The sequence below is a fragment of the Nyctereutes procyonoides genome, unplaced genomic scaffold (genome assembly GCF_905146905.1).
Source record: "Nyctereutes procyonoides isolate TBG_1078 unplaced genomic scaffold, NYPRO_anot_genome, whole genome shotgun sequence".
In the NCBI taxonomy this organism is placed as follows: Eukaryota; Metazoa; Chordata; class Mammalia; order Carnivora; family Canidae; genus Nyctereutes; species Nyctereutes procyonoides.
Genome location: NW_026575147.1, coordinates 21,737,515 through 21,809,603, shown reverse-complemented (window position 1 = coordinate 21,809,603; position 72,089 = coordinate 21,737,515). Strand labels below are relative to the sequence as shown.

Sequence of the window (72,089 nt, the reverse complement as noted above, 5' to 3'; positions counted from 1 at the left end):
ACCAACGATATGACTAGCACACATTTGATTTCCATGAACTCCAGGAAGCAAGAGAATGGATAGCAATGGAAGAAAATACTGGGACACAAGTAGGCAAGGAACAAGTTGGAACAGGATGGTGAGCAGATTTCTTGTTTTATTGTTTCACTTGAGGAGCAGACAGCAAGGAGAGTAGCTGGGAGAGTCTGTGGTTTGGGGATCCCAGGTCAGATAACAACTGGTGTCAGAGGTCAGCAGGTGGAATATGGGAGAGGATGATCCTTCTGAATCCCAGAGCAGAGGAACCTGCCAGCCCAGAGCTCAGAACCTTCACTGAGACAACTTAATCCCTTGGGCAGGCCCAGGAGGAGCAGGACCAACAGGAAGGGTTTGGCCACTGGCTATCCCCAAGTATGTTCTTCTTGGCTCAGAGTCCGCTTCAGCAGCAGCCTCCAGACGACTGACTGCTGCCCCCTCCACAGCAGCCCGAGCCCCCTGAGGGCTGGCTGCAGCAGCCTGAGCTCTGGTGTCTGTGGTGGTGGGACCTGTGTCGCCTGTGGTGGCTCAGGCAGCAGCCGCCACCCCCAGAGCTGGAGCCACAGCAGCCCCCAGAGCTGACACTGCAGCAGGAAGAGACTGGGGGGCACTTTGGGGGACACTTGGGAGGGGGCTGGCACTGCTGCTGGTTCTGCTGGCAGGACATCTCAGTGGGCAGGGTCAGGACCTGAGGGAGAGTCACACAGTGAGTCAGATCCAGGATACACAAGTCTCCTTTGTTGTTTAACCATCATTTATTTTCCCTACATTTTTAAAGCCTATTCAAGATAAATTTATAGGAAAACTATCTCTAAAATAACGTGTCAATTGCATGTCAATTGCTTTCACAGTATCTCATTTGAACCTTAGGAGTTTTTCATAAAACAGATATGGTGACCTTCTCTGAACAAAGCAAGACACAGAGGACAGCCATATCAACAAAGTTACCCAAAGTCAGTATCCAAATAGAGGAGGCAAAATGTGCTTTCATAAAGTGTGACTTGAGTCCATGCTCTGCGCCATTCCAAATTCTGAACATGTACCCCCTAGAAGTCAGGTCAGTGACAGTGCTGTTTACTGAGCAAGAAATAAGATTTCCCTTTTGGAGGAACTTTGCAGCTAGCTTTTCAATAGATACATATTCATATATCATATACTGTATATAATATCATATAAATAATATGTAACCATCTCACATAATTACATATAATATATATACATACATATATGCATTTGGGTTAACCAGTTCATATAATGACCCTTGGCATGCATATATATTACATATATATTACATTATGTATTATATATATACATATATACATATATACACATATATATAAAACAGGTTACCCAAATCATCCTATAAAGGTAGAAGTGAAGCCAGACCTGACTGTGGCGAGCTGGGTCGTGCTAGGTACCCTCTACAGCCTCTTTTCTTTTCCACACATTTGCACCGTGAATTTCTATTCACTATTCACTATGCAACTTTGGGTCTTCTGGTGCAGAGGCCCAGACACCTCTTCTGAACTGCTAGTGACACCTGCTGGGGGTAAGACCTATCTAAGCATGTCTGGGTTTATGCTTCCTCTGTCCCACTATTTGAGACTCACTGTGACTCCCATAGAAGCTTTGGGGAAGGGACACAGTTGATTTCTCCAAAGTAACCTCTTCCTTCTGAAAGGAAGAATTGTTTGTTACCAAAAACCTGAGTAACTTTAAAAGACACAGAATTGATTTTATTTAGAGGACAGATACACAAATCATCCTGCTGTCTCCTGTCTCTCGTCTCATAGCTCATTCCCTTTCATCAGAATTTCTGGTCTTTCTGTTCCTCTCCATCTCCTCTGCTCCCAAGGCTCTGTCCTGCTTGTCCCCTGCTGTCATCTGAGCTCCCTCTGTGGAAGGTGCTACTGTTAGTCCTGGGGGACACTTACCGGTGTACAAGGTTATCAGCACCTCGAAAGAAGAGTACATGGAGGTGCTCTGACCCCAAGGCCCTTTTATCCTGGCCTTGGGCTCTGCCTCCAGCCTGTGAGACAGGACCTGGGCATAAGGACACCGCCTCCCACCACTCACATGGTCTTATGACAGGTGGTGACTGGCATCTCCTTGCCTCTTCCATGGGGCCCAGGGCAGCTGTTCCCAGCAAGGATTAAGACTGCTTAGAAATGGGGCAGGGGGTAAATTCCTACCATCATGTGTCACCTTATTATCCTTAGTGATTTCTGCCTCTCACTCTCTCTCCTGGAGCTTGGTCCCCCAAACCTTCCCCTTCTCCCTCCTGCAGTGTTAATTCATTAGCTCTAGGCTCTTGGATTGAACAATGAAAACAGATGCTTCCAAGATTTCTCATATGCGTTCCAGTCACTTTGCCATTGGGAGTGAGTATACGTGTGCATGCATACACACGTGTGTCTATGTCTGTATATGTTTTTTTCTTTAAAGATTTTATTTATTTATTTATGAGAGACACAGAGAGAGAGGCAGAGACATAGGCAGAAGGAGAACCACCTTTATACAGGGAGCCAATGTGGGACTCAATTCGGGACCACGGGATCATGCCCTGAGCCAAAGGCAGGTGCTCAACCACTGAGTCACCCAAGCATCCCTAAAAATCACTTTACCTCTTCAAATCAACTTAAGCTTGGAAAAATTTAGGATCTGGGTTTGGGGCTCTGGAGTCAGACATCTGGGGTATGAATTCCAGCTCTGATGATATTTATATAACTTAGGGCAAATCTTTTAACCTCTATGTCGCAGTCTCCTCATCTATGAAATGGTGACTTTAATAATCTCTATTTCATGAGGTTTCTAGAAGTATTAAATGAGATAACATACATGAAGCTCATAGAACTTTGCTTTGCACATTTTATGCACACCAAAAAACATTATCATCATTTTTCCTTAATCACCTTCTATATGCATGCTGTGGTGATCAATTTATTTTTTCTTTTTTTTGTCAAGTGCAAAGCCAACATTTGCATAAGACTTCAGAGTTTGCAGATAGTTTATCCATATGACTTAGGCCATCAGCATAAGACCTGGAACATGCAGGCACATGTGGTGAATACCTCACCCTGCAGAAGTCTGGCCCTATGTTGCCTTAGAAGTGACTCTTGTCTTCCTGCTCACATTGTTAAAAGGCTTACATATAAGGGAGCAGTCAGGATGTCAGTACCCTGGCTCACATAGTTAAGTCTTACTCAGGAGCTGAGCACTGATTCTTAAGGTAATTGAGGGTTCATATAGCCCACGCCTCTAGTGATGTGATACCCAAATCATCCATCAGTCTGATTAAGATCTGGGTGAGAAGTTGACAGTTTGTTTGGAACTTCATAAGAACTTGTCTATTTTCCTTGACTATGTGATGTCAATGATATTCAATTTAATAAGAGAAAAATTTATTAAGCAGATGATTGACATTTAGGTCTTCTCTTATCAGGGATTGGGTGTGAGATCTATGGTGGAAATAGAAGGTAAATTTAAAGTAATGCTTTATGTTTCACATTAGAAATTATAGAAATAACTGTGACCATTTATGTTCTAATTTATTTTGACTCTATCTATAATCCAGTAGCTGCTTAATAAATTATTAAAAGTTTTCAATTCTTCTAGAATCACCTTGAGCTTCATACTGCCTTATTTTACATGTATGCTCCTGAACCAGTACCAAGTACACTCATGAATTATTTTTTCACCCATCTAATTTTCTTTTGTAATACACATTATTAAACAAAAGTCTTAAAGTAGGAAAGATAGTTGATTATTTCTAATGCCTGGTGACCCTTAAAACCATGATATAAAAGGAAAATCTGATGTTTATCCACTTCCAAATAAAATATATATAGTTTTATTTGGAAAAGAGCAACATGTAAACAGATTTTTTTTAATAAATTAATTTTTATTGGTGTTCAATTTACCAACATACAGAATAACACCCAGTGCTCATCCCGTCAAGTGTACCCCTCAGTGCCCGTCACCCATTCACCCCCACCCCTCGCTCTCCTCCCCTTCCACCACCCCTAGTTCGTTTCCCAGAGTTAGGAGTCTTTATGTTCTGTCTCCCTTTCTGATATTTCCCACACATTTCTTCTCCCTTCCCTTATATTCCCTTTCACTATTATTCATATTCCCCAAATGAATGAGAACATACCCTGTTTGTCCTTCTCCGATTGACTTACTTCACTCAGCATAATGCCCTCCAGTTCCATCCACGTTGAAGCAAATGGTGGGTATTTGTCGTTTCTAATGGCTGAGTAATATTCCATTGTATACATAAACCACATCTTCTTTATCCATTCATCTTTCGATGGGCACCGAGGCTCCTTCCACAGTTTGGCTATTGTGGACATGGCTGCTAGAAACATCGGGGTGCAGGTGTCCCGGCGTTTCATTGCATCTGAATCTTTGGGGTAAATCCCTAACAGTGCAATTGCTGGGTCGTAGGGCAGGTCTATTTTTAATTCTTTGAGGAACCTCCACACAGTTTTCCAGAGTGGCTGCACCAGTTCACATTCCCACCAACAGTGTAAGAGGGTTCCCTTTTCTCCGCATCCTCTCCAACATTTGTTGTTTCCTGCCTTATTAATTTTCCCCATTCTCACTGGTGTGAGGTGGTATCTCATTGTGATTTTGATTTGTATTTCCCTGATGGCAAGTGATGCAGAGCATTTTCTCATGTGCATGTTGGCCATGTCTATGTCTTCCTCTGTGAGATTTCTCTTCATGTCTTTTGCCCATTTCATGATTGGATTGTTTGTTTCTTTGGTGTTGAGTTTAAGAAGTTCTTTATAGATTTTGGAAACTAGCCCTTTATCTGATATGTTATTTGCAAATATCTTCTCCCATTCTGTAGGTTGTCTTTGAGTTTTGTTGACTGTATCCTTTGCTGTGCAAAAGCTTCTTATCTTGATGAAGTCCCAATAGTTCATTTTTGCTTTTGTTTCTTTTGTTTTCATGGATGTATCTTGCAAGAAGTTACTGTGGCCAAGTTCGAAAAGGGTGTTGCCTGTGTTCTCCTCTAGGATTTTGATGGAATCTTGTCTCACATTTAGATCTTTCATCCATTTTGAGTTTATCTTTGTGTATGGTGCAAGAGAGTGGTCTAGTTTCATTCTTCTGCATGTGGATGTCCAGTTTTCCCAGCACCATTTATTGAAGAGACTGTCTTTCTTCCAGTGGATAGTCTTTCCTGCTTTGTTGAATATTAGTAGACCATAAAGTTCAGGGTCCACTTCTGGGTTCTCTATTCTGTTCCATTGATCTATGTGTCTGTTTTTGTGCCAGTACCACACTGTCTTGATGACCACAGCTTTGTAGTACAACCTGAAATCTGGCATTGTGATGCCCCCAGCTATGGTTTTCTTTTTTAAAATTCCCCTGGCTATTCGGGGTCTTTTCTGATTCCACACAAATCTTAAAATAATTTGTTCAAACTCTCTGAAGAAAGTCCATGGTATTTTGATAGGGATTGCATTGAACGTGTAAATTGCCCTGGGTAACATGGACATTTTCACAATATTAATTCTGCCAATCCATGAGCATGGAATATTTTTCCATCTCTTTGTGTCTTCCTCAATTTCTTTCAGAAGTGTTCTATAGTTTTTAGGGTATAGATCTTTTACCTCTTTGGTTAGGTTTATTCCTAGGTATCTTATGCTTTTGGGTGCAATTGTAAATGGGATTGACTCCTTAATTTCTCTTTCTTCAGTCTCATTGTTAGTGTATAGAAGTGCCATTGATTTTTGGGCATTGATTTTGTATCCTGCCACGCTACCAAATTGCTGTATGAGTTCTAGCAATGTTGGGGTGGAGTCTTTTGGGTTTTCTATGTAGAGTATCATGTCATCGGCAAAGAGGGAGAGTTTGACTTCTTCTTTGCCAATTTGAATGCCTTTAATGTCTTTTTGTTGTCTGACTGCTGAGGCAAGGACTTCCAGTACTATGTTGAATAGCAGTGGTGAGAGTTCATCCCTGTCTTTTTCCTGATCTTAGGGGAAAGGTTCCCAGTGCTTCCCCATTGAGAATGATATTTGCTGTGGGCTTTTCGTGGATAGCTTCTAAGATGTCGAGGAAAGTTCCCTCTATCCCTACATTCTGAAGAGTTTTGATCAGGAATGGATGCTGTATTTTGTCAAATGCTTTCTCTGCATCTAATGAGAGGATCATATGGTTCTTGGTTTTTGTCCTGCTGATATGATGAATCACATTGATTGTTTTACGAGTGTTGAACCAGCCTTGTGTCCCGGGGGTAAATCCTACTTGGTCATGGTGAATAATTTTCTTAATGTACTATTGGATCCTATTGGCTAGTATCTTGTTGAGAATTTTTGCAACCATGTTCATCAGGGATATTGGTCTGTAATTCTCCTTTTTGGTGGGGTCTTTGTCTGGTTTTGGAATTAAGGTGATGCTGGCCTCATAGAATGAATTTGGCAGTGTCCCATCTCTTTCTATCTTTTGCAACAGCTTCAGTAGAATAGGTATGGTTTCTTCTTTCAACGTTTGATAGAATTCCCCTGGGAAGCCATCTGGCCCTGGACTCTTGTGTCTTGGGAGGTTTTGGATGACTGCTTCAATTTCCTCCCTGGTTATTGGCCTGTTCAGGTTTTCTATTTCTTCCTGTTCCAGTTTTGGTAGTTTGTGGCTTTCCAGGAATGCGTCCATTTCTTCTAGATTGCCTAATTTATTGGCGTAGAACTGTTCATAATATGTTTTTAAAATCGTTTGTATTTCCTTGGTGTTGGTAGTGATCTCTCCTTTCTCATTCATGATTTTATGAATTTGAGTCTTCTCTCTCTTCTTTTTAATAAGGTTGGCTAATGGTTTATCTATCTTATTAGTTCTTTCAAAGAACCAACTCCTGGTTCTCTTGATCTGTTCCACAGTTCTTCTGGTCTCAATTTCGTTGAGTTCTGCTCAAATTTTAATTAACTCTCTTCTTCTGCTGGGCGTCGGGTCCATTTCCTGTTTTTTCTCTAGCTCCTTTATGTGTAAGGTTAGCTTTTGTATTTGAGTTATTTCCAGTGTTTGAATGGATGCTTGTATTGCGATGTATTTCCCCCTCAGGACTGCTTTTGCTGCATCCCAAAGATTTTGAACAGTTGTATCTTCATTCTCATTAGTTTCCATGAATGTTTTTAATTCTTCCTAAATTTCCTGGTTGACCCTTTTATCTTTTAGCAGGATGGTCCTTAACTTCCACGTGCTTGATGTCCTTCCAAACTTCTTCTTGTGATTGAGTTCTAATTTCAAGGCGTTATGGTCTGAGAATATGCAGGGGACAATCCCAATCTTTTGGTATCTGTTCAGACCCGATTTGTGACCCAGTATGTGGTCTATTCTGGAGAAAGTTCCATGTGCACTTGAGAAGAATGTGTATTCAGTTGAGTTTGGATGTAAAGTTCTGTAGATATCTGTGAAATCTATCTGGTCCAGTGTATCATTTAAAGCTCTAGTTTCTTTGGAGATGTTGTGCTTAGAAGACCTATCGAGGGTAAAAAGAGCTAGATTGAAGTCACCAAGTAGAAGTCTATTATTATCTAAGTATTTCTTCACTTTGGTTAATAATTCGTTTAAGTATTTGGCAGCTCCCACATTCGGGGCATATATATTGAGGATTGTTAAGTCCTCTTGCTGGATAGATCCTTTAAGTATGATATAGTGTCCCTCTTCATTTCTCACTACAGTCTTCGGGGTAAATTTTAGTTTATCTGATATAAGGATGGCTACCCCTGCTTTCTTTTGAGAACCATTTGAATAGTAAATGGTTCTCCAACCTTTTATTTTCAGGTTGTAGGTGTCCTTCTGTCTAAAATGAGTCTCTTGTAGACAGCAAATAGATGGGTCCTGCTTTTTTATCCAGTCTGAAACCCTGTGCCTTTTGATGGGGTCATTAAGCCCGTTCACGTTCAGAGTTACTATTGACAGATATGAGTTTAGTGTCATCATGATATCTATTTAGTCCTTGTTTTTGTGGATTGTTCCACTGAGCTTCTTCTTAAAGGGGAATTTTAAGAGTCCCCCTTAAAATTTCTTGCAGAGCTGGTTTGGAGGTCACATATTCTTTCAGTTCCTGCCTGTCTTGGAAGCTCTTTATCTCTCCTTCCATTTTGAATGAGAGCCTTGCTGGATAAAGTATTCTTGGTTCCATGTTCTTCTCATTTAGGACCCTGAATATATCCTGCCAGCCCTTTCTGGCCTGCCAGGTCTCTGTGGAGAGGTCTGCTGTTACCCTAATATTCCTCCCCATGAAAGTCAGGGACTTCCTGTCTCTTGCTGCTTTAAGGATCTTCTCTTTATCTTTGGAATTTGCAAGCTTCACTATTAAATGTCGAGGTGTTGAACGGTTTTTATTGATTTTAGGGGGGGATCTTGTAAACAGATTTAAAAGGGAAATGAGGGATCCCTGGGTGGCGCAGTGGTTTGGTGCCTGCCTTTGGCCCAGGGCGCGATCCTGGAGACCCGGGATCGAATCCCACGTCGGGCTCCCGGTGCATGGAGCCTGCTTCTCCTTCTGCCTATGTCTCTGCCTCTCTCTCTCTCTCTCTATCATAAATAAATAAAAATTTAAAATAAAAAAAATTAAAAGGGAAGTGACAACTTGAGAATAAAATTACAACACGTTATGTTTTACAAATCAATAAGGAGAAAATCTCAGTGTAAATAACAGGCCAAAGTGATAAATAGGCAATACAAAATGCTACATTTATATATGACCAATAAATATTGGGAAAAACTAGGGAAAAAGACATTTTTCCTATCAAATACATGCATTCATATCAAATAAGCAAAGATTTAAAAGTTTTCTAAACAGATTGTAGATGTGACAGGAAAAAGGTGACGTGGATAGAATGTAAATAGGTGTTAGGGGTTATCTTTTACCTTTCTTAAGGGCAAATTATTGGTCCATTCATTCAGATAATATTTCTTAAAAGATTTATTTATTTATTTATTTATTTATTTATTTATTTATTTATTCATGACAGACAGTGAGAGAGAGAAGCAGAAACATAGGCTGAGGGAGAAGCAGGCTCCCTGCAAGGAGCCTGATGTGGGTCAAAGGCAGATGATCAAAACATAGAATGTACATACATTTTGGCAAGGCAATTTCAATTTTAGGGCTCTTATTATCACAAAAATGTGAATATTATCACAAAATGTGGATATTGTTACAAAAATGTGAATATCTCAATACTCAATGATGTTAACTATTATATTTATAATATGAGAATTTGGAAAAACCTCAATACCTATAATAGATTATAATATGAGCATGCAAAGAAATATATAGTGATTGAAATTATTTTGTGGTTCTATACTTATTCATGAAAAGTATTTCTTAACTGAAGCTGTTATATTATAGAACACATACATTATACCATGACAATTAGAAATATAATTTAAAAGTAAAACTATAATAACAACAAAAACATGATATATCTAAGAATAGATGTTCAAAAGATGTGTAGGTAGGGAAAATTGGAAAACTCTATTGAAAGACATTAAAGCTGCCACAGCAAATGGAAAGAGATGCCATGAATTAAAGGTGACATTGTCTTAAAGATGTCAGTCTCTCCAATTCAATCTATGGATTCCTTGTAATTCCAATAAAATAACCACACGGATTTTAAAGAAACTTCACGAACCGATTCTATGACTAACATAAAACACCAAAAGGCCAAGAATAGACAAGATACCCATGAAGGAGAACAGAACATAAGAACTTGCTTCACAAAATAAAAAGCAATACAAAGCAGTTGAAATGCAGACTGTGGGCTATTGGTGAAAGAATGATATCACAGTGTGTTGTAACTAAAAATTAACGTACACATATAATAATACTTGAACCATGTCACAGGCAGGATTACAGAATTGTGGGGTAAGGATAAGCAATTCAAAAAATGGTGCTGTGCCAACTGTTTATCCACCTGGGCAATAAATTAATTCCATGCTCCTCACACCATATATGCAAAAGTCAAATTCCATAAATGAAAGACCTAAGGTGGAAAACAAAACATTAAACATTTTTGAAAAAATTCAAAAATTATTTTATAGAATAACTTTATAAACTTTTGGAAAGGGTTTCCTAAATAATACAAACAAGTGCATGTCAGAGACAAATACAATATAAGCAGAAAAAAATAATATTTGGTTATACAAAAATCAAATCTTCTTTTATTAAATAATGTCAGAAAGAGTGAAAATCTAAAATACAGATTATAAGAAGATATGTGCAACACATAAAATTGACAACAAATTAGTATGTAAAGAACCTTACAAACCAATAAGAAGAAAGAAAAGAAAAAAATGATCAAGACACAAAGGTTGATTCCCAGGAGGGAAAAAAACAAATAACCAGTAATTATGAAAAAACTTTCCAAATTTGAGAGGAATCAGAGATAAGCAAGAAAAAGCCACAATGGTACACAATTCTACATCCATCAAATTAGCAAGAATTTAAAATCAGCAGTATTTGTTATTGGCACCAGTGTGGAAGGACAGAAATTCCCATAACCTCTGTTGAGAATATGCATCTGCACGACTTCAAAGAGCAATTTGGTAATATCTATTCAGGCTGAAAACCCACCAATTCCACTCCTAATTATACACACTGAATATAAAAAAAAAACAAGCATGTGTGAGAATGTTCAAAAAATAGGATAATTTACAGAGCACAAACCAGAAGCAAGGTAAATACCCAACTTCAGGTGAATGCATAAGTGAAGTGTGAGTACTGTTACATTAGAATATTATATAATAGGGAAAATAAATGAAATTTGATAGAGTCAGCTATATCGATATAGATGTGTAACAAAGATATGGGATATGTTTTCACATTTAGAAAGTAAAGAATATGTTTTAATCAATGCCTAAATAAACTATAAATAAAGTATAGTTTAGTTAAACACAAATAAATTATATTTAAGTGAAAGTTATACTTTTTAAGCTTAATTATAAATAAATTATAAGTTAAAGATAAATAAATACAGGAAGGAAGAAATAAAAACACAGAATAGTGAACATCTCTGGGTTGAAGAGATATACAAGAGGATGATTTTAGTTTTCTTTTTTTTTAAAGACTTTATTTATTTATTCATGAGAGACACAGAGAGAAAGAGAGGTAGAGACACAGGCAAGGCAGAGGGCTCCCATGCAGGGAGCCCAACATGGGCCTCGATTCCAGGTCTCTAGGATCACGCCCTAGGCCGAAGGCAGGCACTAAACTGCTGAGCCACCCAGGCTGCCCTTGGTTATCTTTATGTTTTATTTTTTAATTTTATTGGAGGATATATACACATTGTTCATTATGCTATTATATTTGGCGTTATCTGTAACAAATATTTTATTTAAAAAATTATATACAAGTAAAATTTTATACATACATATATAATATTAGTTCATCATACTCCACATATGTTAAAATTTTAAAAAATTGCTTTTGTATTTTGTTTGTCTTACAAAAATATCTTATTTCATATGTATGTATTTATATATACTTTTCTTTATAATTTTAATTGTTTTTATCCCAAGAATATTTTTTTCTACCCTGAAATAAAATAAACATTTGGCTATAGATATTTTTCCCTTTATTACTTAATTTTCCCCAAAATATTTAACTAATCCCATGGAACTCATCTTGGCATATGATGCTAAATGAGGATTTATATTTTCTTCTCAATTAAGCAAATCCCCTAGCTCTGGATATTGAACAACCATCTTTTATTTTTTTTATTGGCACCTGCTTTATCAATTTTAAATCCTTGTATGAATTCTATTATATGCAGTTATCTGATTTGCACCAATCTCAAGGTTTGGGTTTAATTGTGTGAAAGTCACCAGGCAGAGAGCTTAAGTACTTTGTCAGTCTGGGACCTGTGATGGGTGGGGAAGATAATCTGAGTACTGGGAGACAAAAGGAATAAGGAATTTCCTAGGATTAGGACCTCAGGACCCTGTTCTCTTAATTCTTCCTCAGGGAGGAACCAGCTAGATGTCTCCCTTACTTGAGGGATAGAAAGCAGGACCCAAGTCTTGCACAGAAAATGGTGAGGAGGGATCCCTGGGTGGCGCAGCAGTTTGGCACCTGCCTTTGGCCCAGGGCGCGATCCTGGAGACCCGGGATCGAGTCCCACGTCGGGCTCCCGGTGCATGGAGCCTGCTTCTCCCTCTGCCTGTGTCTCTGCCTCTCTCTCTCTCTCTCTCTCTCTCTCTATCATAAATAAATAAAAGAATTCAAAAAAAAAAAAAAAGAAAAGAAAATGGTGAGGAAATGAGACCAGCTGTGTCACCTAAGCAGTTTCCTCTGCAGGTGTGGGTTAAATGATGTACTACAGCTTTCTGTGACCAAACATCCAACACAGTGGAAAGAACAACTAGTCAGCCACTTCATCCCTTGTCTAAGAGAATATTCTGGAACTAGGTGTGCCCTTGGTGAGATCTACTACAGGAGAGGCATCACTCACATCCTAGATAAAGGGAAGACACTAAAATGCCCATGAGAGGAGAAGTCAGAGACTTGAATCTGCTAACTAGTTACATCCAATATCAGGAGAAAACTGCACCTCCATGTGAGACTGTGCCCTTTACCTCAGTGGCCATGCAGTGGTCAGCAGTGCATTTGGAAGACTAGAGGAAACAACAAATGTCAGACAGGAAATGGGGAGGATCAGTCTCCCTTTCTCTGCTGTGGTCAGCAAGTCCACAGGACTAACAAATGTGTCAATACATCCAGTCTGGCATTTATATTCTTTCTCACACTGGATATTCTAATTTCTTTTTTTAAATATTTATTTATTTATGAGAGACACAGAAAGAGAGGCAGAGACACAGGTAGAGGGAGAAGCAGGCTCCATGGAGGTAGCCTGATGTGGAACTCAATCCCGGGGCTCCGGGATCACGCCCTGAGCAGAAGGCAGACACTCAACAGCTGAGCCACCCAGGGGCCCTTGGATATTCTAATTTCTGAACTGAAACTGGGTTTGTGCTTCAAAATGACAAATTACTTTTCTTTACTTGGTAAGAACAGTAAAGTCAGTAGGCCTTCTCAGGTCTTTAGGAATTAAAAGATCACCCCAATGAATAAAGTTTTAAAGACAGTAGCACAGTACTAAAAAGCTCTATTTTTATAGCATCCTATAAGCTACACTTGCTCAATCTGATGGTTATAGTCAGACTATTTATCCTGCACCTGCATGAGGAAATGCTTAACTGACCCAAGAAGACTTTACAGGAGGATATTTGGGGTGGGCCTTGCAGGGGGGATAGAGTTGCAAAATTTCCAGGTGGCAGAAATGGAATTGGACTCCAGATGAAGGAAATAATGCGGCTAAGAATAGTGATGGCAGCAGTAGTAGTGATGGTGATAGTGGTAATGGTAACAGTAACAGCAGTGCCAATACTTTAACAATAACATTAGGAGTTACCCTTTATTGACAATGTAAAATTATCTGGATACTGAGCTACAGATAGTAAACTACTTCACAGATAAAAAGTCATCAAAATGTACAAGTCTGAGTTATCTCTACATAAGAGTGAATTGTTCAGTGTGTCAGGAATATAAGGTTTCTTAGGGCACCATGAAGGGCAAACCTTAGAAAGTTAGTTGGAAACACTGTCTTTTAGCTCTTAAATGTAGGACTTAAGAAGCATGTACATTATTCTGTAGAGAGTCCCTGCTTCTCAGAAGTAAAGTGACAAGTTCATAAATGTGGCACAGGGAATGTGCGTGGAGGAAAAAGGCATAGAGGATTTAATGGAGGCAGAGTTGCTGGAGGGTGAGTACAACACCAATTTTTACTCCCAAATGTGTCTGTACCTAAATGGATTACAGAAGTAGTGAGTAGGGAACGTGTATTTTCAAAATATCTCTATTTTTTCTTCTTTTGTTTTATAATTCAATTTTTCTTTGTGTGTGTGTGTGTGTGTGTGTGTGTGTGTGTGTGGTGAAGGAGGAAGGATATTTGGTGGGTAGGTCAAAAGCAGCAGAATGAGGATACAAAGGAAGGAAAGCATGGAGGGTGGAGTTGGGGTCCTGAAAGTGACCAGAAACTCAACATTTATGTTTGCAAAAAGACACCAAAGACTTTTTCACAACAATTTGCTCCAGGGCCCAGATGATTCAGTAGCAGATTGGGGAGCATTTGTCTTTCATGCTACACCTCCATTCATTCACATTTTAGGAAGGAGTACCCCTCTGGCCCCTGAGATTCCAAGGCCACTGCCTGTAGAAGATGAGGAAGAGGAATACAAGGGCAAACCAAGAAGGAAATGGTCCTTCCAGAATAAGATGCTGAGCAGATTCCTGGTTTATTGTTTTGTATCAGTCACACTGTGTAAGAAGATAAGACATGGAGTTACTTGGGGCTTTGACATAGGCATAGAGTCTAAGGCCAGTGCACAGGGATGCAGGAGAAGGCTGGTTTCTAGACCCCGGGGAGGCCATATTGTCTTTGCATGTTCAGTGTTCTCTGAGACCTCTCAGACTCTGAGGCAGGCCTAGGAGGAAAAAGATGATGTTCTCAGTGGTTTGTTGCTTGCAAATCTTCTCTTCTTGTCTCAGGGTCAACTTCAGCAGCAGCCTCTAGACAATTGACTGCTGCCCCCTCCACACCAGCCTGAGCCCCCTGAAGAGGGCTGGCTGCAGAAGCCTGAGCTCTGGTGTCTGTGGCAATGGGACCCGCATCACCTGTGGTGGAGCTACAGCAATCACCACCCCCCAGAGCTGACACTGCAGCAGGAAGAAACTGGGGGCACTTTGGGGGACACCTGGGGGGGACTTGGGGGCAGGGCACTTGGGAGGGGGCTGGCACTGCTAATGGTTCTACTGGCAGGATATCTCAGCTGGAAGGGTCAGGAGCTGAGAGTCACACAGTGAGTCAGACACACAGGAGGACATAGAGCCCTCCTGCCCCTTTCTGTTCTCAGCATCATTTTACTCTTTATATTTAAGTAACCTCTTTAGGATTAGTCAGAGAAAAAAAATCCCTGATTTTTTGTCACTTCTAATACCCAACTAACCACTCTCACAGTACTCAAAGTAGGAAGGAATCATCATCTGGTTTACCAATTAGAGATTTGAGTCCAAAAACTGTTAACAAAAAAGAAAAATAGATTTTGGGAGTCACCTGGATGGCTCAATCAGTTAAACATCTGACTTCAGCTCACATCATGATCTGAAGGTCCTGGGATCCAGCCCCAGGTCAGGCTCCCTGCTCAGCAGAATGTCTACTTCTCCTTCTTCCCCTCCCTCTCTCCTGTGCTCCTGTGCTCTCTCCCTCTCTCATATAATAAATTAATAAAATCTTTAAAAAATGTTTTTTTTAATTTATGTCACCCAAATACAAAAATTATCCATAGAGACTAGATTAGAACTGAAATAGGGGCACCTGGGTGGCTCAGTTGATTAAGCCTCTGATTTTATATTTCAATTCATGTCATGATTTTAGAGTTGTGAGATGGAGCCCTGCATCAGCTCCATGCTGGGTGTAGACCTGCTTAATATTCTCTCTACGCCTCCCTCCCCAACTCCATTTCTTTCTCTCTTTCCCTCATTTCAAATACATACATACATAGACTAACCGACATAGATTTTTTTTTTACAGAAACAATATCCTGTTAAAACAACACCCTAAATAGTTCCTTATTTTAGACACTTCATTAGAACAGAAAGGGCCATGGTGATTTCCTAGCTGGCTTGCTAAACTCCTTCTCAGGTAGACCAGAGCCTGGTACTCTGATGTTCTTTGAAAACCACCTCTCATACCAATACCATGGCCTAGAGATTATTAAACTTTTGGTGCTTATCCAATTCTGGAGCTTTTAAAATGTATTCCTAGGCCCTGCATTCACATCCCAAATGACCCAATCTTCTCTCACTTTGAGAATTGCGCCTGAAATCATGCCTGAGGATACCATGATGTCTCCAAGGTAAACACCTTTTTTGAAAACTCTTGTAGAATATCTGAGCCACCATTGGTTTCCTTCCCTCATCTGGGTGTCCCACAAAATTGCAGATAGGTAGACACTTACCCATTTCTAAACTCAGCTGTCACCAAATCCTGCTCCCTCTCCTGGCTCTGTCCTTTCCAGCTTTAACTCAACTAAACTATAGACCCAAACCCAGTAGCTCCATCAGCTAAGCTTCCTTTTCTTATCTGAATATCTATCTATAAAAGGTGTTTCTCAAGGACCCAAGGTATACTTATTGGTACAAAGAAAGCTCCAGGTCGTCAGCATCTCAGGAAAGGGGTGCACAGAGGGCTCTAGTCACAAGGACTTTTATTCTGACCAAGAGTACTGCCCCCAGCCTGCGAGATAAGACCCGGGCAGGAGGGGACAGCCTCCTCCTGCCATCCACATGATCCTGTGACAGGTGATGACTGGCAGTGCCTCCCAGTCTCCCCACAAGGCCCAGGACATTGCCACCAACAGTGCCACTTCATTCTTATAGCTGCCTGTTCCTCACATAGCCTTCTTGGAGTCTAGCAACTCCCCCCTCCCCAACCCCTCCTGTCTTAACACCCTGATGTGTCTGCTTTGAATGAAGACCCACAGAAACCTCTACATGTCTCTGCTTCTGTCCCTGCCATGCTGGCAGATCCTGTGTGCATGCGTGTATGCAAATGCATGTGTGTATGCACGGGAGTGTGCCCGAGTGTGCGTGTACCTACGTGTTCACACCATCACAGTGAAAAGCCTGGATTAGAAGTGAGTAAGATCCACCTGGGACAGAATCCTGGTCCTGCCAGTCATTAGCCATGTGATCTTGTGAAAATCACCTAACTTTTCTCAGTTTTGGTTTCCTCAGCGTTGAAGCAGGAGACAGAAATGACTCTCAATGGTGTCATGAGGGTCAGTAGAATCATGGGAGGGAAGCACAGTGGACACGCACATGTGAACTATCTATCCATCAATAATTGAAAGGGAACGGATTGTTTTCAGAGCACAGCTATTTTCCATCTGACTTTTTAAATGACCATTTTTTCCCACTGAGGTCTTTCATACATTTTCATATAGCAATCCTCCTGAGGAGGAGACAGAGAGAAAAGCTGCACTGCCTTGCATGGGATGATGAGAATCTGTCTTATAGGCCGGAGAGGGTGAGCCTGTGAATGAGAAAGCACGAAGGGGGAGAGACAGCGAGAGGGTTCCAGGCTGGGTGTATGTGGGAGAGGGCCCCACGGACAGGATGCCCCGGGGCCTAGGAGGTGGGAAGACCTTATAGAACAGGAGGGCTTGGGACTCATTCAGTAGGAATCTCCAGTGTCGCTGCTTTGCTTCTACATGGGCGCAAGGTTCTTTGAAGGAATTTGGGGGAACATTTTTAGGAGAGTAAGATAAGGACTAATGTCAATGTGGCACGTAGCAGGTGTTCCTTCCATGTCTGGAGGGCAACATATCTAAAAAATAAGCAAATTAATTAGATAAAGACAAATTAGACCTGGATAATTGTGAGAAGAAAGTCCTCCCTCCAGAAGTCTCCACAATACTTCTCCAGAGCCTGGAATGAGCCCAACATGACTCAATAATATCTATCCCTGGGTCATAACAGGCAGGGAGAACCAACAGCTGGTGAAATGTATGTGCGTACATGACTGTCACTACGTTAGGCTCTTTAACTGATGTATGCATGTGTGTATTACATATGTGGATAATTCTATATATTATGTAGACATAGAGATGTAGATCTAAACACAGACACAGATATGGATGTAGATGTAGACACAGACACTGATACAGATAAAAGGAGAGAGAGAGAGAGAGAGAGAGAGAGAGAAAGAGAGAGAGAGAGAATCCACCTTGTCTGTTACTCTAACCATCAGATATCTCAGAGTGCGTGGCCTTCCCTGGTGCTCCACTGCCACTCATCTGTCATGGTTTCTCCTTAATGCACTGGGGAGAACACGACTTCTCTCTACCATCCCCCACTCCAGGAAAAATTGCCCGTGACCTTAAGACAGCCTCATCCAGGGCTCCACTGTGTTCAGGATCAAGGCCAGCATTTTTTAGGGACTGTCAAGGCTCTGTGCAGCATGACTCTGTACCACTATTCCAGTTTCTGTTGGCTTCCCAAGAACTGGCACATTGGCTATACTGTAAACATGTCTCTCCCTACCCCATTCCTAGGCTCTACTCCATGATATTTTCCTTTCTGGGACGATGCAGTTTAAGTCTCATTTGCTCAGTATCCTTTATGTAACATGGTCTTACAAAGGAGTTCTTAATAAATCCTTTTACAACACAACTCTGCCTCATATTTCTCATTCCTTTTCAGCAACTAGCACACGCTTGCGCATGTATGCGTGGTTAATAGACCTTTAAAAGCCTTTCACTAGCATTAGCACTGACTTGGAAGTGTGTAAACAGCCATTCCTGATGATTCCGGTCACCCTCATGAGAGAGAGATCATGCTCCAAGATAGGCCTAGTGACATGTGATGGCCACACCCCTCTTCAGAAGTCAGCCACTGTCCCACCTGGCCATGACATTTGTTCAAGTTGTTCCAGTGGGCTGACTTATGGGGGAGGGGGTGGGGTGGCCAGGATATCCATGCCTTGGCTCATGTGGGAGCTCAGCTCCTGATTCCTAGAATGATGGGGTAAGGAGGTCATCTGGTTCCTGCCTCTGCCTCCAGGGATGGCAGCGCCCTAACCATCCAGCTGCTTGGACTTAGTGGTGAGTCAACCACGTGGTTGCAAGCATATCACTTGGACTGACACTTTGGCCTTGGATATTAGCTATCAATGGCTTTGGGACCATTCAGTAAACATGTTTGACTACCGAAGGCCTTCTGACATTACCTTTTCACCCAAGCAGTCTGTCTCTCATCTCTCAGGCAGCCGGACGGGGGCACTGCTGAGATCATATAAGAAGCATTTCAGACTGAATTAATTTTCCTCTGGGCCTTCCCACTCTGCTCCCTTCTTGCAATAACTAACCGACCCTCATTCTCTAAGATCCATCTGTTTTCTGCACAAACCAAATAGGTGAGTTAAATGGGAATGTGGTGGGAATCAGCACCCCTGCATCCTTGAGATTGAATTTATAGTATCGCTAATCTCTGCAGTCCCTTCAGCGATGTGGTGTTGCTTTTGATTTGTCATTTTCCTGGGTAGAGACAGTTCTAATGGTTCTAATGGCTCCTAGTTGACCTCCCCATCCCAATAGCCCTCACTCCACTGATCAGAGAATCAGTGTAGGGATTCTGACAGTTGCTGTGTTTGTCTGTTCCTATCACACATTCTAGAACCAGGGAAATAACCACGAGGTGGGCTCAGGACCCACTAGGCCCACTGTGAGATGAAACTGAGCTAAAACCCCATCGATCACCTGACCTCCATAAGCTCCCGTCCTACCAAATAGGGACCAGAGTGGAGCAAAGTGATGTCTTGAGCCTCCTGGAATTAGTGTCAGTCCACAGCCAGTGTCCAGTTAGCCCCAAAGTCTGATTATTTTCTCTTTCCCCAGTGCACAATTACCCTGGAAAAAAGGGCCATAGGTCCCTTTGGGGAAAGCCGGGGGGAAAATTAGTAGCTTAAGTCTTTGGCAGAGTACAAGGGTTCTTCCTCCAGAGGACCCGTCCTCCCCTTCATTCAAGGTGTTCCGTGTCTATAAACTAGCTCAAAGTTGGGAAGTGATTGAAGGAGAATTATTCTCTTTTTACGGCTCAGAGTTTCGTTCACTTAGAGATTTTCCTCTGTTACCTATCCAGTAAGAAATTAATACCTTTCCCATCAATTTCACTTCCAAACCACCATGATGAACTGGCCAGAGCCACAGCTCTGTGAGCCAGAATGTTCTGATTGCTGCTTTGACCCTGCTCTCCAGGATAGTAACCACACCCACTTTGCCTTTGGTCCTAAGTGCTGCCAATGGTGTCCAATTTTCCCTATTGCATTTAGGTTTCCCAATTCAGTGCCATCGGATTCCACTGTAATTTCTAACCTACAGAGAAGAACTATCAGCTAGCTCCTCAAGGGTGCTATGGTCTCCTCACAAATTTATTTCTCATAGTCAGGAGGGATGTGTCCTATCGACCCTTCCAGAGAAGACAAGCAGATCCCAACTGATAACTCCGCTGTAACATTCCAGTAAACCTTTGGGCCCCTTCCTCTGTAATATGCCAAGGAAGTCCTGGCGTTTCATCTTCATTTAGTGTCAGCCACCTTCTGGTCCATGATTCAGCCAACCAACCAAACACACTGTTAGAGCCCTGTCAACCCCCTCCATCACCACCGCCACCACACTACATAGCATTGAGTCTAGGACATCTGCTTGGCAGACCTATGTGAATAAATCTGGCTCGATCCAACTTTATGTCCCTTCCACAATTATCTCATACCCTTAATATCCAGGACACACATATTCCCTGGGTTTATATCTGTATAAATTGGAAAAACTCATGTAGCTCTTTTGGAGTGTAGCATACCTGCTGATAGGTCACCCCTATCAACAAAAGGTGTACTTCACCTTTGGGGGCCTAGGGGGCCTTGAGATGAGGTCGCTTCCAGAAGCAAAGAGAGATGGTGAGATGGGACCTGAAGAGAACCAACAGTGCTCTGGAAGGCAGCCACTTCCAGGAGGCCTTTCAGCTTCCTCAGGAGATGTGTGGTTAACTTCCTCAGATGATATGAAAAGGTACTTCTACTGGCAAAAAATAAAGAAAACCAACAAAACAAAGCAAAACAAAACAACAACAACCTGATGGAATTGAATTTAGAAATTCAATGTCTCGGCTTTATCAGGATTTACCCAAATGTCTCTATTCCAATTTTCAGGGACCCAGGGATGCAACAACTGGATATCACATGAGGCATGGTATCAGCCCTCAGGAGGACACTCCTTGCAAAAATGTACGGCAGAACCTCGTCAGGAAGAAACATCAAACAGACCCAAATTGACAGGCATTCCACCAAAACCAAAACTGTTTCAAAATCTTCAAACCATAAAAGGTAAAAAGCCTGGACTGTCACAGATGGGAGGGGACTAACAAATTCTGGCAACTAACGCAAGGTTGGTTCCTGAACTGGATTCTGAACCAATAAAGACTGGTTTTGCTCTTAAAGACATTAGTGGTGCCAAGGGGCAAATCTGAGTAAGTTCTGTAGACACCGCAGCCTCGGGGAAAGCAGAAGTTGAGGCCAGTATGAGAAAGATAAAGTAGGAATGAATAGAAAACAACAATCGAGGCAAGAGGGAATGAAGATTTCTAGTTTTATTGTTGCACATCGGGCTGGGTTGACAACAAGGTACGCTACAGAAGGGTGCAGGCTCTGCGCTTTGGGTTCCCAGGGTAGCCACACATATGGGGGAGATGAGGAAATGGGTTTTTAGGAGAGGGGTTTTGGCTCCTGGACACCAGGGCACAGGGATCCTCTGGGCCAGAGCTCAAGGCTGCGCTCAGACCCCGCAGCCACTTGAGCTGACCCAGCAGGCCGAGCTGGAGCAGGGGCAGGAGGAAGGGTTTGGCCACTGGCTATCCCCAAGTATGTTCTTCTTGGCTCAGAGTCCGCTTCAGCAGCAGCCCCCAGACGACTGACTGCTGCCCCCTCCACAGCAGCCCGAGCCCCCTGAGGGCTGGCTGCAGCAGCCTGAGCTCTGGTGTCTGTGGCGGTGGGACCTGTGTCGCCTGTGGTGGCTCAGGCAGCAGCCGCCACCCCCGGAGCTGGAGCCACAGCAGCCGCCACCCCGGAGCTGGAGCCACAGCAGCCCCCAGAGCTGACACTACAGCAAGAAGAGACTGGGGGGCACTTTGGGGGACACTTGGGGGGGCACTGGGGGGCGGGGCACTTGGGAGGGGGCTGGCACTGCTGCTGGTTCTGCTGGCAGGACATCTCAGTGGGCAGGGTCAGGACCTGAGGGAGAGTCACACAGGGAGTCAGACCCAGGACACAGAGCCCCCCTGCCCCACCCCTTCCTGCTCTCAGTATCATTTCTAGTGCCTTTATTGGATGAACTGTTTAAATGGAGGCCTTGATAATTCCACCCTGGAAGTTTCACTATTTCTAATACTTAGGCATATTCTCTCCCACTATGTCCTTTGCATCTCACAATTTCTATTTTAAGGTAGGCAGGGTTCTTCTGTCTTTCAAAAGAAGGAGATGGAGGCAAAACCAGTATGAAAAAAAATCGATCATGATTAATTATCTGGTAAGTGAAGGTGGTAATTTTTTCTATCTTGTCAACCAGAACTCTCAAACTGGCCAGTCTGGAAACCAGATCAGAATGTAAATATTCTCTCAAAGAAAGGAAATCAGGTATTTTTACCTCCTAGTCATTATTTCTAATAGTTCCTCAAATGTTCTCATATCATCTCTTTGAGTCGTATGTTATGAGTTGTTTCATCTGTTATATAAGTGGAGAACTTCCGCCAAAAAATGTTATGAAAACATTCTCAAAATCAAACATCTAGAGGAAATTTTCTACAGCAGAACACTTGGAACAGTTAATCTATATAAAAATCCCGAAATAATTTATCTAGGTAGCAGTTTAGAAATGAAATTATTTCTTAGGGAAACCAGTCATTCCCTCTGGAGAACTTTCTAGATAACCTTGTCCTGTAGGGACATAGATGTTCATAGCTGCAAAGGACATTGGAGATTGACTGGCTGAAAGAGCTGAGGAAAAGATAATTTAGTGTAAGCTGGGACTTGCACCAGGCCCCTAAGTGGGTATGGTGCTCTGGCATCTTGCAGACACTCACCTTAAACTAACACTCATCATCAAGATTTGAATTGTTCCTATTCAACTCTGCAGTCCTTTAGTCTAAGTATTTAAAATAAATCAGTAGCTCTGACTTCTCCTCTTCTGACAACAGTGTAGGTTGGTACAGTGGTCAATGTTGCAAATCCTTCCACCAGAGACCAACAACTACAGATCAGCTGGTTTCTCCAGAGTACTGTCACTCTCATATGGTTCCTCCTGCTCATATTCCCAGGCTTCCTTGCTCCCTGCCCCTCCCTCAGTGTTCCTGAGACTTCTTGGTGACATGAACCCAACTTCATATTCTCACCCACCACACACACACACACACACACACACACACACACACACACAAACACTGCAAAGGCCCTGCCCCACCCCCTGCTCTGGTTTGAGCTCCCTTTGTGGAAGGAACTGCTCTCCATCCCAGAGGACACTTACCACTGCACAGGCAGTACTGGATCTGTCAACACCTCAGGAGACGAATGCATGGAAGGGTTCTTCTCTGAGGCCCTTTTATCCTGGCCTTGAGCTCTGTCCTCGCCCGTGAGATAGGACCTGGGCATGAGGGGACAACCCTCTGCCACCTACTTGGTCCTGTGACAGGTAGCGACTGGCATCTCCTTCCTGCCTCTTTCCACAGGGCCCAGGGTAGTACTAGGGCTGTTTAGAAATGGGGTTTGAGAGTGAATTCCTACCACCATCTGCCACTCAGGACTCTAGCCTCTCATTCTTGGAACCCATACCCCTGACCCCAACTTCCTTTCTTTCCTCCCAAATGTTAATTTAATGGTTACATACAACTGGGTTCAAGCCAAGTTCTTACTATATTCCTTCGTGTTTTATTCTGTCCTGGTAATCCTGACACATTACATATTATAATGTGCGTGGTTTCAACTTTATAGAAATGGCATCATATTTGAGGTATTCACCTGCAACTTGCTCTCTTCTTTAAAAATTCTTTTTGTGGATTATTCATGTTGATCTGTGTAGCTGTCATTTTATTCATTTTTACAACCTTATAGTATCCATCTTACGAGTACAGTGTTATTTTGATACCCTGTCTCTTTTGGACGGACATTCAAGTTGTTTGTACTATTTGCTGTATAAATATGGCAGCTATGGGGATTTGTGTGCATGTCTGCATGGGTATGTGTTGGAGAGACTCTCCAAGTTAAGCATCTATAAGTGGAACTGTTGAATTTTCAATCATGTCCATCCCTCAAATTTGCTCTTTTCGATTTCTGTTTCTACTTACGGTTTATAAGAATCACTCTTCTGTACATCGTTGCTGAACTTAAATTATTACCATTTGACGTATATAAATTGATGTACACTTGTACCTTTAATATGCGTTTTCTGCTTAGTAATGATCATGAGCATCTTTTAATGTTTGTTGATCATTTTGGTTTCCTTTTCTGTGAATCATATCTGTTCTCTTAAAAATTTTTCCATTTGTCTCTTTTTGTTAGAATCTGTAATATTCTGGCTTCTAAGGCACTATTATTAAATGAATTGTGAACATCTTTCCTCTTGTTTGCTTTTTAATGGTGTCATTTGATGAGCAGATATTTCTCTTTTTAATATAGCTCTATCTCTGCAACATTTACAATGCTATTTGCACTTTTCATGGCTCTAAGTCTCAACCATCCGTAAGCCCAGAAATCTGTTCAGAATTTTGTTTTCCTTAAAAAGCTGTAAAAACTGGAGATCCCTGGGTGGCGCAGCGGTTTGGCGCCTGCCTTTGGCCCAGGGCGTGATCCTGGAGACCCGGAATCGAGTCCCACGTCGGGCTCCCAGTGCATGGAGCCTGCTTCTCCCTCTGCCTGTGTGTCTGCCTCTCTCTCTCTCTGTGACTATCATAAATAAAAAAAAAAAAATTTAAAAAAAAGCTGTAAAAACTCATTTTCTTTTTAAAATTAAAGTTTTTTAACTAAGCATGGAATTTTTGTACATTTTATATTTTTAAACATTTTTTTCCAAATGAAAAATCAGTTGTCTATGATAATCAAATATTTTATTTTCCCCACTAATTTGAAATACCTCCTCAATCATAACTGAGTTTCCACATTTGTACAGCTCTGTAGTTGGCCTGATCATTCTTTTCACTGCCAATTTGTTTGTCCCAGTGAGAATATCCTGCTGCCTTAATTACTATAGGTGTGTAATCTATTGTGATATCACATAGGTTCCAGTACTTTGTTCCCCTCTTTAAGATTATCTTGGTGATTACCAGACCTTTGCTCTTTCATATAAAATTTAGAGGCAGCTTGTCACTTGTCACAAATGAAAATAAAGGAAAAGAAAACATCTTTAGAATTTTGATAGAAATATTGCTAAATATATGCATTTATATGTGAAGGATTGTCAGATATTTTTCATGATTTTCCTTTTGAGCCATTCAAGAATATGATATATCTCTATTTTGATTTTCTGCAATGCCTTTCAGTAAAGTCTCCTTATTTTATCAAAAATAGTTTACATTAATATTTTAGATACTATAATTTTTGCTGTTTTAAATAGCAACTTCTAAAATTGTAATTTTGGATCTTTTATTTCTATTAATATAAATCTAATTTATTCTGTATTCTGATCTTATATCTTGGAAATTTTCTAACTCTTAGTATTATTTTTATTTCTTATTTCTTGTGGTAATCATTCTTATTCACGTGATTTTCTTTCCTTTTTTTTTTTAAAGGGAATTTCATGAATTTAGTTATTCATGAAAGACAGAGAGAGAGAGAGAGAGAGAGAGAGAGAGAGAGGCAGAGACACAGGCAGAGGGGAAAGCAGGCTCCTCGCAGGGAGCCTGCCTGATGTGGGACTCAATCCCAGGACCCCGGGATCACGACCTGAGCCGAAGGCAGAGGCTCAACCGCTGAGCCACCCAGGAGTCCCTTACATGATTTTCTTTATCAAATCTTTTCTTTCTCCTTGGGTTACATCCTTAGAAGCTCAATTGCTATATTAAAGCAATTATGCTCATTTTAAAGTAGGCTTATTTAAAATTTTAATTTATATACACAACAATTATGTGTTGAAAATGAATCATCAAATTTCCATCCAGATGGTTATGGCAATTTATATTTCCAAAAACACCAAGACCTATTTCTGATCAGCAATAGTGAACTTTGTTATCCGTCCTAAGTCTTTTCCAGTTCAGTATAAAGGAATAAATCTAACATAACTCATTACAGGAAAGTCATCCTTGTTTTATATGTAGTTCTTTGGTTATTTGTATGCACAAACATAAAACAATATGTTTCAAAATCTAGTAGTCACTTATATTTCTTTCTAAGCTATTTGTTCCTATGCTTTGCTCACTGCTTTGTAGATAGTTTTATTTTCTATAAAATTGTAAGAACTTACAGTTTATTATGAATTTTAATTCCTTTACTGACCTATAGATTTTATTTTTTCCTTATTTGATCAATGTTTCCATCTTTTTAAAAGATGATGTGTTCTGTCATACAGAATTTTTTCCTATGTGATGAAATTTGTCAATATTTTTTGCCATGCTTAAAATAGTTTACCTATTATAAAGGAACAGTTAGGAGCGTATTTTAGTAATTTTGGAATACTGACTTATTGTTTGTACTATAGAGACTTATGGTGGCTGGCTCAAGGACACTGAGGCTGAATTAATTCTTACCAGGTCTCAACATTCTTCCTTCTTATCTCCTGAGATTATGAGAGCCTGACAACATAAGAAATACACTGTGTCAGAAAATTCATCCTTTGCTAGTACCCATTGTTTATATAAATCCCTTGAGATCTAGTGCCAGTCCTCCAGGTTACATCATGCTGTTATCTTTTCACCCAAGCCCAAGTCAGCCTGATGTTTTGGGTGCTGATCTTTGTGGGGTCAGGACACTGACAGAATAGCTTACAAGTCTCATCATGCTTGGATTGGATGAGGTGGGTTCCTGAATCAGAACTCCGTATGTGAACCAGCAATTAATATCTTAATCACACTCACATTAAATACACTCTTTGAAATGATATGACCCACACCCAGATAATTTGCTGGCAGATTTCTGCAAGGTGATAAGGCTAGGACACAGTAATGTGAATATCTCATAGTGAGAATACTAATGATAACGCCTTAAGTCACAACCAAAGTAAAGTTAGTGCTAGCATTAATGAATGGATTTTTTGAACTCAGTATCCATGGAATGCATAGTGCTGTATTAGAGCTGATGAGGAATATAGAAATATAAGACCCAAGCTGGGATCCAAGAGAGTTTGTTTGGGTATTTTTTTGTATAATTTTTTTATATAATATAATTAATTATATTTAATTAATTTAATATAATTAAATTTATAATTAATTTTATATAATTTTAATTAATTTATATAATTTTATATATATTATATATATAATTACATTTATATATAATATAATATATAATTTTAATTAATTTAATATAATATAATTAATAATATAATTTTTTGTATAATTTTTTATTGGAGTTCGATTTGCCAACATATAGCATAACACCCAGTGCTCATCCCATCAAGTGCCCTCCTCAGAGCCTGTCACCCAGTTACCCCATCCCCCACCCACCTCCCCTTCCACCACCCCTTGTTCATTTCCCAGAGATAGGGGTCTCTCATGTTCTGTCTCCCTCTCTGATATTTTCCACTCATTTTCAAGGAGAGTTTGTTATAAGTGTATTTGAGAGAAGACTCTCACAGGATACCACAGCAAGTTACATTTAAACAGCACGGTTTTAGAAGTACATAGATCATGGAACAAAGCATGGAGGGTTAACAGGGAGAATAAATTCAAATAGAGAAAATAGGCCATTTTAGCTTAAAAGGAACTTTGCTAAAAAGAGGTAGCAAAGCCTAAACTGGAGATGTAGTAAGGATACTACCGCAAAAGGCTTCCACCATCAGTCAGTAGAGACTGGAGCCCATCGTGGACACAGGGACCCCAAGAAGAAACATCCTTAATGATCTGGGGTAAATACTCTTGATGGAGAGGCCTAGAATCCAACAAATAGCAATCAATGAGGAATTGAAAGCCAAGGAGGAGCAGAACAAAGAGGAAATATGATAGGCAAGAGGCAGAACGATTCAGGGAAGGCTGGACACCAGGGGATACTAGAGGCTAAAAGAAACATGTAAGATATACAGATGTGTATTTGTGCACACCCACACCCACATACACATAGTCACATATGTGGTCTCTCTCATAGTCTCGGTAATATCTCTAAGTAGAAGTACATATAGACACACACATGTACACACACACGTGCGCGCACGCACACACACATGCCTCAACCACATACTAGTAGGGTTCATACCACACCAAGTGACCTGGGTGTTATGGAATTAACATCCTTTGAGGATCTGGGAAATCCCAGAGTTCTTCCCATGCCTGGAGGCAGTAGACTTTCCTCACACAGTCTCTCTGGCTCTGATTCTTTTTCCTCTGATCAGTGGTTTAGTCATTTAATAACCTTGCACCGTCATAGATAGGGCTCTTTTTCTGACTTACTATCAACCCAGATGTGAACTCTGACTCTTTCCTTTATCCCCTAAAAATGTGAAAATACCAGTACTACTTTCAAGAAAAGTCTGTGTTCATATAACTGAATTAAGGCCTTTAGAGACTAGGAGTTGGGAGAAGCTCAGAAAACAGAAAGAGGCAAAAAGTCATGTGTTGTCTTAATTATGCCTGTTCTTAAACATACTTTGGCCTCCACTCCACTACGGATATCTTTCCATTGGCTGCTTTATGCTGGGCAATGCCCAGCCTTACACAGTCTCACTGTTTCATTGCTGCCTTTCCTCTTTCTCATCTGTGGACTTCACTTCAGCCTTCCCACAGGACCCCTGGAAATTCTGAATTCTCAGTCTCACTGGTAGACCAGATCTTTTCTCTCTCCCTTATCTATAAAACTTCATTCCTGTTTCATACTATCTTATTAAAACCTACCAACAATTTCAACAAAAGAGAAAAGTCTTATATTTTCTAACCAGATTCACTCTCCTTAGAAAACTGTTATAATTTAAAAAAAAAAAAAAGAATGTGTTGGCATTTGTTTAAAAATATGGCATGTTACAAACTCTCTACCAGAGATTTTCTTTGCATTAGCTCATTGGTTCTCTCACACATGCCCCCAAAAGTTATTTTTATATTATCTTTATTGTAGATGAACAAAACTGAGGACAAGAAGGATGAGGTATTTTTCAGAAGGCCACGCAGGTAATAGGTGGCAGAACCAGGGTCGGATTCCTCAAGCAGTTTCTTGGTTGCTATAGCACACATACATGTGTGCACACACACACTCACGTATAAGATGATAAAGAATTGGAGGATTCTATGAAACGTGGTTTAAACCAGATTAAAACATTGAATTAAGATTTGAGGGGCAAGAAAAGAGACATTGGGAACTCACGCTCCAAAACTGAGCCAGGAAGGTATCTTATAGGAACAGCGGGAGAGCAAGGTGGGGGAGGTTTGCAGTTTTTCTCCCCTGCCACATTTTCTAAGTAGTTCTATTCCAAGCGGGGAGAAGCTACCTTGGGTTCCCATAGAGGGAGGCAGGGAGCGGCTGCCAGTCACTACCAGTCACAGGTCACAGGACCGTGTGGGTGGCATGAGGCAGTACTGTCATGCTCAAGTCCTGTCTCACAGGCTGGGACAGAGCCCAAAGCCGGGATAAAAGGGCCTCAGGGTCAGAGTGGCTCCATACACTCCTCTCCTGAGGTGCTTACAGACTTACTGCACGGGTAAGTATCTCTTGGGAGGAAGCTTAGACCAGAGCAGAGGGGCAAGTGAGAGAGGGTCTTGGGGGCTGGAGGCCATGTGGGGAGGGGGAGAGAGGCCTCGTGAAGACTAAAGGAAAACATGGATGGGAGAGTACACTGCTGAGTCCCTGAGAGAAGAGTGGACAGCAGTGCCTCTGTGTTGTACCAAACTGAGCTCTAGCTGTCAAGGTTCTCAGGTCAGAGGGAATAGAAGCACTGGCCATCAGGCTCTGCTGGAACAGCTTTAACAAGATGTTACATTTGAGAGTAAATTCATAAATTGTGACCATCTTTGCCAAGATGAGCCGGTAATTCTCAACCAACAGAGAAAGAATTAATCTGAGGATGCTTTGGGTAGCTCTGAATCCCACATATCTATGGATCTGAAATGGAATTGGGTGTCTGTTGAGGAAGTCAGAGGCACCAAGCTCAGAATCACTGTGCTAAGATACAGGATGAGGCTTCAGGTGTGCTAGAAATGGCAGGGTATCACACTGCAGCTGGGGTGTCCGAACTCGGATCCCCTACCTGCACAAACATACCATTCTTGAGCTGCCTCAGTAAGAAAGTATACATGTGGGAACAGCCAGCCTACCAGACCATCTATTTCTATCTACATGTCCTAGAACAAAATGAAGTAACAGTTCCTAATTTCCTTTCTTTGAGAGAATATTTACATTCTGATCTGGTTTCCAGACTGGCCAGTTTGAGAGTTCTGGTTGACAAGATAGAAAAAATTACCACCTTCACTTACCAGATAATTAATCATGATCGATTTTTTTCATACTGGTTTTGCCTCCATCTCCTTCTTTTGAAAGACAGAAGAATCCCTGCCTACCTTAAAATAGAAGTTGTGAGACGCAAAGGACATAGTGGGAGAGAATATGCCTAAGTATTAGAAATAGTGAAACTTCCAGGGTGGAATTATCAAGGCCTCCATTTAAACAGTTCATCCAATAAAGGCACTAGAAATGATACTGAGAGCAGGAAGGGGTGGGGCAGGGGGGCTCTGTGTCCTGGGTCTGACTCCCTGTGTGACTCTCCCTCAGGTCCTGACCCTGCCCACTGAGATGTCCTGCCAGCAGAACCAGCAGCAGTGCCAGCCCCCTCCCAAGTGCCCCCCAAAGTGTCCCCCAAAGTGCCCCCCAGTCTCTTCTTGCTGTAGTGTCAGCTCTGGGGGCTGCTGTGGCTCCAGCTCCGGGGGTGGCGGCTGCTGTGGCTCCAGCTCCGGGGGTGGCGGCTGCTGCCTGAGCCACCACAGGCGACACAGGTCCCACCGCCACAGACACCAGAGCTCAGGCTGCTGCAGCCAGCCCTCGGGGGGCTCTGGTTGTTGCAGCCAGCCCTCGGGGGGCTCGGGCTGCTGTGGAGGGGGCAGCAGTCAGTCATCTGGAGGCTGCTGCTGAAGTCAATCCTGACCCCCTCTTCTCCTGACCTCCCTGAATGGTGGAGAGATCTGAGTAAAGCCTTGAGCTCTGGCCAGAGGATCCCTCAACAGTGGTTTCCAGAAGCCGAAAAGGTTTCTCTGAAATTCATATCCTGACCTCATTCCACCTATCAGTGGCTGCCCTGGGAATCCCAAAGCATAGACCTCATGTCCCTCTGCAACTTCTATTATTGCATTCTGTTGAATTGAAACAATAAAACAGAATCTGTTCAGTAACTTGGCATAGAGTGATTTCATTTCCTGTTTTTGTCACCATTGTTCTCTCCTCTGTTCTCTCCTGGTGGCTTCAGAGGCATCAATAGACAGAGAACAGGGTCAACTACAGGAGGGACATTTTTAATGCTTTTCTATGTTTGCAATCTTCCCTAATTCTTTGTTTTCGCTTTTAGTTTTTTGAAAGACTTTATTTACTAATTGGAAAGACAGAGAGAGAGAGAGAGAGAGCATGGGCAGGTCTCTCTGATAGTGATGTTTTCTTGCGTCTGTTGGCCAACTGTATGTCTTCTTTAGAAAAATGTCTATTCATGTTCTCTGCCCATTTTTAAATCAAACTGTTTTTTTTCTAATGTTGAGTTGTACAAATTTCTTATATATTTTGGATATTAACCCCTTATCAGATACATCTTTTCTTCTCTCATATATGTTCTCTCATTCAGTAGATTGCTTTTTTATGTTGTTAATTGTTTCTCTTTTTGTGCAAAAGCTTGATGTAGTCCCAATAGTATTTTGCTTTTGTTTCCCTTGCCTTAGGAGATGCATCTAGAAAAATGTTGCTATGGTCAATGTCAGAGAAATTATTATCTGTGTTATCTTCTAGGATTTTTATGTTTTCTGGTCTCACATTTATGTCCTTAGTTCATTTTTTAAAATTATTTGTTTTGGAGAGAGAGAGAGCACACAGGTGCAGAGATGAGAGGGTTAGAGGGAGAAGGAGAGGGAAACTTCATCAGATTTCACACTCAGCGCACAGCCTGACACGGGGCTTGATAATCACCACTCAGGTCAGAACCCAAGCACACACCATGAGTCGGATGCTTAATGGACTGAGCCACCCAGATGCCTCTGTCTTTAGTCTGTTTTGAGTTTATTTTTGTGTATGGTGTTACAAAGTGGTCCAATTTCATCCTTTTATATGTAGCTATTCAGTTTTCCCAGCACTATTTATTGAAAAGACTGTCTTTTTTCCATATTGTACATTTTTGCCTCCTTTGTCAAAGAATAATTGATGGTATAAGCTAGAGTTTAATTCTAGGCTCTCTATTCTATTCCATGTATCTATGTGTCTGTTTTTGTGCCAGTCTCATACTGTTTTGATTCAACAACTTTGCAGCATATCTTGAAATCTGGAATTGTAATACTTCCAGCTTTGTTTCTCTTTCTCAAGATTGCCTTGGGTATTCAGGGATTTTGTGGTTCCCTAAAAATCTTATAATTATTTGTTCTAGTTTTGTGAAGACTGTTGTTGGTGTTTTGATAGGGATTGCACTCAATCTGTAGACTGCTTTAGGTAGTATGGATATTTTAACATAAAACTAATGTAACAGTGTGTGTCAACTATACTCAAGTAAAATTTTAAAAATCTTTCAATACTTGGTAATAAATGAATAATTTTGAATTATTACCACCATTTAAAAATATGGAAGGCAATAAAAATAATGTCATGAGAAATTCAAAGCTTTTTCTCTAAGATCAGGTTTAAGGCAAGGATGTCCCCTCTCACTACTCCTTTTCAACATAGTACTAGAAGTTCTGGTTAATACAATAGGATAATTAAGAGTATACAGATTGGGAAGGAAGAAATAAACTATTTTGTTTGCAGATTATATGATGATCTATGTAGAAAATCTGAAAAAAAATTAACAAAAAACCTCCTGGCTCTAATAAGGAATTATAGCAACAAGACTGAAGGATACAAAGATTAATACATAAGAATCTATCATTTTCCCATATACCAGTGAACAAGTAGAATTTGAAATTAAAAATGCAATGCCATTTACATCAGCACCACTCCACAATAAAATACTTAGGTATAAATCTGACAAAATATGTGTAAGATAAATATGAGGAAAACTACAAAACTCTGATGAACAAAATCAAACAGAACTAAATAAATGGAATGGTATCCCATGTTCATGGGTCAGAAGAATCAGTATTGTCAAGATGTCAGTTCTTCTCAACTTGGTCTATAGATTCAATGTGTTCTCAGTCAAAATCCCACAAATTATTTTCTGGTTATCAAGAAACCGATTATAAAACTCATATGGTAAGGCAAAAGATCCTGAACAGCCAACACAGTATCAAAGGAAAAAAATAAAGTTGTAGGACTGACACTACCCAACTTTAAGACTTACTATAAAGCTACATAATCATGACAATTTGACATTAAGAAAATAGTGGATAATAGATCAATAGAACAGAACAGACACCCAGAAATATAGTCAATTGAGCTTTGACAAAAGAGCAAAAGTAATATAATGAAACAAAGGTGGTCTTTTCAACAAGTAATGCTGGAAAAAGGGACTGTCTACAAGCAAAAAGAAAAAAATCAATCTAGACACAAACCTTATAACTTTCATAAAAATTAGCTCAGAATGGATTACAGACCTAAATGTAAAATCAACTATTATAAAACTCCTGGAAGATAACTATTGAAGAAGACCTAAACTAACCCGGGTTTGGTGATGACTTTTTATTTATTTCATTTTTTTAATTTATATTACAAAAGATTTTATTTTATTCATGAGAAGCACAGAAAGAGAGGCAGAGACATAGGCAGAGGGAGAAGCAGGCTCCTGGGGGGAAGCCCAATGTGGGACTCCATCCCAGGACCCCGGGTCCATGCCCTGAGCCAAAGGCAGATGCTCAACAGCTGAGCCATCCAGGCATCCTAAGGTGATGACTTTTTAGAAACAACACTAAAGCCACAATACTGGAAAAAAATAAGTGAGAGGCTAGCCTTGATTAAATTAAAAGCTTTTTGCTCTGCAAAAGACAAATTTAGGAGAGTGATAAAACAAATCACAGACTATGAGAAAATACTTGAAAAAGACACATATGATGAAGGACTATTATTCAAAACATATAAATAACTCTTAAAACTCAACAATAAGACAGCAAACAACTCAGCTTAAAAAAAATAAAAAAGGACAATAGACCTTACCAAACACCTCACCAATGAAGGTATACATAACTAATAAGCATGTGAAAAGACACTCCACATCATATGTCATCAGGGGAATACAAATTGAAACAATGGGATACCACTGTACACCTATTAGAATGCCCAAAATCTGGTACACTGGCAACACCGAATACAGATAAAGAGATGCAGCAACAGGAACTCTCATTTATTGCTGGTATGAATGCAAAATGGTACAGCCATTTTGGAAGATGGTTTGGTGGTTCCTTATAACAAAGTAAATGTACTCTTATCATATGATCAACCAATCTTACAGTATTTAACCAAAGGAGGTGAAAACTTGTGTAGATGCAAAAACCTGCACACAGATATTTAGAGCAGCTTTCTTCACAATTGCCAAATCTTAGACACAACCACCATGTCCTTCAGGAGGTAAGTGAATAAATGAACTGTGATATATCCAGACAATGAAATGTTATCTGGCACTATAAAAGAAAGTTTTCAAGCAATGGAAAGACATGAAGGAACTATAAATATGTATTACTAAATGAAAGAAGACAATCTGAAACAGCTATATGCTGTATGATGCCAGCTATATGACATAGGGAAAAGACAAAACTGTGGAGACAGTGAAAGGTCAGTGTTTCTTTTTATCTTTTTGAGATCAGAGTGTTGTTGAAGGATAGGATAGGAGAGAACACCAAGGATTTTCAGGGCAGTGAAAATACTCCCTATAATACCATAATTATGGATAGATATCATTATACATCTGTCCAAACCTAGAGTATGTATTCCAAGAGCAAACCGTAATGTAAACTATGGACTTTAGATGACAAGAAGGTGTCAATAGAAGTTCATGGATTGTAACAAATGTACCACTCTTGTGGGGAAAGTTGATAGTGGGGAAGTTATGCATAGATGGGCACAAAGGGTACATGAGAAATCTCTGTACCGTCCTCTAAGTTTTTCTGTGAACCTAAAACTGCTCTAAAAAAAAGATAAAGTTCAATAAATAACTTGGGAAAATAGATCACAAATGGCAGTTATAGGACCAGTGTCCTTAATAAACACATGGTTCATGCAAATTAACAGTAAATAAACATTCCTGTAAAAGATTTGGAAAAGTTGCAAATGACGAATTCTTGAAAAAGAGAAATAAGGGCACTCGGGTGGCTCAATCAGTTAAAGTCTGTCTTTGGCCCAGGTCATAATCCCAGGGTCCTGGGATCAAGCCCCACATCGGGTTCCCTGCTCAAGAGGGAATCTGCTTCTCCTACTCCCTCTGCCCCTTCTCCTTCTGTTTATGTGCTGCGCTCTCTCTCTATATCTCCCTCAAAATAAGTAAATAAATAAATAAATAAATAAATAAATAAATAAATAAATAACAAAGACAAGATCTTTTTTAAAAAGGAAAAGAAAAAGAGAAGAAAGAAAAAACCAAATATTTATAATTACCGTTGAAATTAATTTGGAAAAATGATTCTACCTTGCTCATAAAGAAGAAACTGAATTCATTTTTTAGGAAGTAGCTCTCAAGTTCATAATACATTTCAAAAATTAGCTCACAAAACTCATTGTTGTTACAAAATTCACCAGGTGATGTGCAAATGGTCACTTATGATTTGTTCTTGAGAATGCAAATTAGCATAAAGATTTGAGTGACTCATTAACTCTCAAATATATTTATTGGCTCAGATGAATTAAGCTTAAATGAATGTACCATTCATAACATAACATAAACATTCTATGACTTTGAGTCAAAAAAGTTAAAAAAAATAAAAATGAAAGAAAAGACACTGTAATAATTCAGAAGTAATGGGAGAGCCCAGCATAGTTGAGATAAATATGAGGTACATGTGAAAAAATTAGTAGCAAGACTCAGAAAAATGTAACTTTAAAAGATGTTATTTAAAATAGTACCTGAATTTTCGCCTAGACTCTAAGAATATTGCTTCCTCATTTATAATTTAATTTAATATAATTTAAAGGGTTTGTAAAGATGGAAAAAAATAAAGATTGCAGATTTGCTTGGTGCTGGCTTAGAAGCACGGAGAAAACCTAGTTTCTCAGTCTGCATTGTTTCTGTTAGATCTCAGCGATGCTTCCTTCATTCCATGAGATAATGAAAAGTTGACGATGTAAAGGTGCTGGGAAAAGAGGTTTTGTGGATGCAATCTTTTTTTTTTAAGATTTTATTTATTTATTTAGTCATGAGACACACACACACACAGAGGCAGAGACACAGGCAGAGGGAGAAGCAGGCTCCATGCAGGGAGTCCACATGGGACTCACCCCAGGTCTCCAGGATCACGCCCTGGAGTCTGAAGGTGGCGCTAAACTGCTGAGCCACCCAGGCGGCCCCTGGATGCAGTCTTTTGAGGGCCACTCAGATAAAGAAGCTGGCACCTGACCACCTCCATTGCTACATCTGTGCTCTGAGTGGGGAGACAAGGTTTCTCCACTACAACATGAGGAGTGGTGCTGGCTATGGGCAGGGGTGTCAATGCCAACTGTGGACACCAGTCTTACTCCGTATCCTCTCTACATGAGGGAAATGTTATTCCATCTAGTGCTTGACTGCATTGTGTTTTCTTTGGCGAGTCTGATACTGAGATGAAGTGGGCAGCAGTATTTAGAGTGCTCTCCTGGGGCTGGTAATCTGGGCATGGTACTCTGCTTGACAAAAAGAAGACAGATGCAACAGACACTTTGACAAAGGGAAAACCTCAGAAAGCCAATGCTTCGCTCGTCAAATGTTTATATATTGGACTGTTAATAAAGCCGTGAGATTTTCAGCTAAAGCTTAAAATCTTGTCTTCATAGTACAACTATGCTGCTGACTCACTGCCTACATCTAAGTCAGGTCAGTTGACGGTTTGGGCGTTGCCCTGCATAGAGGCAGAGGCGTGGATCAGATGGCATCTCAACCCCATCATCCCACAAATCAGGAGCAGGAATCCATGTCCTGATGGCTTCTGCATTACCAAGTCCTCTGGGACAGCGTGAATGTTGGCTCCAAGCTGCTCAGGAGCTTCCCTGGTATAATCTGAAACTAGCTTCTATAGACATAGGGCAAGGAGAGAGCAAAGAAAGCCTCAGGCCACTACGGATTTGTAGACAGCAGGTCTGATGAACAAGGAAACTTAGGAGGCTTGAACTGGGCAGCTGCAAGACAGATAAATCTCCATACCCTCCAAATCTTAACTGGGCTCAGTCATATATCTAGGTGGTCTCAATGCCACATCCCCATCTCAAGGCTGTGTCCTTAGAGCAGCCTCTGGGAGCATGGAAGGAACTAGAATCCACATGTCAAAGACAGGGAAGGGGCAAGAAGTCTTTAATTATCAAGGTCCGTGTAGCTCATGGGTCAAACAGCAGTCACATCCTCTTGGTGACCTCCCCCAACAGAAGAGAACAAAAGTCATACCCAGGTGAAACAGGGGAAGATCTCTTAACACAATGTGGCCAACACACCTCACTGAACGTGTTTCAGGTAGTGGTCTCCTATGGGAATGAACTCATTCATCAGGAATCGGTATTTGTGACTTGAAAAGTCAATGCTACTGCTAGTAATAGGATTTTAAGACCATTAACTACTCACTCTGCATAGCCCTATATGAATCAATGGAGGTAAACAAATATAGGACCCAAGACATAACGTAAAGTAAGTTGCTATAATCTCATTTGAGTGATATGTCACGTGATGCATAAAACAAGAGGTGGGATTTGAGTGTCCCCATCATGATAGGACAACACAATGACATGCAATGTAGGGGGAGACATAGTCAAAGTTCGGAACTAATATCCATCAGTAGTTTAAGAATATATCTAGTACAGGTGACCAATGTAAAAATTCAGATAGAAGAAATATTCATGATTCACAGTAGCATTTTGGGATGCCTCCCGTAAATAGTGTGCAATTCTGAAAAAGATGTTGTTAGTGGTTTGGTGTTAATTTTTTATGGGGATGGGAGAGATTATACAGGATCACATAGTGGAACAGAATCAAGGGGCCAGCCCTCCAATCCCAGTCTTGGGCTCTGCCTCCAGCCTGCGAGATAAGACCCGGGCAGGAGGGGACAGCCTCCTGCCATCCACATGATCCTGTGACAGGTGATGACTGGCAGTGCCTCCCAGTCTCCCCACAAGGCCCAGGACATTGCCACCAACAGTGCCACTTCATTCTTATAGCTGCCTGTTCCTCACATAGCCTTCTTGGAGTCTAGCAACTCCCCCCTCCCCAACCCCTCCTGTCTTAACACCCTGATGTGTCTGCTTTGAATGAAGACCCACAGAAACCTCTACATGTCTCTGCTTCTGTCCCTGCCATGCTGGCAGATCCTGTGTGCATGCGTGTATGCAAATGCATGTGTGTATGCACGGGAGTGTGCCCGAGTGTGCGTGTACCTACGTGTTCACACCATCACAGTGAAAAGCCTGGATTAGAAGTGAGTAAGATCCACCTGGGACAGAATCCTGGTCCTGCCAGTCATTAGCCATGTGATCTTGTGAAAATCACCTAACTTTTCTCAGTTTTGGTTTCCTCAGCGTTGAAGCAGGAGACAGAAATGACTCTCAATGGTGTCATGAGGGTCAGTAGAATCATGGGAGGGAAGCACAGTGGACACGCACATGTGAACTATCTATCCATCAATAATTGAAAGGGAACGGATTGTTTTCAGAGCACAGCTATTTTCCATCTGACTTTTTAAATGACCATTTTTTCCCACTGAGGTCTTTCATACATTTTCATATAGCAATCCTCCTGAGGAGGAGACAGAGAGAAAAGCTGCACTGCCTTGCATGGGATGATGAGAATCTGTCTTATAGGCCGGAGAGGGTGAGCCTGTGAATGAGAAAGCACGAAGGGGGAGAGACAGCGAGAGGGTTCCAGGCTGGGTGTATGTGGGAGAGGGCCCCACGGACAGGATGCCCCGGGGCCTAGGAGGTGGGAAGACCTTATAGAACAGGAGGGCTTGGGACTCATTCAGTAGGAATCTCCAGTGTCGCTGCTTTGCTTCTACATGGGCGCAAGGTTCTTTGAAGGAATTTGGGGGAACATTTTTAGGAGAGTAAGATAAGGACTAATGTCAATGTGGCACGTAGCAGGTGTTCCTTCCATGTCTGGAGGGCAACATATCTAAAAAATAAGCAAATTAATTAGATAAAGACAAATTAGACCTGGATAATTGTGAGAAGAAAGTCCTCCCTCCAGAAGTCTCCACAATACTTCTCCAGAGCCTGGAATGAGCCCAACATGACTCAATAATATCTATCCCTGGGTCATAACAGGCAGGGAGAACCAACAGCTGGTGAAATGTATGTGCGTACATGACTGTCACTACGTTAGGCTCTTTAACTGATGTATGCATGTGTGTATTACATATGTGGATAATTCTATATATTATGTAGACATAGAGATGTAGATCTAAACACAGACACAGATATGGATGTAGATGTAGACACAGACACTGATACAGATAAAAGGAGAGAGAGAGAGAGAGAGAGAGAGAGAGAGAGAGAATCCACCTTGTCTGTTACTCTAACCATCAGATATCTCAGAGTGCGTGGCCTTCCCTGGTGCTCCACTGCCACTCATCTGTCATGGTTTCTCCTTAATGCACTGGGGAGAACACGACTTCTCTCTACCATCCCCCACTCCAGGAAAAATTGCCCGTGACCTTAAGACAGCCTCATCCAGGGCTCCACTGTGTTCAGGATCAAGGCCAGCATTTTTTAGGGACTGTCAAGGCTCTGTGCAGCATGACTCTGTACCACTATTCCAGTTTCTGTTGGCTTCCCAAGAACTGGCACATTGGCTATACTGTAAACATGTCTCTCCCTACCCCATTCCTAGGCTCTACTCCATGATATTTTCCTTTCTGGGACGATGCAGTTTAAGTCTCATTTGCTCAGTATCCTTTATGTAACATGGTCTTACAAAGGAGTTCTTAATAAATCCTTTTACAACACAACTGTGCCTCATATTTCTCATTCCTTTTCAGCAACTAGCACACGCTTGCGCATGTATGCGTGGTTAATAGACCTTTAAAAGCCTTTCACTAGCATTAGCACTGACTTGGAAGTGTGTAAACAGCCATTCCTGATGATTCCGGTCACCCTCATGAGAGAGAGATCATGCTCCAAGATAGGCCTAGTGACATGTGATGGCCACACCCCTCTTCAGAAGTCAGCCACTGTCCCACCTGGCCATGACATTTGTTCAAGTTGTTCCAGTGGGCTGACTTATAGGGGAGGGGGTGGGGTGGCCAGGATATCCATGCCTTGGCTCATGTGGGAGCTCAGCTCCTGATTCCTAGAATGATGGGGTAAGGAGGTCATCTGGTTCCTGCCTCTGCCTCCAGGGATGGCAGCGCCCTAACCATCCAGCTGCTTGGACTTAGTGGTGAGTCAACCACGTGGTTGCAAGCATATCACTTGGACTGACACTTTGGCCTTGGATATTAGCTATCAATGGCTTTGGGACCATTCAGTAAACATGTTTGACTACCGAAGGCCTTCTGACATTACCTTTTCACCCAAGCAGTCTGTCTCTCATCTCTCAGGCAGCCGGACGGGGGCACTGCTGAGATCATATAAGAAGCATTTCAGACTGAATTAATTTTCCTCTGGGCCTTCCCACTCTGCTCCCTTCTTGCAATAACTAACCGACCCTCATTCTCTAAGATCCATCTGTTTTCTGCACAAACCAAATAGGTGAGTTAAATGGGAATGTGGTGGGAATCAGCACCCCTGCATCCTTGAGATTGAATTTATAGTATCGCTAATCTCTGCAGTCCCTTCAGCGATGTGGTGTTGCTTTTGATTTGTCATTTTCCTGGGTAGAGACAGTTCTAATGGTTCTAATGGCTCCTAGTTGACCTCCCCATCCCAATAGCCCTCACTCCACTGATCAGAGAATCAGTGTAGGGATTCTGACAGTTGCTGTGTTTGTCTGTTCCTATCACACATTCTAGAACCAGGGAAATAACCACGAGGTGGGCTCAGGACCCACTAGGCCCACTGTGAGATGAAACTGAGCTAAAACCCCATCGATCACCTGACCTCCATAAGCTCCCGTCCTACCAAATAGGGACCAGAGTGGAGCAAAGTGATGTCTTGAGCCTCCTGGAATTAGTGTCAGTCCACAGCCAGTGTCCAGTTAGCCCCAAAGTCTGATTATTTTCTCTTTCCCCAGTGCACAATTACCCTGGAAAAAAGGGCCATAGGTCCCTTTGGGGAAAGCCGGGGGAAAAATTAGTAGCTTAAGTCTTTGGCAGAGTACAAGGGTTCTTCCTCCAGAGGACCCGTCCTCCCCTTCATTCAAGGTGTTCCGTGTCTATAAACTAGCTCAAAGTTGGGAAGTGATTGAAGGAGAATTATTCTCTTTTTACGGCTCAGAGTTTCGTTCACTTAGAGATTTTCCTCTGTTACCTATCCAGTAAGAAATTAATACCTTTCCCATCAATTTCACTTCCAAACCACCATGATGAACTGGCCAGAGCCACAGCTCTGTGAGCCAGAATGTTCTGATTGCTGCTTTGACCCTGCTCTCCAGGATAGTAACCACACCCACTTTGCCTTTGGTCCTAAGTGCTGCCAATGGTGTCCAATTTTCCCTATTGCATTTAGGTTTCCCAATTCAGTGCCATCGGATTCCACTGTAATTTCTAACCTACAGAGAAGAACTATCAGCTAGCTCCTCAAGGGTGCTATGGTCTCCTCACAAATTTATTTCTCATAGTCAGGAGGGATGTGTCCTATCGACCCTTCCAGAGAAGACAAGCAGATCCCAACTGATAACTCCGCTGTAACATTCCAGTAAACCTTTGGGCCCCTTCCTCTGTAATATGCCAAGGAAGTCCTGGCGTTTCATCTTCATTTAGTGTCAGCCACCTTCTGGTCCATGATTCAGCCAACCAACCAAACACACTGTTAGAGCCCTGTCAACCCCCTCCATCACCACCGCCACCACACTACATAGCATTGAGTCTAGGACATCTGCTTGGCAGACCTATGTGAATAAATCTGGCTCGATCCAACTTTATGTCCCTTCCACAATTATCTCATACCCTTAATATCCAGGACACACATATTCCCTGGGTTTATATCTGTATAAATTGGAAAAACTCATGTAGCTCTTTTGGAGTGTAGCATACCTGCTGATAGGTCACCCCTATCAACAAAAGGTGTACTTCACCTTTGGGGGCCTAGGGGGCCTTGAGATGAGGTCGCTTCCAGAAGCAAAGAGAGATGGTGAGATGGGACCTGAAGAGAACCAACAGTGCTCTGGAAGGCAGCCACTTCCAGGAGGCCTTTCAGCTTCCTCAGGAGATGTGTGGTTAACTCCTCAGATGATATGAAAAGGTACTTCTACTGGCAAAAAATAAAGAAAACCAACAAAACAAAGCAAAACAAAACAACAACAACCTGATGGAATTGAATTTAGAAATTCAATGTCTCGGCTTTATCAGGATTTACCCAAATGTCTCTATTCCAATTTTCAGGGACCCAGGGATGCAACAACTGGATATCACATGAGGCATGGTATCAGCCCTCAGGAGGACACTCCTTGCAAAAATGTACGGCAGAACCTCGTCAGGAAGAAACATCAAACAGACCCAAATTGACAGGCATTCCACCAAAACCAAAACTGTTTCAAAATCTTCAAACCATAAAAGGTAAAAAGCCTGGACTGTCACAGATGGGAGGGGACTAACAAATTCTGGCAACTAACGCAAGGTTGGTTCCTGAACTGGATTCTGAACCAATAAAGACTGGTTTTGCTCTTAAAGACATTAGTGGTGCCAAGGGGCAAATCTGAGTAAGTTCTGTAGACACCGCAGCCTCGGGGAAAGCAGAAGTTGAGGCCAGTATGAGAAAGATAAAGTAGGAATGAATAGAAAACAACAATCGAGGCAAGAGGGAATGAAGATTTCTAGTTTTATTGTTGCACATCGGGCTGGGTTGACAACAAGGTACGCTACAGAAGGGTGCAGGCTCTGCGCTTTGGGTTCCCAGGGTAGCCACACATATGGGGGAGATGAGGAAATGGGTTTTTAGGAGAGGGGTTTTGGCTCCTGGACACCAGGGCACAGGGATCCTCTGGGCCAGAGCTCAAGGCTGCGCTCAGACCCCGCAGCCACTTGAGCTGACCCAGCAGGCCGAGCTGGAGCAGGGGCAGGAGGAAGGGTTTGGCCACTGGCTATCCCCAAGTATGTTCTTCTTGGCTCAGAGTCCGCTTCAGCAGCAGCCTCCAGACGACTGACTGCTGCCCCCTCCACAGCAGCCCGAGCCCCCTGAGGGCTGGCTGCAGCAGCCTGAGCTCTGGTGTCTGTGGCGGTGGGACCTGTGTCGCCTGTGGTGGCTCAGGCAGCAGCCGCCACCCCCGGAGCTGGAGCCACAGCAGCCGCCACCCCCAGAGCTGGAGCCACAGCAGCCCCCAGAGCTGACACTACAGCAAGAAGAGACTGGGGGGCACTTTGGGGGACACTTGGGGGGGCATTTGGGGGTGGGGCACTTGGGAGGGGGCTGGCACTGCTGCTGGTTCTGCTGGCAGGACATCTCAGTGGGCAGGGTCAGGACCTGAGGGAGAGTCACACAGGGAGTCAGACCCAGGACACAGAGCCTCCTACTGCCCCTCTCACCTTCTTAGCATTTCATATTATTATAGAAACATCAAAAGGAACATCCCATATAATCCCATTGCTGCATGACTTTCCCGTATTCTGGCATCATCTTTTTGGATCCTCAGTAGAGACTTATAAGTTATACATGCACTTTCCTCCAGTACATAGTGTAAACGAAGACCGAACCAGGCTACTAAATATGTGCAAGAGTCTAAAGCCTTATAAGTGAAGATGGAATTTATTCCTCTTCTGGCACCAAGGATCCTTTCCCCCAAAATCCCCACTCCATCTGTCCCTGCTCTGGACTGTGCTCTGTCTTTGAAGGATCTGGTCCTGTTCCCAGGGGACACTTACGTGCAAGGGCAGCACAAGGTTGTCAGCACCTCAGCAGACAAGTGCTTGGAGGTGCTCTGACCCCAAGGTCCTTTTATTCTGGCCTTGGGCCCTGCCCCCAGCCTGTGAGACAGGACCTGGGCATGAGGGCACCACCTCCCACCGCCCACATGGTCCTGTGACAGGTGGTGACTGGCATCTCCCTGCCTCTTCCATGGGGACCAGCGCAGCTGCTCCCAGCCAGGATAGGGCTTCTTAGAAACAAGGAGTGACCCAGTTGTGGAAAATTTACTTTGACCTGCCTTATTCTCCTTGGCAAGAGTCACCTGGGAAGCCTCATAGATCCTGTTTTGGACCTTGGGCTCCAGTCTCCTTCTTTCCTTCCTTCTGCTAACGTAAAGGCAGTGGCTCTTGGCAGCCTGCTCTAGACTATAGTTTAGAGATAACTTCACATTTTTTTTTCTACCCTGCCAGGCTCACAGAGGTCAGCAAACTTGTCTGGAGCCCAAATCTTCCCCTCTGCCTGCTTTGTATAGTCTGCAAGCTAAGAGTGGTTTTATATGTTTAAATGTTTGGGAAAAAAATCAGAAGAATAGTTCATGACACATGGGAGTTATATTAAATTCTAATTTCAATCTTCATGGCATTTTAGTTGGAACCCATCTGCTTTCATTTCTTTATTATCTACAGCTATTTTTACACTGCAGTGGTAGAGTTGAGTAGTTGAGTCAAAGATCCTATGGCTCCCAAAGCCTAAAATATTTCGTCTTTAGCCCTTTGTTGAAAAATTTGCTGATCTCTGTGTATCCCATTGCTTTTAAGAGCCTAGAGTCAGACCCTGGAATGCAATCCTCGTTCTTCCACCTGGTCACTTGTGAAAGTTACATAAAGTGACTCTTTTTAAATTTTACTTATCTGTCTCCTCTATTAAAAAGTGTGAATAATGGCAAAAATATCTCACAGGGAGGGGCACCTGGATCACCCAGTCGGTTAGCCAGACTCTTGATTTTGGCTCAGGTGATGATCTCAGGGTCCTGAGAGGTGCCCTGCCACAGGCTCTGCACTCAGTAGGGACTCTGCTTCAAGGTTAGCTCTCTGCCCCACCCCCCTCAATAAACAAATAAATCTTTTAAAAATATCTCATAGGGATACTGCTTCAGTCAGTAAGACAATGTAAAGAACAAGTCTGACAGAAGACCTGTAACGTGGTGGGCCCTTAAATAATAAGATACCTATATATTCACAAATAAAGGGAAAACATCTGTCCTTTGTAAGTCATACCTTCCTTCAAAGGAGGGAAAATTGGGACTCTTATTTTGTTTTTTGTTTTTTCAAAAAAAACACCATTTTTTATTGGAAATTTTTATTTTATTTTTTATTAACCATTTTTTCCTTTCTGTTTAAGACTCCTTTGTTCTGCTAAATGTCTTGATTTGTTTGACTATGCAGTAGCTCCAGGAAAGGAGTTCATGGTGAGGAGGGTAGCTCCGTGTTGTCTCCATAATTATACACCACTCAACAACCAGGTGGCAGCAAAGAGTAAAGTCTAAGCGTGGGAAGTAGATGCCAGGGCCAGGGCAACTCAACAGAGAGTGCGTCCTCCCTCTAGGGACTCTTTAAGCCCCTGGCAACACCCTGGCTCTAGGTTTTTATTACTGTTTACTCAAAGTGTTTTTCTACTATACTTTCAATGGATGAAGAGCAAGGATAGGAGTTCATTTCTGGTTCAAGTTGGTGTATAATAAATACCACAATAAGATTTTCCAAAAGTAAACTAATTAGAAGCACACTGAAGCCAGAAGAAGCATGTGAAGGAAAACCCTCTCTCTTTCCTGCCAATGGTAGAAACACTGGGAGAGAATCTGAAATTCCCCAGAACTTGAAGCAACATAATGAATAAGTCATAAGGAAAGGCTAAGCCGGTTGACATGTAGTTGCAAGATATGAATATGTGTTTATGTCCATGCATGTGGATGTACAAATAATATACAGAGGCTAAAGGTGTGTTTATATAAACATACATGTATTTTACCTTAAACTGTGTGTGTGTGTGGGTGTGTGGGTGTGTACTTCATTGGTCATTTTTGCTTCTCACTTTCCTGGTTTTTCCCTCTGTCTCTTCTTCATTAGAGATCTTCTAAGAAATAATTGTCTATGGCCACTTAATAATGGTACATAAAACGTCCTTATTTGCCAGGAACAGTTTGGATTATGCCTTCTGTCACAGCATAAATCATAAACTTTTTTTTCAATCTCAAGTGTGTCCCAGTTTGGATGATGAATTATAGAGTCACATTACCAGTAAATGAAGTTTTCTGAAACACCTTCACTGATTCAGACTAAAACCTAAACTCCTTCTCCTTGCATTTAAATATCTATGCAATATGAAGCTATTCTGCTTCTATGGGTGTTTTTTTCCCCCCCTTTCCTCCCTTAAGAGAAGAAATCTTTCTCTGAAGCTGAATTGGCCTATGAGCTCTACTTTGGACTGTTTACTTTGTGCTTTATTTTACTTTATGTGACATATCTCTGATATGGGATTGAATTCTTCTTGAGATAGAGTCTGGATCTAATATGTTTGCCTCTCCCATCAGCATCTAGAGCCAAGACATGCATTTATAATCATTTTACCAGCATTTCATAGCACCTGGGAGTTTGCAAACAGCTTTTTCCTGTGATGTAAGGTAGTCAGATAAGACATGCACAGTGATGAGTGCTGACCATACCATCCTAGAGATCTGTATGAGGTTATATGTTACTCATGGATGATGTTTGTCCTCAAGGCTCCATTGTGGAAGGAGAGGTCAGGACACAGGTAGTACTACTCAGAAGCCCAGCTCACTGATTCCTAGAATGATGGACCTCAGATGCCATTGGGTCATCCCTCTGCCTCTAGGCAGGGAAGGCATCACCCAATCATCAATTAATCTGACTTGGGCACAGGCAAAAAAACAGCAGCATGCATGTAATACCATGCAGACTCATTTCTAAACCATGACTATTAGATTCCAATAGATTTATATTGATTTGGCATCATTTCAATAGAAAAAAAAATGTTTGGTTTTGTGGAGTCATCTACTCATCTGTATGTCCTGATAACCTCAAGGGATAGGAGGAAACCCTGCTGAAATCCATATGAAGTCATTAAAACAGTGTGAATTTTGCTCTTTTCCCTACACTCTGCAGCCATTTGTGGAGACAGAACTTTATACATTATTGACTTTTAGTGTATTCTCCTCCCTTTCAAAAATTAATAAATGTGCCTAATTTAAAAGTTAAAATATATGTAAAAAATAACACCGTAAATAAGACAGAAAGAAAAGTGATCCATTGGAGGAAATTACAACACATTTGGTAGATATTTAGAAAAATGGCTCTTATACATCAATAAAAAATATGCAAGCCCACCAATAAAAGGATGGACAAAGGATAGGAACAGGCAATACACACATAGGAAAAGAAACACAAATGGCCAAAAAGTAACTGAAAATATGTTCAATGTTACTAAGCATCAAAGAATTTTGTAAAAACCTGTTTTTATGGTATAGGGTGTCTATCCAATTTACTCATTCATATCAGATTGGCAAAGACCGAGTGCCTAACAAATACTCAGTGTAGGGGTGCCTGGGTGGCTCAGCAGTTAAGTGTCTGCCTTTGGCTCAGGGTGTGATCCTGGAGTCCTGGGATCGAGTCCCACATCGGGCTCCCTGTGTGGAGTCTGCTTCTCCCTCTGCCTATGTCTCTGTCTCTCCTGTGTGCCTCTCATGAATAAATAAATAAATATATTTTTTTAAAAAACTAAATACTCAGTATTGGAGAGGGTGCATGGAATTGGGCACTCATGTTTCACTAGTATGAAAATAAATCACCATCCTGATTATGCATGACAATATGATGATTCATTAATTCAATACATTCTTTATGGTGTGTAAATGAATTAGAATGTAAAATGAGAACAGTTCTTGTATAATGTTTGAATATCTAAGAATTTAGCCTTAGGAGAGATAATGTAACTAAACACAATGGGTTTGCAGCTTATAGTTCATTAAATTGAACACAACCCAAGAAGCATTAAAAGCAAAGAACTTTTTATTACTTGTTACAAGTTAAGGAGATGGGGAGATGACTCAAAGCACTGGCTCACCATGAGGTTAGTACAAGAGGCTTTTATTTAGTGCATTAGGGGTGGGGCAGGGAGCTTGCATATACATTAAAGGAACGTAGGCATATTCTATTACTCGGGTATGTTGGTTCAACTGTGCATGCCTAGAATGCCAACATTTTAATGCATAAATCCTATGCTCAAAAAAAATGGTCAACCCCCTCGTCCCCCATAGGAGAAGACCTTAGTACTCTAATGAGCTAAAGGAAACTTCAGGACAACTCAGAGGGGCTTCTGCACAGGTCCTCAGTTCCAGTCTGGCTCTAAGTGGCTCCTGTAAGGGGCTATCAGGTGAAACACCTAGCTGAGCTTTCTCCTGCTTTTTTCCCTTCCTCGTCCTCTCTTCTACTGATAGTTTTAAGCCCTCTGGTCTGGGTAACTCCCTGTCACATCCTAGCTAACAATATGGGATAAGAAGAAAAGAATATATGCATGTGAATATTCCTTGTAGAAAATTACAAATAGGGATCCCTGGGTGGTGCAGCGGTTTGGCGCCTGCCTTTGGCCCAGGGCGCGATCCTGGAGACCCGGGATTGAGTCCCACGTCGGGCTCCCGGTGCATGGAGCCTGCTTCTCCCTCTGCCTGTGTCTCTGCCTCTCTCTCTCTCTGTGTGTGACTATCATAAATAAATAAAAATTTTAAAAAATTGTATTAAAATTACAAATAATAAGAGTACAGCGCATTATCAGATTAATATGCTTATATTTATTTAAAAAAGCAGAAGATAAAGATTCAAAAATGCTGTTTTAAAAAACAGCAAAATACATAAGCTATATAATAATAACTTTTTTAAATGAACAAGACATTTATGTATCAAATGTTAAAACTTCATTGAAAGAAAAAAATTAAAAACTTTATGAAAAGATACTAAATAAGATCTATACATATGTTCATGGTATAATGGGGAAAAATCACTAAGATGAAAGTTGCTCTAATGATATTATTATATATTTAATACAATACCAGTTAAAATTCTAACATCACACTTTGCTTTGCTATGTCTTGCCTTTGTGGAATGTGATAAACCCATTCTAAAAAGTATATAGAGAAATAAACACTGGTAGATAGCATGATTGATCAGACAACTATAGTAATAAAGACAGTGGATAATCTCACAGAGATCCATGGCGAGGGCACAGATCAGAATTGTGAGCCTAGCATTAAATACAAACAAATATGCAGGAGCAGAGGACATGGCGAACCAGGTTACCAAGTGCAAGGCTGCAGTTGCCTGGGAGGCAGGAAAGCCTCTCTCTATAGAAGAGGTAGAGGTGGCACCCCCAAAGGCTCATGAAGTTCTAATTAAGATTATGGCCACTGCAGTTTGCCACACCGATGCCTACACCCTGAGTGGGGCTGATCCTGAAGGGAGTTTTCCAGTGATCCTGGGACATGAAGGTGCTGGAATTGTGGAAAGTGTTGGCGAAGGAGTTACTAAGCTGAAGGCAGGTGACACTGTCATCCCACTTTACATCCCACAGTGTGGAGAATGCAAATTTTGTCTAAATCCTAAAACAAACCTTTGCCAGAAGATAAGAGTTACACAGGGAAAAGGATTAATGCCAGATGGTACTAGCAGATCTACTGGCAAAGGAAAGAATTTTACATTATATGGGAACCAGCACATTTTCTGAATATACAGTTGTGGCTGATATCTCTGTTGCTAAAATTGATCGTTTAGCACCTTTGGATAAAGTCTGCCTTCTCGGTTGTGGCATTTCAACTGGTTACGGTGCTGCTCTGAACACTGGCAAGGTGGAGCCTGGCTCTACTTGTGCCGTCTTTGGCCTAGGAGGAGTTGGATTGGCGACTATCATGGGCTGTAAGGTGGCTGGTGCATCCCGGATCATTGGTGTGGACATCAACAAAGATAAGTTCTCAAGGGCCAAGGAGTTTGGAGACTCAGAATGTATTAACCCCCAGGACTTCAGTAAACCCATCCAGGAAGTGCTCATTGAAATGACTGATGGGGGAGTGGACTATTCCTTTGAGTGTATTGGTAACGTGAAAGTCATGAGAGCAGCGCTAGAGGCCTGCCACAAAGGCTGGGGTGTCAGCGTCATAGCTGGAGTAGCTGCTTCAGGTGAAGAAATCGCCATTCGTCCATTTCAGCTGGTAACAGGGCGGGTATGGAAAGGCACTGCCTTTGGAGGATGGAAGAGTGTGGAAAGTGTCCCAAAGTTGGTGTCTGAATATATGTCCAGAAGGATAAAAGTTGATGAATTTGTGACTCACAGTCTGTCTTTTGACCAAATTAATGAAGCCTTTGACCTGTTGTATGCAAGAAAGAGCATTCAAACTGTTGTAAAACAGCTTTAAATTCAACAAAGAAAACATGTCCATCCTTGTACTGAAGTCTTGTGGTCCACCTGGAACAGCCAGACAAGCAGGGAGATGCTCTTCTAAGTTCACAGTCTCTTAGACCTTTTCTACTACTACTTTTAGAGTAACCTTCTCTAGGGAATAATATTTTTTGTATAATTCATAAATCTCTAATCAAGGACAAGGCTGTTTTCTGAACTCTCCTTCACATGAATAATTGCCAACCCATTAAGGAATATTCTAACATAGTAAAAGTAATTTCTGCATATGTCAAAAAAAAACAAATATGCAAACTTGCTGTGTGGTTGAAATGGCAGTGCAGAGTTTTAGGGAATAATGACTATTTTATGATGACCAATGGTTATCTATATGGTGAAAATAGAATTCATACAAATATATAAAAATGAAAGTTTCTGTACAATACAAAGAAAATACAATGAAAGTTTATAATAAAGAAAGGTTTCTTAAAGAAGGCATTGTAGTGAGGAACCCCAGTTCTTTCCTCCTGTGTTTCTTTCCTATGTGTACTTTACTACTCCCATAGAACGCTTTGCTCTTAACACTTTTGGCTCCTAGAGGAGTGCTTGTTTTTTTCCCCCACACTGACAAGAGTTAACAGACATCAACTGGGTGTCCTACAGTCTAACTCAGTGCTGACACCATCTACCTGAAGACAGTGTCAGAGTCCACAGGTGAAACTCCCAGTCCCAAGAGACTGCCCCCAACTTCAGATGCCAATCACAGCTAGGTCTCCAGGTTTCCACAACTTTTGTCCAATTTAACTATGAAACAGATATTCCTGTGACCCTCTTCTTCTCAGATTTGAATAATTTGCTAAAGAGGCTCACAGAACTTAGGGAAACACTAACATTTACCAGTTCATTAAAAGATATAATAAAGGATACAGAAGAACAGTTAGATGAAGACATACAGAAGGGGAGGTCTGGGAGGGTCCCAAGTGCAGGAGCTCTTGCCGCCTTAGAGGTGGGGTGCATCACCTTCCTGGTGTACATGTGTTTGCCAGCCACAGAGCTCTCTGAATGCTGTCCTAATGATATTTTATGGAGATTTCCTCACACAGGCATGATCAATTATTAACTCCATTTCTGGCCCTATCTCTTCCCTGGAGGATAGGCAGTGGGGCTGAAAATTCCAATCTCCTGATCATGGCTTGGTCTTCCTGAGGACCAGACCCCATCCAGGGACCTTCCAGGAGCCCATCCAGAGCTGCCTCAATGGAACCAGGAAATTACAAGTGTTTCAGGAACTTCTTGCCAGGAAATAGGGGCATAGACCAATATTTTTTTTTCTGTTTTCTCACAGGCATAAAAAGATTATAGAGCAAAAATTTCACAAACCTGGCTATTTTAAAAGTATATAATTTTATTCGTGAAAAGAAAACATTAAAAATATAAAAAGCCAATATCAGGGAAGATATTTGCAATATCTTTCTAAGGAATAAAAGGTAAAATGTGTAAAGAACTTTTGCAAATCAAATAAAAAATATTCCTAAGGTAAGAAAAAGTAATTTACAAAAGAAGAAAACATTGTTCAACAAATATATGAATAGATACTCAAGATCACTTATGATCAAGAAAATGGACAACACAGGAACAATGAAATAATACAATGAGATAGCAAATGTATATTTCACACTCACTGAATAATTATATAAACATCTGATATTACAAAGTGTTAGCAGGATGAAACAACAGGAACTCTTTTACACTAATAGGGGAATTGTAAACTGGAGACCCATGTGACAATATATTGTAAGGTTAAAATTGAGCAGGTCTATAATCTGACCATGTAATTCCTAGCCTCCTGGAGAGGCTGTCCTACACACAGACAATATGTAAAGATTTTTTTAAAATAATGGAGTTGTCTAGAACATGAGAGACACCTAACTCTGGGAAACGAACAAGGGGTGGTGGAAAGGGAGGTGGGCGGGGGGGGTTGGGGTGACTAGGTGATGGGCACTGAGGGGGGCACTTGACAAGATGAGCACTGGGTGTTATGCTATATGTTGGCAAATTGAAATCCAATAAAAAAAGAGTTAAATAATGGAGTTGTCTAGAATTGCAAAATAATTAGAAGCAACATATACATTCTTTAATAAGAAACTACTTAAATAATTAGGGTGGTTATAAGATGGAGTACCATATAGCAGTGAAAAATAAACTAAATGACAGTGACTAACTTGAATATCTCACAAATGATTCTGTGATAGAAAAGCAAGTTTTCACAAGTGCATCAAATATGTAATATTTAAGTTAAAAATATGTAAACAATTCCATATATTTTAAGGAAATTTATAGTGTAATAGGAATATCAGGAAATACATAGGAATACTTAACCTTAAACTTAGATGAGTCAGACTAATGAATTAGCTCTGGAAGGAAGGTAGAAAGGAAACATGCATCAAATATATGAAATTTTTTTATCTCATTATGGATAATGGGCAAGAAATTATTCACTAAATAAAATATTTATATTCTTTAAATATCAATTTTTCACAATAAATTTAAAATATTTTAATTTTAGGATGCCTGGGTGGCTCGGCAGTTGAGCATTTGCCTTTGCCTCAGAGCGAGATCCGAGTTCAGGGTTCAAGTCCCACATCAGGCTCCCTGTGAGAAGCCTGCTTCTCCCTCTGCCTGTGTCTCTGCCTCTCTCTGTGTGTCTCTCATGAATGAATAAATAAAATCTTTTAAAAATAATAAAATAAAGTATTTTAATTTAAAATTGTATTTATTACTTTTAAAATATTTATTTTTTTTCAAAAAACTTAATTCAAATTAAAATTTAAAATCTTTATAATCATATTTTATTATTATTTTATATAATATTTATTATATATGAATTATGTATACTAAAATATGCAAATATATAAATATTACATTACATATACATATATTACATTTAAATATTGTATTAATATATTTATTATGTAATTATTATAATAAAAGTTAAATAATTTGATTTAAAATGTAATGGTATGGTCTCAATATGTTTGTACTTTTGAGAACTGATTTGTGACCCAGTAGGTGATCTATTCTAGAGAAGGTCCCATGTGCCCTTGAAAAGAATATGTGTTCTATTTCTTTAGGATGAAATGTTCTGAATATATATGTTAAGTACATCTTGCCCACTGTGTTATTTGAAGCCCTTGATTCCTTGTTGATTTTCTGTTTAGAGGGTCTGTCCATTGTTGTAAGTGGGGTATTAAAGTCCCTTACTGTTATTGTATTATTATCAATGAGTTCCTTTATGTTTGTTGTTGTTTTATATATTTGGATACTCCCAAGTTGGGGGCATAAATATTTACAATTGTTAGATCTTCTTGTTGGTTAAACCAATTTATTATGATATAGTGCCCTTCTTCATCTCTTGTCTTTGGTTTAATATGTAGTTTGTCTGAAACTGTAAAGATACCTAGGAGTAAACCAAACCAAAGAGGTAAAAGATCTGCAGTCCAAAAACCATAAAACACTGATGAAAGAAATTTAAGATGACACAAAGAAATGGAAAAACCATCCGTGCTCATGGATTAGAAGGAGAAATATTGTTTAAATATCTATGATACCCAAATCAATCTACACATTTAATTCAATCCCCATCAAAATACCACCAGCATTTTTCACAGAGCTAGAACAATCAATCCTAAAATTTGTATGGAACCACAATAGATCCTAAATAACCAAAGCAATCTTAAAAAAGCAAAGCAAAGCTGGAGGCCTCACAATTCCACACTTCAAACTGTATTACAAAGCTGTAATCATCAAGACAGTATGGTACCAGCACAAAAGCAGATACATGGATCAATGGAACAAAACAGAGAATCCAGAAATGGACCCTCAACTCTACTGTCAACTCATCTTCAATAAAACAGGAAAGAATATCCAATGGAAAAAAAGACAGTCTCTTCAACAATGGTGTTGGGAAAACTGGACAGCAACTTTAAGAAGAATGAAACTGAGCCACTTTCTTACACCATGCACACACACAAAATTTTTTAAATAGATGAAAGACCTAAATGTGAGACAGGAAACCATTAAAATCCTAGAGAAGAACACAGGTAGCAACCTCTTTGACCTCAGCTCCAGAACTTCTTGCTAGACATGGCTCCTGAGTCAAGGGAAACAGAAGCAGAAATAAGCAATTGAGATATCATCAAGATAAAAGTCTTCTTCACAGGGAAGGAAACAGTCAACAAAACTAAAAGACAACCTTTGGGATGGGAGAAGATATTTACAAATGACATATCAGATAAAGGTCTAATATCCAAAACATATAAAGGACTTACAAAACTCAACACCCAAAAAACAAATAGCCAGTCAAAAACTGGTCAGAAGAGATGAAGAGACACTTCCAAAGAAGACATACAGATGGCCAATAGACACATGAAAAGATGTGCAACATCACTTATCATCAAGGGAATACAAATCAAAACACAATGAGCTATCACCTCACACACATCAGAACGGCTAAAAAAAAATTTTTTTTTAAATTCTTTCTTTATTTATGATAGTCACAGAGAGAGACAGGCAGAGGGAGAAGCAGGCTCCATGCACCAGGAGCCCGATGTGGGACTCGATCCCGGGTCTCCAGGATCGCGCCCCGGGCCAAAGGCAGGCGCCAAACCGCTGCGCCACCCAGGGATCCCTAAAAAAAAATTTTTAAGATGTTACTTATTTATTCATGAGAGGCACAGAGAGAGAGAGGCAGAGACATAGGCAGAGGGAGAAGCAGGCTCCCTGCAGGGAGTCCGACATGGGAATCTTTCTCAGGACCTCAGGATCATGACCTGAGCCAAAGGCAGACACTCAACCACTGAATGGCTAAAATTAACAACATAGGAAACAACAGGTGTTAGCAAGAATGTGGAAAAGGGGGAACCCTCTTACCTATTGATGGAAGGCAAACTGGTGCAGCCACTGTAGAAAACAGTATGCAAGTTCCTCGGAAAGTTAAGAATAGAACTACCTTATGATCTAGCAATTGCACTGCTAGATATTTACCAAAAGGATACAAAAATACTGATCCAAAGGGATAAATGTATCCCTGATGTTCATAGCAGCATTATCTACAATAACCAAATTATGGAAAGAGTCCAAATGTCCATCAACTATACAGTGGAATATTACTCAGACATAAAAATAATTAAAATTTTGCCATTTGCAATGATGCAAATGGAGCTAGAGAATATTATGCTAAGTAAAATACTTCAATCAGAGAAAAATAAATACCATATGATTTCATTCATACGTAGAATTTAAGAAACAAAACAAGAGACATAAAAAAAAGACAGTGGCAAACCATAAAACAGATTCTTAACTATAAAGAACAAACTGAAGTTTACGGGGGGGGGGAGGTGGGTGGAAGGCTGAGTTAAATGAGTGATGGGTATTAAAGAGGGCATTTCTTTTGATGAGAGCTGCGCTGGGTGTTATACGTAAGTAATGAATCACTAAATTCTACTCCTGAGAGAAAATGAGTGGGAAATATCAGGGAGGGAGACAGAACATGAGAGACTCCTAACTCTGGGAAACGAACAAGGGGTGGTGGAAAGGGAGGTGGGTGGGGAGTGGGGGTGACTGGGTGATGGGCACTGAAGAGGGGACTTGACGGGATGAGCACTGGGTGTTATGCTATATGTTGGCAAATTGAACTCCAATAAAAATAAATAAATAAATAAATAAATAAATAAATAAATAAATAATAAATAAATTCTACTCTTGAAACTAATATTACCCTATATGTTAACTAACTGGAATTTAAATAAAAATGTGAATAAAAGAAAATATTTTATTACATGAAGCTTCTGAAATACTACTTACTAAAAATCTTTCAATAAAATCAAATCTATGAGGGTAGGAAATTTTTTCTATTTGTTCACTAATGTATCTCAACTGCCTAAATAAACACCTGGATGTATCAGGTACTTAATAAATATTTATTGAGTGTTTTACATATAGTATGTTGGCTTTCTCTTTTGTTTGGTTTATGCAATTTTGGATGTGCTAAAATTTTATTTTGATGGAATCAGTTTTATTAAAATTTCCCTTTAACATTCATTGTTTCTTTTATATATGAAATATTTCTCCATTATGAGTTGCACTTAGTGATTAAAATTTACTTTTTTTAATTTACTCTTTAATCCGCCTGAAACTCATTTTATTATAAATTTATTTTTTATTGCTGTTCAATTTGCCAACATATAGAATAACACCCAGTGCTCATCCCATCAAGTGCCCCGCTCAGTGCCCATCACCCAGTCACCCCCATCCCCTGCCCACCTCCCCTTCCACCACCCCTACTTCGTTTCCCAGAGTTAGGAGTCTTTATGTTCTGTCTCCCTTTCTGATATTTCCCACTCATTGTTTCTCCTTTCCCCTTTATTCCCTTTCACTATTTTTTATATTCCCCAAATGAATGAGACCATATAATGTTTGTCCTTCTCCGATTGACTTATTTCACTCAGCATAATACCCTCCAGTTCCATCCACGTTGAAGCAAATGGTGGGTATTTGTCGTTTCTAATGGCTGAGGAATATTCCATTGTATACATAAACCACATCTTCTTTATCCATTCATCTTTCGATGGACACCGGGGCTCCTTCCACAGTTTGGCTATTGTGGACATTGCTGCTAGAGACATCGGGGTGCAGGTGTCCCGGTGTTTCAAAGCATCTATACCTTTGGAATAAATCCCCAACAGTGCATTGCTGGGTCGTAGGGCAGATCTACTTTTAACTCTTTGAGGAACCTCCACACAGTTTTCCAGAGTGGCTGCACCAGTTCACATTCTCACCAACAGTGCAAGAGGGTTCCCCTTTCTCCGCATCCTCTCCAACATTTGTGGTTTCCTGCCTTGTTAATTTTCCCCATTCTCACTGGGGTGAGGTGGTATCTCATTGTGGTTTGGATTTGTATTTCCCTGATGGCAAGTGATGCAGAGCATTTTCTCATGTGCGTGTTGGCCATGTCTGTGTCTTCCTCTGTGAGATTTCTCTTCATGTCTTTTGCCCATTTCATGATTGGATTGTTTGTTTCTTTGCTGTTGAGTTTAATAAGTTCCTTATAGATCTTGGAAACTAGCCCTTTATCTGATACGTCATTTGCAAATATCTTCTCCCATTCTGTAGGTTTTCTTTGAGTGAAACTCATTTTATTATAGAACATGATGTGATTCCCCTCTCCAGTTCTACTGATTAAATAAGCCATCCTTTCTCCACTGACTTATGTGCCTTGTTTAAATGTATTTTAAGTTATTTCATACAAAAAGGTCTCTGCACTATTTATTTTGCCTCACTAATTTTTTTTGTCCTTGTCTCTTCCTTGCACTAGAGGTTTTATTGTGCAAAATTATATCATTTTTAAAACAGTTACTTTCGGCAGGCTGGAACCCCTGAAGATGAAGAATTAATTAGTTATGAATGTGGAGAGCCAAGGGAGGGAGGGGGAATTCTCAGAGGACTGTGCAGCTACCCAGTCAGGACCCTGTGTTTGTCTTTCCAGGTGATAGCCACTACATACACCAGCAAAGCATCCCAGACGCCCACCCTCCCAATTTTATCCCTAGGCCTTGTGTGCATGTAATGAAACTTTGGTTTTATCTCCTATTAATCTGTCTTAAGTAAATTTAATTCTTAGTCCAGCTGGAAGACCTTGAAGGATATAAAATAATTTTTCCTTCCTTTCAGTTGGCATGGTTGCCAGGACACTTTAATTCACTGGACACTGTTCTCTCCAGATGCTGCAGCTAAGTGACTGTAGGACATATGACCTATAGCCAGCAGAAGGTAAGACTTCTTACCATGTCAGCCTTCCGAATCTCTGTCTGTAGGGTTCAGTGGAGCAAGAGTGGTGAAAGTCTTTTTTTTTCTTTCTCTAAATTCAGAACATATTGTGTAGCTGGCTTCTTGGACTTCATGACTCTCAGTAAAAATTTAGTAGAGTACTCTTTGGGTACTGATCCATTTCCTCCCAGAGATGATCTTTGTTTTTTTGTGTCTTTTATGTCCTTTGTCATAAAAAGGAATTCTCATAGGTCAGAACACAGATGTAGGCCCCATTAGCCTGCTGTTCAAGCCCATCACACAGATTGACGAGTTCATGGTTCTCATCAGACCAGTGTCTGTTTGAACAAATTTTGCCATGGGTTAATGAGCACGTGAGTTAAAGGCAGTTGCTAAGAAACACCTTGGAAATCAAAACTACAAAACTGGTAGGCAAGGCTGTGGCTCTTAAAAGCTGTTAGAGCACTCACCACCTAGCTAGAAGACTCCTGCGCCAGGATAAGCTGGTCAAGAAATGGGTTAGATTGACACTAGATCACCTGCCAAGAGAAAGTTCTGCGGTGTACTGTTAAGAAAACCACAAAATATCCAACTCTGTGACACATCCCTCCTAGGTATTACTGTGGCCCCAAGAACCCAAGGCCTGGCCAAAGCTATTAATGTGCATATATGAAAAACTGGATGAGGTTTTCCCTTTCATCTTGTTCTATATCTTAAGAGGTTGGTTTTGTGGTCAGTGAGAATATTACCCCTGGTCTCTGCCATCTGGAGAGTGCACTTACCACATACTGGGGTGTACCCAGTGGCCAATGGAATAGACAAGATCCAAGACATGCAATTACAAGCATCTGTTGGCCATGCAAGCTCTCAGTGTTTGTCATAAGGGATCCCAGCCCATAAGGGGCCTTTGTTGTCCTGACCTTCATTGCTTGTTAGTGCAGAAAAATCCCATTCCAATTCCACTAGCACCAAGGCAAGTGGGTGTCATAGATAAGCAGATCTATGACTGGAGGTGTCCCTCATCTGTGGGACACCAGGAACATTGTAGGCACCCCATTATTCTTACATCTGTGCAGTGGAGGTCTCTGCATTCTTGGACTCTTCTTGGAATACACTTCAGGTCATGGGGGCTACATCATCTATGCCCTCTTTGGAAACCTCTTACACCCATGGTAAAGATTTATACCAAGCCTGGAAAGTTGTCTCTGGGTCTTTCCGTAGAGAGGCTTATTGGGTTGGTCGTTACTAGAATAAATATTCTAAGGCCAATCCCACATATCAGCAGTCAGGTGTGGATCTTTTGAATGGAAAAACTTCTGTAAAACTAAATGTTTTTACAAATCAGCCTTGTATAACAATGGGGTATCTCAGCTACCCCCACTCCTCCTTGTTAGACTACCCAATTCCACAAACTATATTTGAGTCAATCAAAATTCTGGGCTTACTTGGCTAGATGAGAAAATTAAGTTTTACTGCTGCCAGACCAAACTATAGGCCTTCTATGTCGGCTATTTTCATATACTGACAGAACCATATGAAAAATGGAGATGTATGAATGTTAATGTTATTAAAAGTCATGTAGCACTCCACACTTTGACAGTTACAGGTTCCAAACTAACCTTGTCAATAAACCACACTGGTGTTTTCTATTTTATGTGGCAACAAAGTCTACAAAGCGTTCCCACCTACATGGTCAGACCATGTGGACTTGGATACCTGGCTCCATTTGTCATTAAGTACCCCACTCTAAATGCCAGCCAATTACAAACTTGGGCTTCTTTGTTAATAAAATTGTGTTACATAAAAGTGCCATCAAGAAATTGTAGAAAATCCACTGTTATATCATAATTCCAAGTTCTTTTCAGTGTTAAGGATCTTGTTCCTAAATTTTGGATATTACAATTAGAAAAGGCAATCCTAAATCTCTCTATGGTGACAAGAATTCAATACCATTCTGCAAACTTTGAAAATACTCCAGTCAGAAGATAAGAGCTTAGCCTCTGTGGTACTCCAAAATCATTATGCTCCAGATCCATTGACTGCCCAGCAGGGAGAAGCCTGTGCAATTGTTGGTGAAAAGTGTTGCTTCTATGTAAACTGAAAGAGATAAATAATATCTGACCTGAATCAGTTAAAAGAAAGGATTAACGTTTTTCATTTAAATAAATGAAGCACAGGCTTTCTATTGGACCAATCTAATTCCAGGTTTAGGGAATTTGGTTTAATGGGATGTGGGGAAGTGTGCTTCCATTTGTTCTTTTCTGTTTATTCATTCTCATTCTAATTGGTGGTCTTTCTGCTCTTTGCACACCTCTTACCTTTCATCTACTAACCCAGTTTCTCCCTCCACAGTCACAGCTCAGCTTTAATATGAGAAACTCACAGGGAAGTGTCAGAGGATGGAACTGTAGGGCCTAGGGCAGGCCACCCCCAAGTATAACACGATGGTATATTGATTACTTCAGATTAAAGCAACTTAAAAAACAGCCTGTGCTAGAAGGACGCTCAGACCCTCCTCTGTCCCCCTGAAAGCAGGAAATACTTCTCCATGTGAAAGGTGTAGCAGGAGATAGAGACACCCTTATCACCAGAGGTAGGGAATTTAAAGCAGAGAAGGCTGTATCAGCCTTGTTACTTTTTACCCCTGCCCAAACTCGGTTTAGAATCCCTTACTAATTGGAGCTCCCAAAGTTAAGTTTTCTTGGTTCTGTTAATGCCTGACAGATTTATTGTCTCTTTGTCTAAAATTTATAAAAATTACCTGCCTTGGTCACTTCTTTGGGCCTCAATGGCATTCCTGGGCCTCGGTGCGCACATAATAAAACTGTTATCTGTCTCCTGTTATAATCTGTTTTATGTCGATTTAATTCTTAGCCCAGCTGGAAGAACTTCTGCTCTTGAAGATTGAAGAATTTTTCCATCCCGTCAAAAACAAGAGGAGACAGAGCTGAGATCAAATATGCTCATCTTCCTCAGCACATTTACAAGCAAGGGAAACGCAGGCTAGAGCAAGATGGTGAACAGATTATTTTATTTTTTTGCTTCAGGTAGGGGACTGCCAAGGAAATCATCTGTGGAAAGGCATAGGAATTACTTCCTGCGGTTCCCAGGGTAGGCTGCAGACATGGGATCAGAGTTCAGAAGATGAATTTTTAAGAGAGGACACAGATGTCTGGATTCCAGGCAAGAAGAATCCTCTAGAACAGAGTTTGAAGTGTTCACTAAAATGTAACAGCAGCACAGGCCGACCCAAGGAACATGACCTTGTACCTTCTGGCCTCTATTTCTGCTCTTCTTGGCTCAGAGTCCACTTCAGCAGCAGCCTCCAGACGACTGACTGCTGCCCCCTCCACAGCAGCCCGAGCCCGAGGGCTGGCTGGCTGGCTGCAGCTGGCTGCAGCAGCCTGAGCTCTGGTGTCTGTGGTGGTGGGACCTGTGTCACCTGTGGTGGCTCAGGCAGCAGCCGCCACCCCTGGAGCTGGAACCACAGGCGCTGCCCCCCCCCCCAGAGCTGGAGCCACAGCAGCCCCCAGAGCTGACACTGCAGCAAGAAGAGACTGGGGAGCACTTTGGGGGACATTTGGGGGAGGGGCACTTGGGAGGGGGCTGGCACTGCTCCTGGTTCTTCTGGCAGGACATCTCAGTGGGCAGGATCAGGACCTGAGGGAGAGTCACACAGTGAGTCAGATCCAGGACACAGAGCCCTGCTTCCTGTTCTTAGCATCATTTCCAGCACCCTTATTTTGTTAAGTCTTGAGATCTGACGTGGGATAATCATCTGACATTTTTTATGACTCTTACTGGTATACCATGTGCCATCTTACAGAGTCACATTTCAAACCCCATTTGAAATGTATCAACAGTATCATCTCCAAATATGTAGAGAGAGTTGATGCTTATTAACATTTCCTTAGTGTCAGAGAAAAGACCAGAAAATACATTGGTTCTAGGCCACCTTTCATTTTTCTGTGTCACCAAAAATCTTGCACACATCTAGTATAGGGACCATTTTAGCACTGAAAGCCTCTTCAAGGATAAAGCAAAAGCATTCTGAGAAGGATTTCTGATGTTTTAGTTTTGCAGAACACAGAAAATAACTGCAAAGGGCCTTGGGGTCAATTGGTCCTAACCAGCTCAACTTATAAATGAAGAAAGTGAAAAGAAAAGAGGCAAATTCACTGGCTCAGTGCTATTCACTAGCTTATCACAGTTCCCTTCCCTCCCTGACTCTGACCCACAGAGTCCTCCTCCCAAGACCTGCTTCCCAGGCAAGACCCAGGGCTTCCAGCTCCAGGGTGCCTCCAATTCCCTCCATGGACTTTCTTGTTGATGTCGAAACATTTCCACAGGTGTCTCTGATTCTCTCTTCTGTTAAGTACTAACATCCTCAATACATTGTTCCTGTAACTGGGCCCAGCTGTATTTCCAAAACTATATTCCCACTGTGTAACCACTACAGCGTAATCTAGCCATCAAAAAAAATTTTTTTATCCCCTAAAACCAGAGAAACACAGCCAGCACCTGCAAACAATATACTGTCTTCAAGACTCTAGCATACAGCACACAAATCTTCCTAATTGCTCTTGGTCTCTCTCACCCATCCCACCCTGATTCAGATTTTCTTGGCTCTCATCCTTCCAACCAGAGCCCAAGGCCCTACCCCTCTATTTCGGTCTGAGCTCCCTCTTGTGAAAGGCGCTGCTCTCTGTTCCAGGGAAAGCTTACCAATGCACAGGAACCACTGGGTCTGTCAGCACCTTGGGAGAGGAGCGCATGGAGGTGCTCTGTCCCTGAGGCCCTTTATCCTGGCATTGGGCTCTGCCCCCAGCCTGTGAGACAGGGCCCCAGTATGACATGACCTGCCTCCTGCCACCCATGTGATCCTGTGACAGGTAACGATTGGAGGTTCTCCAGAAGATTGGGCATCTCCTCCCAGCTAGGTCAGTCCCTGCTGACAAGGGGACTGTGGTGGGTTGAAATGGACACCCCCATTCCTGGAGTCCTCCATTGCTCTTCTTTCTATGGGAGGCCTTCTATCCTCATTTACAGACCTGGTCACAAAGCCTCTCCTTTCTTTCCGCCATAATAATTTTCCACCTGGACCTTTGATGTTTTTTTTTTTAGTTTTTATTTTAATTTTAGTCAATATATAGTATTATAATTAGTTTCAGATGTACAGTATAGTGACTCAACACTTCCATACATCGCCTGGTGCTCGTCACAGTAAATGTACTCCTCAATTCCCTTCACCTATTTCACCCATTTCTCCTACCTCCTCCCCTCTGGTAACCATTGGTTTGCTCTCTGTAGTTCTCTCTCTCTCTCTCTCTCTCTCTGCCTCATTCTCTCTCTCCCTCTCTCTCTGATTTTTTCCCCTTTGCTTATTTCTTTGTTTCTTAAATTCCACATATGAGTGAAATCATATGGTTTCACCTAGATCTTTGAGTCTACATGGCTTGGGTGAAAATCAACATGTCTAAGTTCTCAGGGGATGTGTGCGTAGTGGTTGAGAAAATAGGCTTTAGGGACCTCACCAAAGCATTCAACTTCTTAGAGCCTTACAATACAGATCTTCTAAATATATTGATAGAAATGTCCTTTTTGTAGAATCTACATATTAATTAAGATGGAAAAGGGGAAATAGGCAAGATAGTATGTGACACTTGGTGACACTCAGGATATAGATGGATAGATAGACAATAAAAGAGAGAAATAGATGCAAAAATGGATTTTTAATGGGCAGGGGGAATTCTTTAAGCCATGGACACCTTTAGTAGCTACATCTTGTTAAAGCTAAATACCATTTTTTCCTCCGACATACTTCAATGAATTTGCTTTAAAGAATGTAGATCTAGAGTGATTACAGGAAAGAGGTACGAAGGTGGGTGTATTGCCCATATTGCCCTAAATCATAGCCTGAAAAGAATTTGTGGCTTCCTGGAAGCAAACTGAAGGGAGGAGGTAAAATAAAAATGGAAAAGATGAAGAGAAGGGAGCAGCCCAAGAGGTGGCCTGATAGCACTACTTGAAGTGGTGCTGGTCTACTTGGTATATCTAAGAACAGATACACTCAATATTCAAGTTAAAATTGTTTACATTGTTGCAATATAAATTTCCTGTGTTTCCATGATCAAAAATAACCCATCTGGAATTCTAAAAATGAAAACCATAGTCTCTGAAAAATTAAATATGTTCAAAATGAAATATGATATCAAAAATTTATTAGATAGTTTTAGCAGATTGTAAACTGCAGAAGAACAGATTGGTGAACTTTAAGAATTGAATTGAAAAGAGGGGAAAAATACAAAACAATTAACAGCCGATTGGTAATCTGTCGAATTATAGCAAATAGTCCAACACTCATATACTTAAGAGTTTCTGAAAGAATAAATAAAATGGGGGATATATTTTTAAATAATGATCAATTTTCCAAATTTCATGAAAACTATCCAGATGCAGGCAGGCCAGGTCTGAGGGCCCAGAGGGAGTCTCACAGGACCAGTTGAGAGGATTCCTAGCTACACACAGGATAGAAATCAAATATGAGCCATTGGGAGGGGAAAGCAGAGTTTATTGAAGGCATAGAGAGAATGCAGATACAGAGTAGAGTGCCTGGGAGACTCAGAAAGGAAAGGACAGAGAGTTTCGCCTTTGTTCAGAGTCTGGTGTACATGTCCTCTCAGGTATCCAGGAACCAACTGGAACAAAGGTTAAGGCCCAGGTGTTATTCCTTGGAGTCAGGGGCTCTTGGCTTCAAGATGTCTAGTGCTTGTGGTCTGGAATATGCATATGATGACTTTGTCCAGTCATCCTCACCTGGTCCTTCCTTAGATGTTATCTGTTCTAAATAAATCATTAACTCCTTGCCTCTTACAAGGAGGACATACACTATGTGCATTCTGAGGCATGTATAAAGTGAGGTGGAAGTGTGGGTCCTAGCAAGAATAGAAGCAGGAAAAGGAGCAAAAAGAATTTTATGAAGTCCTTCAGCTTCTCTATCTCAACTGGTCTAAAAAACTAATACATCCCAATAGGACAAATTTTTAAAAAGTCAATCAGTGGTACAACATGTCCAGAGGAAGGATATGAACTACTCTTGGAAAAGAAGTGAATGAGAGAGGAATTCTGGGAAAGATTTGAAAGAGGCTTTGATCCCTGGAGGCTGGGGGCAGGTAGGGCAACAGGCGGAGAATGTTCCAGGAAGAAGCTTGAGTGTGAAAATAGGTACAGGCAACAGGATGCAGGTGGTCTTTTGTGAGTGGTGAATGATCCAGCCTGACTGGAATGTAGGAGAGAGTGAGGACAGGCAAAGGCTGAAGAGAAATGGAAGGCTGGGTGGTGGGGAGACCATTACCAGGGTCAGTCACTTGGGTTTTATTGAATGTTCACCAGAAATCCATGGAAGGTCGTAGTTTAATTTTATGATTGCAGGTTGTATAATTATAATTTTAGCAGGTGAGGATAATCACACAAGCACTGGATCCTAATATGGAAGGAGACTGTGTGGGAGACCCAGGGACACAGAACAACAGCAGCAGGAACAAGACGAGAAAATATCACTGCTGCAATATGCTAAATGTTACTGCAGACCCATGATCCCTTATTCCATCCGTAGGCCTCTGAAAACTGAGTTTCTTGTCAGATTGTTGACAACACCCATTTGGTGGCAAAAAACTGACCTGAGCTGACAGTGAGATGGCTTCATCTTACAAATATGAATATGAATATTCATGTGTTTTGTTGCAGAGATATTAATGGCCTCCTCAAGGGGCAGGAGTCCTGAAGTCATGGGTTTGGGGGATCTGAACTACACACTGTGTTTACCCAAGATGTGGTAGACTCCTTGGTTTGAATTGCATGGTGACAGGGTTATACATGGCTAACTCTGAAGTAAGTGTGCAATAGTACTAGTAACTACTGTTCACTGCACTACCCTTCTTAGAAAAATAGTTCTGGACCTCATTTTGCACCAAGGGCTTCAGATAAGAGATTATGGTCTGTAGTATTTACATTCTTTGGTCACTAGAGGAACACGGAAATCCAAGATTTTCCAGGTGTATCATTTTATAGATAATAAAGGCCCCTTTAGAATATAAATAATAGTGAAAGGGAATAGAAGGGAAGGGAGAAGAAATGGGTAGGAAATATCAAAAAGGGAGACAGAACATAAAGACTCCTAACTCTGTGAAACGGACCGGGGGTGGTGGAAGGGGAGGAGGGCGGGGGGGGGGGGGGTGAGTGGGTGATGGGCACTGAGGGGGGCACTTGAAGGGATGAGCACTGGGTGTTATTCTGTATGTTGACAAATTGAACACCAATAAAAAATAAATTTATTATTAAATAAATTAATAAATAAATAAAAATAAAATAAAAATAAAAATAAAGGCCCCTTTAGCTAAGGAAGCCTTGCTATACCAGTTCGCTAAATTCTGAGTTGAACTAGCTCAAGTACTCCCCATTTCTAACTGACAGCTCGATTTTACCAACTCAATCACACCATCAACCTCAATTCATAATGCATTCTTATACAGTATTTTTTTTAGTTAATCCCAACTATTGTATTATATTCAGTGGGGGATCCAGAAGAACAGAAATGTGGGCATACTTATTAAACACTTTCCTAAAGCCTTTGTAATTTTTTCTCTTTTACCAATAAATCCTATAAATAAATAAATAAATAAATAAATAAATAAATAAATAAATAAATCCAAACATCAATAAAAATTTATTCTTTTTGTGTGAAAATGTCCCGTGTTCTGGTTCTTCAAGACAATGGAAATTCTTGCTTACAATTTTTTCAGGTTACCACTGACACTCCTTAGCAGACCGAGCAGAAGAGTTAGAAAGGGAGTATTCTGAGCTACTGGATAAATTTGCCAAAAAAATTGCAATGATAGCTCATCTACTCATAATCACCCTAATAGCCAACATAATCTATCCTTCCATAATCAATACTCATTTCCCTGAATGAAAATAAGAAGCTGAGATGCCGGGGTGACTTAGTGGTTGAGCGTCTGCCTTTGGCTCAGGTCTTGATCCCAGGGTCCTGGGATCAAGTCCCACATTGGGCTCCCTGCAGGGAGCCTGCTTCTCCCTCTGCCTATGTCTCTGCTTCTCTCTGTGTCTCTCATGAATAAATAAATAAGTAAATCTTTTTTAAAAAATAAGAAGCTTCCATGGATCCTTGAAACTGGAATTCTTTGCCTGTGTTCCTACCTCACAGCAACAGAACCTTTTTACTGTTAATGGATGGGAATCATTTGGCATAGAGGTGAGGGCAGGACAGCACTCTCCGTGGGATTGGGAGTGTCCCAAGGACAAGGCCAGAGTTTCTTTTCTAATTCGATGGTTCTCATTAAAGGAAGGTGGGTGGATTTTGCAAACCCCAACTCGTATTTCATGCCCCCAGTGGGAAGCATTTGAAAGTCTGCAGAGGCCTTTATTCATCACAGCTGATCAGAAGGGAGTTGTGTTTGATACTGTCATCTAGTGGGTAGAGGCCAGGGACGCTGCTTAATATCCTACCATGTGTTCCCATGAAAAAGAATTATCCCAACCAAAATGTCACTAGTTCTGAGGTGGGAAACCCTGCATTGCTGCAAGAGGAATATGACTATGCCCACTGGAAATACTTCCTGGATTTCTGAGTGAACAAAACAAGCCTCTGAAGAATGTTGATGAGATGTTATGGGAAAAACCGATTAATTAAATGATTGCCCAATCCAGGCTTTTTATCCAGGCTGGGTCAAGTCAGAAGGCCTTTTCATGACTAAGGACCCAATCTTGATTCAAGCTTTAAATGTATTTCTGAATGATTGAGAGCCTCCCCTCCCTGGCCCTCTCTCTTCTCCTGGCTAACCCAAAGAATCATTGGCAAACTGGCTGAGTGGCATCAACACATTGATGACTGTTTGTGATAGTAGCTCACTTCATTATCCTTGAGCCAACATCCATGCTGGTATCTGAGCAAACTGTCCCCAAATCCCTTATTCCTTCTGCCTGAGCCATTTCCCACCACCCATCCCCCAACCCTCTTCTGTCTGTCTTCCCATGTCCCTTACTCCTTCAGTTCCTCCTCCTCCATGCCTCCCTTGACTTGTCTGAGCTGACCAGATCCATTCCTGTTTGTGCTTCCCCTCTACCTGTCTGTTTGTCCAGGCTTTGCTTGCATCTGGACTTGGCTTGCCTTTGTGGCCAACCTCTCTCATCAGAGGGGCCAATTGTCATCTCTCCCTTGTCTTTCTCTCCTTAGGGGTAAACAACTCACTGCTAAAGGGAGATATATTTGTAGTGTTTTATAATATACAAAGTGTATGTAATTTAAATAACCTATCTAATCCTGTGTGACACGGACAGGGGTATATTTTTCTTTTAACCACATTTTATAAATGAAGGAATTATGTGTCAAGGGAAACTGCCAAAGCTAAGACCTCTCTGCTAGTAAGTGGTGGAGCTGGGGTCCAACTCCTATCTCATGATGCCTTTTCCTATGCATGCTGGCTCACGGTTCCACACCCCTCTGGGCCCCTTTCTCCCATACACAGAGCTCAGTCATCCTCCTCTTCTTATGCTGTCTGGGATGCCTGCCCACAACATCTCCATTGCTATTCTTATTTCCAAAGAAGTTTGTATATTTTAATGTTATATATATATATTTAAATATGTCCGTTTTTTATTATGTTTTCCTTTGCTAGAATAACAGTCCCTTGAGAAAAAGCATCTCTGTCTGTTTCATTCACTAATACATCCCAAGCATCCAGAATACTGTCTGACATAGTAAAAACTCATTATTTGAGTAAGTGTTGACTGCAGCAGTAACAGTGCATTCCATTTCCACACAGTTCTGATTATGAAGTTATTCTCTTTATTTCTAACCAGAAATTTCCAGCCATTGGATTTAAGCTCTTGACTTTTACTTTTTCTGAAAGAAAGTCTTTCAAATAATGGAAGAGAGAGAGCAACATGCTACTTCTTTGAAAATACATTAAGGACACCTGGGTGGCTCAAGTCGGTTAAGCATCCCACTCTTGATTTTGGCTCAGGTCATGATCTCAGGGTTGTGAGATCAAGCCCCATGTCCAAGCCCACATCTGGCTTCACACTGGGCATGAAGTCTACTTAAGATTCTCTCCCCATTTCCCTCCACACCTTTCCTCCTGTCTCCTCCTCTCTGAAAAATAAAATATAACATTATTCTTCCTTCCACAGGGAGACCGAGTTTTGAAACAAGATAAGCCTAGGCTTGGGTTCTAGCACCAACAGGTCTTAGATGTGTGACCAGACAGTTTAGTTAACCTCAGTAGATTTTGTGTGTGTGTCTGTGACACTGTCTATAAATTGGAGCAAATAATAGCATCTTGGCAAGTTGTGAGTGTGAAGAAGGATGTAGGTTTCCTGTCTCAGATGGTGGCTGACCCATAGTAGGCTGACACATCATCCTCTAGCCTCACTCCCATTTGTGCACTGTCTGGACCACTGTCTGGACTAAGCAGAGCAACACTATCATGACTAACTATTAAGAACAGGAGCTCATCACCATGTGCTGCAGACAATCTCACACTTACCCTATGCTAAGGTTTTAATCAACCAAACTTTTCTTTATATGTGTGGCTTTGATATATCCACTCATCTTCTACAAGTGCAGTAGATCTTTCACTTGAACTCAGAACTTCACCTTTATATTACATTTTATCTTGTCAGATTAGGTCCATTATTCTAACCCACACTGATAGAATCTTTTCTTCAATTTTCCCTCATAATTTGAAGTCACCTGAAACTTAGGCCAGTTTCTTCTTAAGTTTTACTCTAAAATATTGATAAGAACTTCCTTAGAATAGGGTAAAGATGGACGTGTTTGGAACCAAGAATGATGGTCAAATAAGGAGGAAATATTCCTCTGGTCATCTGTCATGATATTATTTTAATGACAGCATACCTATTGTTTCTTCCTGGAGTGCTCTCCTCTTTTCTCCATTCATTAGACATCTCCTACCAACTTTCAAATCTCTGATTGTAGGCACCTCCTCTAAGCACTTGAGCCATTTGTACCCCTCCTATGGGTTTCCATGGTACACTGTGCCTCCTATGTTCAAGCTCTTATAAACTCTATAGTCTTTCAAACTCCAAGTAAGTATGATGGTGTCTGCCTTGCTCACCGTTGTATTTCCAAAACCAAGCACAGTTCCTGGGAGATAGCTAGGTTTCATAAATCTTTATCAAATGAATGGATGTTTTTATTTAAGTCAATAAATGATTTTATTCCTGACAGATATAACAGTCAAGAACAGAAGAAAGATGTTAACTCATTTCAGGGCTCCTATGATAAGATGTGGTGAGGGACATGATGGGTGGGCTTGGCATAGCTTGGGTTATTTGTAGGCTTCTAGATACTTCTAGGTTAGTCTTTCAGGTCAGGAAGCTTCATCTTTTGGAAGAATGAGTTTGACAGTCCCTGGTGATGGGGAAGCACATGGGTTTTTATGCATCACCCTCTCTTCCTAACTAGTTTTAAGCCACAGGCATGTGGATCTTCTGAGATGTCCAACCAGGCCAGAAATCAGGAGTATGCTATGGCCCAGGACCAAGTCTTATTCACCACCTGGTTTTTTCCTATATGTTGTGTGCACTGCCTTTCTTCTGATTACTACTATCTACCTATATATAAAGAACTGAGCTATTCCCTTATGCATGATAGTTCTATTTGGTTATTTATCCAGGATTATTCTAGTCTTTAGGACAAACTTTGAAATGTGGAATTCCTCCCTCTTAATATTTAAATAGTGCCTGGATAAAGGAGAGATATACTAAAACTAGGCCTATCTTCTCCCAGCAAAAAATCTGTAACATATATCATACAACCTCCCCTCTCTCAGCCATACACAAGAGCCACATCCTGGGTATTTTGGGTGGCAGTGGTTGGGGATTTAACTGAGAGAAAAGAAGACTCCCTGGTCTTGAGGTGCTCCTAGACTGAGAAGTGGAAAATTTGACTCTGGCATTGGGTAATTACATAAAAATTTTCACAAAAAGGCAGTTGTCAGCCTCATTTTTGTCACCATGTCCACCTTCTCTTTATGCTGTGGCCAGATATGTGCAAGTTTTAACTCTCCTTGTAGATATTGAGTAAGCTTATAGCCCTGGGTATCACTACATCAATGACTTTTACCTCAGCTGATCAGAATAATTTTCAAATGGAGGTCTCAGACTCTCTCTCTCTCTAGAAATTCAATTTAAATAGATCTGAGATAGATCTTGAGACTCTGTCTCTTTTTTTTTAATTTTTTTTATTTATTCATGATAGTCACAGAGAGAGCGAGAGAGACGCAGAGACATAGGTAGAGGGAGAAGCAGGCTCCATGCACCGAGAGCCCGACGTGGGATTCGATCCCGGGTCTTCAGGATCACGCCCTGGGCCAAAGGCAGGCGCTAAACCGCTGCGCCACCCAGGGATCCCGAGACTCTGTCTCTTTAAGTGGGTTCCCGGGTCATTCCACTATATATAAAGAACTGAGCCTAGCGACAAAGTGCAACTGTGGCTAATCCACCTGGTCTGGAAAGAAATTCTGAGAACATCTAGTGCAATTCCCTCATTCTACAGTGAAAATGCTAATCCCAGGGTGGGAGGCCTAAAAGAGGGAAAGGATAGAGAATTGCACATAGATATAAGCAAGATTTGGGGTGTGGGGGTGGCGGGGCATCCAACCTCTCTTACATTTACTCAGACTAACTAGTCCCTCATCTCTGGAACCTAGGTCCTCATCCTGGATGCCAAGCGTA

At 41.2% G+C, this 72,089-nt stretch overlaps 3 long non-coding RNA genes and 1 pseudogene across 3 annotated transcripts; 2 read left to right on the top strand and 2 right to left on the bottom strand.

Annotated features, from left to right (window-relative positions):
- Positions 1-21,214: 21,214 nt before the first annotated feature.
- Positions 21,215-23,232, bottom strand: LOC129501416 (uncharacterized). Its single transcript, XR_008662732.1, has 2 exons — positions 23,158-23,232; positions 21,215-21,869 (listed from the first exon to the last, which is right to left on the bottom strand). It is a non-coding gene; the product is annotated as an uncharacterized LOC129501416 (long non-coding RNA).
- Positions 23,233-29,384: 6,152 nt separating this feature from the next.
- LOC129501418 (uncharacterized) lies at positions 29,385-31,141 on the top strand. The gene is made up of 2 exons (XR_008662733.1): positions 29,385-29,460; positions 30,528-31,141. It is a non-coding gene; the product is annotated as an uncharacterized LOC129501418 (long non-coding RNA).
- Positions 31,142-42,993: 11,852 nt separating this feature from the next.
- Positions 42,994-44,084, bottom strand: LOC129501435 (uncharacterized). Its single transcript, XR_008662735.1, has 2 exons — positions 44,048-44,084; positions 42,994-43,649 (listed from the first exon to the last, which is right to left on the bottom strand). It is a non-coding gene; the product is annotated as an uncharacterized LOC129501435 (long non-coding RNA).
- A 5,271-nt stretch (positions 44,085-49,355) lies between these two features.
- LOC129501457 (alcohol dehydrogenase class-3-like) lies at positions 49,356-50,566 on the top strand (annotated as a pseudogene).
- Positions 50,567-72,089: the final 21,523 nt, after the last annotated feature.